The following is a 72089-nucleotide window of genomic DNA, read 5'->3' on the forward strand; positions in this document are numbered from 1 at the left end:
CTTGTTACTTTCACTCTCGATACCTCTGTTTCACCGGCACCGGGTCTAGGGTTCAGTTGAGTTTACCTCTGGACGATATAAGCACCAAACACTTGAGTAGGTTTTCCAATGCTTTAATGAACAAATAAAGGAAGTAGCAGGAAAGTGGCAGAAGGAAATCTGCAGGGAAGCTCAAATACCTTTCCTTAGTATTCTTCAGAACATTCTATGTAATTGAACACTTGTAGTTGAATGCGCTCCCCTTGTGGGATTTAATCTTTGCCCGCCTGGATAGACCTCTCTCACTTGTCTAGCAGCCAGTACGTAGCATGAACAAAAGTCTCTGCCACAGACTTGTTTGAAATAAAACCCGTACGATCCTCTGCCACAGGATGTAATGGTTTGCGATGAATGTCAGACACAGTACTTGAACCTTTAAGCCAACCCGGCAGTACTATGCAGTAAGACTACTTCAGAATACGTCCTCCAACCGAGTCACCAGGCCCCTCTCCAGACCAGCACTCTGCATGATCCTTCCATGACGGGTCCTCCCCTGGGATCTTCTTGGTTGTCCAGCTTCTTCACTCAGGATAGACAGGTCAGGACCATTCCTCTGCTGCTGTGGTAGGCCCCAGACAGGCTTCTGGGCCCACCCACACGCCGCAGCGACGTGGGCCTCCGGAACGGAGGACCACGAGGTGGTACTCTTAACACATACCTGTCGGCCAGGAGGGCCAGCAGGTGACTGAGAACGAACCCCAGAACATGGCACTCATACGCTTCAACACGTTGCTTTTCCAACACTGGCCCATGGCGACAACGACACCCACCGGCACAGTGCAGAACTACATGCAACGTCAGCCAAGCTGGAACAGAGGCAAATATAACTTCCTATAATAAGAAACCCACTAGATTTACCTATCAGCACTAGACTAAAATCTACCAGCTCTACAAGTGTATAATTAGGTTTCCTGCCATGGCCATGATAACATTATGCCCTACTATTGTAAAGCGATGCGCAATCTGTTGGCTCTATATAAATCCTTTATTATAATAATAATAACAATAATAATAATAATAATGTCTTTTTTAGAATCAAAAGATTTGTTGGATGTACTGTAAGTTATTCATATTCACCAGTCAGTTAGGATTTTCCATGATATGACTCATACATTGTAGCTTTATGTACAAATACGTTATAGCCTTTTGTATCTCGTTTGTAATTGTCGCTTAGCAACAGTGAGGATAACATGTTTCCTTTCCCTGTAATGTAAATAATTCATATTGATACCTGGTGCTCCTGTGAACCTGGGAACGCAAGGAACTGTTACTCTGATGTTCCTGTGTATGGAATCATGATTCATGAAAAACTAAAAAAAAAAAACCTAAAAACTTGCAGCAATATCTTTGCTGCATTTCTATGTTAATTTAACTAACCCAGCTGTAGAACGTTCCCATGATGATAGAATTCTATATGATACTTTTGAATAACTATAGAAAGAGTATAAGTGTAGGTGCCCTGTAGAAATGGTGGTCTGTGTATTTTGTACTTTGTTGATGGAGAATGTGGGTAGATACCATGTGTTATAAATTGTCAATGGTGAAAATGATGTCATGAACAATGACCTCACAATTACATCACTGTGCAAAACATGCATGGATGCATGGAAGGAAGAGGAAGTAACATGAAGCACTAAATAGCTGGCCCTGTATAGAATATAGTTATATTATTTTCGACCATTGACTCAGTACTTCAGTGTTCACCAGAGTGGTGTGTGCTATAATTGACATAAGCATTTTTCCACCCAATGAAGCAAATCAATTGGCAAAGCATGATGGGAAGTGGCTTGTTGGAGCACTTTGTCAAAGTGTTTCAATAGTAAGGCAAGTGCTCTCATTTTATATACTTTTGTGAGGGTTAGTTTGTAGTATAATAACTAATCCTTAGACATCAGGTCACTTACTTTATGCCCTAGCCAGGAAACACACTACTTGAATCCACATTTGCACAAACTGAGATGAGCCATGGGATAGTAGGCATCATGCAAAATTACCAAACATGCATAGCAAATAAATAAACAGACCATACACCCATTTCATTAAAATAATAATTCTTTATTCTATATTTATTGGATAAAATTGGCCACGGCCTGATTTATTGGTTTTATTCTATTTTTAATACCAAACCAAATTTATTCATAACATCAAATCCATTCTCATAAAGCATATTCTCAACCAAACTTTATTTTAACCATAAACCATACTCAACCCAGCCACTGAGACTCGAGCTGAATCAGCATTTATCATCAAATCTTCTTCTTAAATCTCCCCTTTGATTATTCACCAAAGGGAGCCACCACATAAATCTTTGGCCGCGACGGGGGGGGGGTTAGGGCGGGGAGCTCTTAGTGCTGTAATTTCTCTGGCGACTGGCACAATCCTGACTGGAAATTTCCCTTAAATAGGCTATAGGATCCCTTCTGGAATATTCTAAAGGTCATATGACCTTTACTGACCAATCCTAACTGGCCTCTTGACCTTTCCAGAACCTTCTAAACCACCTGACTAAAATTGCCCAATCATTGCTATACTATTTAACCTTCTAGATTCTTCTATGACACCTGACCTTAACTGCCCAATCCCTAATAGTCTATTAACCTTCTATAACCTCTGAATCACCTGACCCTAAACAGCCTATCAAATTTAACCTTAACTGCAATACCTATTCCTAATATTCTTTTAAATGCCGATGCCACAATCCCATGAGGAAAGGCGGCCCAATATGGCCTATCCTTTATTTCCCCATGGGATAGTAGGCATCATGCAAAATTACCAAACATGCATAGCAAATAAATAAACAGACCATACACCCATTTCATTAAAATAATAATTCTTTATTCTATATTTATTGGATAAAATTGGCCACGGCCTGATTTATTGGTTTTATTCTATTTTTAATACCAAACCAAATTTATTCATAACATCAAATCCATTCTCATAAAGCATATTCTCAACCAAACTTTATTTTAACCATAAACCATACTCAACCCAGCCACTGAGACTCGAGCTGAATCAGCATTTATCATCAAATCTTCTTCTTAAATCTCCCAAACGACAGGAGAGTTGATATTACCATCAACTCTCATGTCCACAGAACCCCAGACCGCGGCCGACTCTATGCATGTTTGCAAATCAGAATTAAAAATATCTAAGCCCACCTCAGATAAATAAATGCCGTCGAATCTATACAAACCTGGTAAGTTTCCTTCCAGTTCCATATGACGAAACGACAAACCTAAATCGGGGACTAAAAATTTCTCCATAGCCCTATTTATCCTTTTCCTAACTTTGTTTAGAGATTTAAAAACTAAAGAATTAGACCAACATAAACGTGGAATGATTTCTGAAAAGACCAAAACCGTGTTTGGTGAATTGATCCGCAAAAATCTAAATGTGTCCTGCATGGAAGAAATCAAATCTAAAGTCTTCACTTTCCCAATATCATTACCACCAAGATGAATTACGATTATATCCGGAGAAGTATATAAAGCATATAATCTACCTAACTCGAAAACCAAATCTTCCCATAACATACCCCTCCGTCCATACCAATGAATGCGAAAAGAGGAAGGATCCAGTCCTAGATTTTCAGAATATATTCTATGAGCTGCTCTCTGTTGTGCCCAAAAAACAAAAGAATGGCCCACAATCCACACTGTGCGGTGAGGACCTGAAATAAAATAACAATTTAATAAGGACGAATGTATAATTGAAAAGAATTAGAACTCCATCTTCCTATTTTTTTGATGATATTATCTTGTAAACCGATTCGAGCGGCCTCAGTAGCCGCTCCTATTCTAAATGAATGACATGTGATCCTTAAATGACTTAGATGTAAATACACCAAACACCTTTTTAAAACCGCCGAAAATTGATAAACAGTTAAAGGAGAACCATTCTCGTGAATAAATAAAAATTCGGAAATATTAGGCCGTAATGCAAAGTAAAAACGTAAAGTTTTAACTGGACAAATATTAACATCCGTGCATTCTTTTAAATTTATCCAGGCCCCTAGACCTAGAGGATCCGTTTTACTAAAACGCAGGAAAATGCGCAGACCATCCGATAGAAACTCAACGTTTGATGATAACATTCCCGATGTACTTGTCTTAGAACAAGGTAAAACTTCGGAAATCCGAAACGCAGCAAAAAACGTTAATGTAAAAACCGAAGAAAAAAGTGCAGCTTCATAATTTGACGAACATACATATCCCGTTGCCATACAAATTCTTGACAACATATCAGGTGTTATCGGAGATCTACTATCCTTCTTAAAATTTTTCCTCTTATATCCCTTTAAAACCTGTCTCACCGAGAAAAAACTATGACAAGGAGGCAGGCTGTAAAGGCGCAAAAAGAAAGAAATTCCCGATAATGTTTTGCAAATATGAGACCAGGAGTATTTCTTCTGAATTAACGATTGAAGAAATAGCAGCACAATACTTTCGGAATATTCCGAAACAGTAACGTTCAAAGCTAATAAAAAATTAGACCACAAAAGCCACGAAGAAGTATAATTCTTCCAAGTAGAAGGGGCTACAGAATTCTTAATATTCTGAGATATCAAATCAGATCCCACAGATGCGACGGGCAAAGTGACCCCACCACATCCGCCTCTGGCATTAATTCGAAAAATCGTTCCATCTGTAAGCGAGATAGAGCATCGGCAATTATATTAGTCTTACCTGGAATATACTTAGCCTTTATCCAAATGTTCCATCGGAGGCATAGAAAAACTAAATGTCGCAAATAAGCGACCACCAAAGGCGATTTGGAAGAAAGGCTGTTAACCGCAAAAGCAACACCTTTATTGTCAGTGCTAACTAACAACCTCTTATTCCTAAAGAAATAACCCCATAGTTCTAATGATACTATAATAGGAAAAAGCTCTAGCAGAACACTGTTTTTGCAAAAACCATTCGTGAGCCACCTGATTGGCCAGGTCGAGGAACACCAATGATTTCCCCAAACTGTCCCAAAACCAACCGATCCCGCAGCATCAGTTGATAGTTTAAAGTCACTATCTATAATAAAGTCCTGTTGCCATAGAGCTCTACCATTAAAATTTTCCAGAAATTGTAACCAAACCATTAAATCTTGCTTGATGTCCATAGTAATTCTAACATGGAATGACGGATTTTTTAAACCAGAAATAGCCGTGTACAATCTTCTGGAAAAAACCCTACCCATAGGTAAAATTCTGGTTGCGAATGCTAACTGACCTAACAAAGATTGCATCTCCTTTAAAGTTACTTTACTTTTTCTCAAGAATAACCTCAAAAGTTGATTAAGTCTATAAATTTTCTCATTGGGCAATCTAAATTCCATGTTTATAGTGTCTAAAGTTATCCCCAAAAACTCAATACAACAAGTTGGAAAAATGGTCTTTTCTTCCGCCAAAGGAATACCAAAATAATCGCATATTCCTTGAAACGATTGTAATAAATGCAAACAATCGTTCTCACCACCCCTTCCCATGAATAAAAAATCATCCAGATAGTGGATAAAATCGTCAGAGGCAGTTACTTTAGCTACCACCCATTCTAAAAAGGTGGAAAAAGCTTCAAAATAAAAACATGAAATAGAACAACCCATAGGCAGGGCTTTGTCGAAATAAAATTTTTCCTCGAAATTAATACCTAATGAGCTGAAGCAATCAGGATGCAAAGGAAGAAGCCGAAAAGCAGATTTTATATCCGCCTTCGCCATTAGTGCATTAACCCCTAATGAACGCAGTTTATCTACTGCTGTGTCAAAAGATGTATAAGAAACTGTCACCGAATCACTATCAATTTGATCATTTAATGAGCTGCCAAAAGGGAATGACAGGTGATGTATGAGCCGAAATTCATTCGGTTCTTTTTTAGGAATCAAACCCAATGGAGAAATCCGAAAATCATCAAAAGGGGGGCTATCAAAAGGACCCTCCATCCTGCCTGCTTCCACTTCTTTTAATAATTTTTTACGCACTAAATGAGGGTAATCGTTTACAGATTTCAAATTTTTAACTTGTGCACAGCCCTTACCTTGAAACTTTGGTAATGAAAACCCGACAGAGAAGCCTTCAATTAGCAGAGATGCCATCTGAAGGTTTGGATAAACCCGAAGCCAAGGAAGAATTCTTGGAAACTTCACTGGCGTGATTGCTTTTGGAAAAACTTTCCTTTTGGCTTGCTTGAAGCTTCCGAAAACATTTAGATATGGGGTGATTTCCGGAGCAAAAAGCACATTCATGTTTATATTTGCATGCAGATAACCATTTACAATGGCTATCATTGTATGCAAAACACAAACCTTTCTTATAATTAGTACTTGTAGTCGAATTGGAAACCGTATTAATTGCACTTTTTTGCGAAAAAGTTTGTCTCTGAGGTAAAAATAAATTCAACCAGAGACCTACGTCCTTAGACCCCCATTGTAAAGAGGGTTGAACTGCCAATTTCTGTCTGAAAGCCTCATCATAAGCCAACCATGAAAACCCACTAAAACTTTTGTAAGCCTCTAAAATAATGTCAATATGTTGAAATAATAAAGAGCTTTTGGATGGGCATTTCTCACATAAAACACTGGCATAAATGCAAAATGCTTGTAGCCAGCTGTAAAATGATTTAATTAATGGTTTACGGCGATCATCCTCCTGCTTCTCATCCCTCCTCTCATATTTCGGAAATTCTCTAGAAAGAGGAAGAACTAAATTTAGATCAATAAATTCCTCTCTCCAGATTTTCTCCCGCAAAGATGAAGAAAGATGAAAACCCAGAGGAGAGATAAAACAAGGCATGCACTCCCTGAATCCTTTCTCAGGCCCAGTGCCCACTGTGTTGACAACCTCTTGTGAAACAATAGCCTTCTGAGGCATAGTGCTGTTTTCATTTAAAACAGCCGACCAGACCTCTGCTGTATTATCATCCCTGCTACTGGGCATCCTTGTCTGTGATGTTGTGTGAGCACGCATAACTTCAATAAGCTGCTGTAAAGAAGAAGATAATTCAGAAAGCTTTGAGACATCTGACAACTCACCATCATTATTACTAACTTTGTTGACTTCTTCAGAAAACAGAGGTGAAGCACACCGCACAGTGATAGGAATGCCGGCTGCTGTACTAGTCAGAGGAACCAAACTGGTTTCCCCCATTGCCTCTCCATTGTGGCTGCTGCTCTTCTGCTGCTGTTCCGCTAGAAACCGCTGTGTAGACGACTGCGCTGTGGCCGCAGCTGGTACCTGACTCGCTCTCTCTTCATTGTGCTCAGTAGCGTAAGTCGCGCATGCGCGCCGACTACCCGATGACGACACAGGCCTCTCTCTCCTTGCTTCAGGCTGTACAGGCGGCGCCGGACTGAAACTCCTCCTCGGAAGCCGCTTCCTCTTGTTCGCTCTCCGCCCTCCTTCTCCAGCTTGCGTGACATCTTCCTGCCTTCCGACCTCCGGAACTACATGCGCCGGAATTACATCATGTACAGCAACCCGACATGGACGCTGACTCTCACCGGCTCCAGCGCTTCTACTCATTTCTTCTTCCAATCTTCCTTCAGCTTCCCCGGAGGTTTGACCCACAGGTAAGGCAAGGCAAGACCGAATCCATTCTTCTCCTCCAGCCGCCTCTGCTCTTTCTAATAATTGACGAATTAGAGTCTTCATTCCACCAGTGAAACACTGAAACCAGTATTATGGCTACTTCTGCCTGAGCTCTTAGTGCTGTAATTTCTCTGGCGACTGGCACAATCCTGACTGGAAATTTCCCTTAAATAGGCTATAGGATCCCTTCTGGAATATTCTAAAGGTCATATGACCTTTACTGACCAATCCTAACTGGCCTCTTGACCTTTCCAGAACCTTCTAAACCACCTGACTAAAATTGCCCAATCATTGCTATACTATTTAACCTTCTAGATTCTTCTATGACACCTGACCTTAACTGCCCAATCCCTAATAGTCTATTAACCTTCTATAACCTCTGAATCACCTGACCCTAAACAGCCTATCAAATTTAACCTTAACTGCAATACCTATTCCTAATATTCTTTTAAATGCCGATGCCACAATCCCATGAGGAAAGGCGGCCCAATATGGCCTATCCTTTATTTCCCCATTCAAATATAACAGCATTTTCTATTTTTTACACATGCTACAACTCTTTCTTTCCAAAATCAAAAGGTATCCTAAATGTGAACTGCACTTATAACATGACCATGTTCTACAGAAATATTATAACCTGCACACCAACACAAATAACATGTCCAACTTTAAACTTCCATCCATACACAAAGGCTTTAAAGCAGGGATGTCCAACCTTTTGACCTTCCTGAGCCACATTGGAAGAAAATAAATTGTCTTGGGCCACACATAAAATACATCAACAATAAGGATAGCTGGTGAGCAGAAAAAGTCAGGAAGATCACAAGTTAATGTGGAAGTAAAGACAAAACCTAACTAACTCTAAACCTATTCTCAGCCACATTCTATGCTTAAGCTCTGTAAAGAAAAAATCTCTATACTAATCCACTCTGAAGCAGCTCCAGTTCTGTCTCCAGCGGCGCCCTCTGTGGACAGGAGAAAGCTGACAACAGCTGGAAAATGCCTTGGAAGTGACATCACAAATAGACTTACTATGGGGCTTCCATTGTCAGCTGCTTCTCCCACACACTGAAGCCGTTGCTGACAGCTCAGTATGGGACCGGACCAGGGCAGCTGCAGAATAGGTAAGTATAGCGATTTGTTCTTTACAGGGCTAAATAGATTAGGCTTAGAATATGGCTGAGAGTAGGTTAAGAGTTAGCATGGTTTTGCCTTTATTTCCACTTTAACAATAACTGATCTAGATAATGTCTGTCTATCCTTGCAACGGGTTCTGGTTGCTATTTAAAGTGATTGTAAACCTTCGTGTTTTAAAAAAAAAAACACAAAAACAAACATATCATACTTACCTCCACTGTGCAGTTAGTTTTGCACAGTTTGGCCCCGATCACCGTCTTTTGGGGTCCCCCGGCAGAGCTTGCGGCTCCTCCTTGCCTCGGTAAACCCCCTTGGAGAAGTGCTCTCCCAGGGGGTCACCTTGCGGGCTCGCTCCCGAGTCCAGCATTTGTGTGCATAGACACACAGTGCTGGAGTCGGCCCCGCCCCCTGGCGCCCGCATCATTGGATTTAATTGACAATCAATCTATCCAATCAAGAGCGAGAACCCCAGGCAGAGAGGAATAGTGCGTCTCCGCCGAGGGAACGAAGGGCTTAGGTGAGTAAAGCAGAGGGCTGGGGGGCCGGTCAGTCTCAGAAGTTTTTTCACCTTAATGCATAGGATGCATTAAGGTGAAAAAACATGACCCCTTTAATGCACATAAGTTGGCAAGCTTGACATGAGGAGACCATATGCTCCACCTCCTTTAATTCCTATGCACTAATTGCTTGAAGCGTATTGTACCTTGATGCCACTCATAGAATTTACTTGTGCACTTTATGTACGTACAGTGCCTTGAAAAAGTATTCATACCCCTTGAAATTTTCCACATTTTGTCATGTTACAACCAAAAACGTTAATGTATTTTATTGGGATTTTATGTGATAGACCAGCACAAAGTGGCACATACTGTAATTGTGAAGTTGAAGGATAATGATAAATGGTCTTCATATTTTTTTACAAATAAATGTGAAAAATGTGGTGTGCATTTGTATTCAGCCCCCTTTACTCTGTTACCCCTAACTAAAATCTAGTGGAACCAGTTTCCTTCAGAAGTCACCTAATTAGTAAATAGAGTCCACCTGTGTATAATTTAATCTCAGTATAAATACAGCAGTTCTGTAAACCCCTCGGAGGTTTGTTAGAGAACCTTAGTGAACAAACAGCATCATGAAGGTCAAGGAACACACCAGACAGGTCAGGGATAAAGTTGTGGAGAAGTTTAAAGCAGGGTTAGGTTGTAAAAAAAATCCCAAGCTTTAAACATCTCATGGAGCACTGTTCAATCCATCATCCGAAAATGGAAAGAGTTTGGCACAACTGCAAACCTACCAAGACATGGCTGTCAACCTAAACTGACAGGCCAGGCATAGAGAGCATTAATCAGAGAAGCAGACAAGAGGCCCATGGTAACTCTGGAGGAGCTGCAGAGATCCACAGTTTAGGAAGGAGAATCTGTCCACAGGACAACTATTAGTTGTGCACTCCACAAATCTGGCCTTTATGGAAGAGTGGCAGGAAGAAAGCCACTGCTGAAAGAAAGCTATCAGAAGTCCAGTTTGCAATTTGCGAGGAGCCATGTGGGGGACACGGCAATCATGTGGAAGAAGGTACTCTGGTCAGATGAGACCAAAATTTTACTTTTTGGCCTAAATGCTATGTGTGGCGGAAAACTAACACTGCACACCACCCAAACACACATCCCTACCATGAAACATGGTGGTGGCAGCATCATAGTGTGGGGATGCTTTTCTTCAGCGGGGACAGGGAAGCTGGTCAGGGTTGATGGGAAGATGGATGGAGCCAAATACAGGGCAATCTTAGAAGAAAACCTTTTAGAGTCTGCAAAAAGACTTGAGACTGGGGCAGAGGTTCACCTTCCAGCAGGACAACAACCATAAACATACAGCCAGAGATCACTTTTATCGGAGGAGGGAGAGGGCCCCCCCCTCCCGCCGTGCTCCGGTGCCCTCCGCCGCTTACCGGAGTTGCCGGCAGCGGTGGAGACGATCGGATCCTTCTTGTGGCCTGACATGGAGATGAGTGAGGGGAAGATGGCCCCCACCCGTCTCCATATCATTGCATCCAGAGAGGCATGCATCCAGAGATTTGACACTGCACGCAGGAGGGACAGGTCTGTTTCATCTAAGGTGGAATATTGGGACATTGTTCCCTGGGCTATTTAGCCCTACTACAGTGCCTTTATGAATGGTCCGGTTTCATCTTACAGAATCCCATAACTTGAGCACTCCCCATGAGACTATGCGGGTGCCACTCACCCAGAGAACACACTAATCACTCATAATTCCCACTAATGGCAAGGTGTGCAGTGCCAATATGAACTCACTGGTTCCTCATACGTATTTCTGATATTGAATCTCTACACCAGAATGTATTTTGAGCACTAAATTTTCTGAACCCTTTACCCCTGAAGAAGGTATAGGAACACCTGATACCGGAAACGCGTCGGACATTTGGGCATTTATATTGTATGCGTTTTTTACAACACGTTGGTCTGTCTTATGTAGCACATGTCGTGCATCCTTTCATATATGTGGTCTTTTGTATTTGTATTTTAATTCATTATATTAAAGATTTATTTTTACAATTTTTGAGTTGGTGGTCCATTTAAAGTCCCAACTAGGGGGCATTCATTTCTATTTCTATTCAAAAGGATGGGACCACCATACTCTATATGAGATGATGGGAGTCTCTATCTTATCTATCTTATTTATATTTCCATATCATTGCAGGGCGGAAGCGACGTCAAAACGTCACTTCCGCCCATAGCTCCTAAAGGGCCATTTTTTCTTTTCATTTTTTTAAATGACAAATTTTTTTTTATTGCATTTTAGTGTAAATATGAGATCTGAGGTCTTTTTGACCCCAGATCTCATTTTTAAGAGGTCCTGTCATGCTATTTTTCTATTACAATGGATGTTTACATTCCTTGTAAAGGGAATAAAAGTGACATTTTTTTTTTTTTAAAGTGTAAAAATAAAAGGTAAAATAAATAAGAAAAAAAAAATTTAAACGCGCCCACATACGTGAGCAGCACCTGCATATAAAAACAGTGTTTAATCCACACATGTGAGTTATCACCGCGATCAGTAGAGCGAGAGCAATAATTCTAGCCCTAGACCTCCTCTGTAACTCAAAACCTGCAACCTGTAGAATTTTTTAAACATCACCAGCACAAAAGCGGAAAAACGGTGGCAAAAATGCTAATATTGAGCGTTTTTTATCCAGCTGTTTTCTGTCGTATAGTAGGTGAGGTTGAAAAAAGACACAAGTCCATCAAGTCCAACCTATGTCCAACCTATGTGTGTGATTATATGTCAGTATTACATTGTATATCCCTGTATGTTGCTGTCGTTCAGGTGCTTATCTAATAGTTTTTTGAAACTATCGATGCCCCCGCTGAGACCACCTCCTGTGGAAGAGAATTCCACATTCTTGCCACTCTTACAGTAAAGGACCCTCTACATAGTTTAAGGTTAAACCTCTTTTCTTCTCATTTTTATGAGTGGCCACGTGTCTTGTTAAACTCCCTTCCACAAAAAAGTTTTATTCCTATTGTCGGATCACCAGTACGGTATCTATAAACTGAAATCCTATCCCCTTTCAAGCTTCTCTTCTCCAGAGAGGCTGGACCAGAGTCTTGTAGAGTGGAAGAATTATCACTTTATCTCTTGAGTTAATCCCCTATTTAATGCATGCCAATATTATGTTTGCTTTGTTAACAGTAGCTTGGCATTGCATGCCATTGCTGAGCCTATCATCTACTAGGACCCCCCAGGTCCTTTTCCATCCTAGATTCCCCCAGAGGTTCTCCCCCCAGTGCATAGATTGCATTCATATTTTTGCCACCCAAATGCATTATTTTACATTTTTATACATTAAACTCATTTGCCATGTAGTTCCCCACCCTATTAATTTGTTCAGATCTTTTTGCAAGGTTTCCTCATCCTGCTTAGCTTAGTATCGTCCGCAAATACAGAGATTGAACTGTTTACCCCATCCTACAGCTCGTTTATGAACAAAATAAATAGGATTGGTCCCAGCACAGAACACTGGGGGACCCCACTAACCACCCCTGACCATTCAGAGTACTCCCTATTTATCACCATCCTCTGAACTCACCCTTTTATCCAGTTTTCAATCCATGTACTCACCCTATGGTCCATGCCAACGGACCTTATTTTGTACAGTAAATGTTTATGGGGAACTGTGTCAAATGCTTTTGCAAAATTCAGATACACCACGTCTATGGGCCTTCTTTTATCTAGAAGGCAACTCACCTCCTCATAGAAGGTTAATAGATTGGTTTGGCAAGAACGATTCTTCATGAATCCATGCTGATTACTGCTAACGATACTGTTCTCATAACTAAAATCTTGTATATAGTCCCTTATTATCCCCTCCAAGAGCTTGCATACTATTGATGTTAGGCTATCTGGTTTGTAATTCCCAACAATGTATTTTGGGCCCTTTTTTAAATATTGGTGCTATATTGGCTTTTCTCCAATCAGCTGGTACCATTCCAGTCAGTAGACTGTCAGTAAAAATTAGAAACAATGGTCTGGCAATTGACTTCCCTAAGCACCCTCGGATGCAAGCCATCTGGTCACAGTGATTGATTAATGTTAAGTTTCCCAAGTCTAATTTTAATTCTGTCCTCTGTTAACCATGGAGGTGCTACCAGTGATGTGTCATAAGGATAAACACGGAAGCCCTTGTGAAGACTGAGGAGAATAATAAATTCAATACCTTTGCTATATCCCTTCGCTATATCCCTAGCCTTTGTAACAAGATGTCCTTCCTCATTCTTTATGGGACTGATATAGTCTGTCCTCCCTTTTTTACATACTTAAAGAATTTCTTGGGATTTGTTTTGCTCTCCTCCGCTATGTGTCTTTCGTGTTCTATTTTAGCCGCCCTAATTGTACCCTTACATTTCTTGTTGCATTCTTTCTAAAGTCTGTCACGGAACGTCCCACACTCCGCTTGAGTGCTTCCGTCATATACCACTTCCTCCCAGTCTGTATACAGATATCCCAACCTCTCTGAGCACAAACAAGGCGACACTTGCTTGTTGCTACCAAGAACTGACTTTATTCAGAACCAGAATACAGTCTTATATACACAGGAGAAGATTACTCTAACAATACAAACGTAACCTAATTAACATGAGCTAATTATCTAATCCTTTATACAGCCTGGGTGACTGAGACATGACCTTTCGCCCAGACTTGTGGTCACCGAGCTTCACACAGTTATAGTAGTCGTCCCGTCTCCTACATTGTATAGAGGACAATGTCATTAGCTCATTCAATTAACATAAACACAGGTTGATGACACCAGCATCCCCTCACAGGATGTGTCCCAACAGAATGAATCCATTGAAAATCCAGGGCCCATAATCAAATGGCAACAGGCTTGCATACAGTCCTCTCCAACAGCCTCTGTTCTGGCTAGGTCTGTGACAAAGTCTGAATCCTGATGATAATCCCTCAACCCTGTATTTTTTGAAGGCCTTCTCCTTTGGTTTTTTATGCATTTTTACATTGGAGTTAAGCCATCCAGGACTTTTGTTCTCTCTTTTAAAGTTATTACCCAATGGCATGCATTGGCTAATGCCATTATTTAATATGCTCTTAAAGCAAACCCATCTCTTCTCCGTGTTCTTTGTTCCTAAGATTTTATCCCAATTCATGCCTTCTAACAAGGTTCGTAGTTTAGGGAAGTTGGCGCTTTTGAAATTCAGTGTCTTTGTATTCCCCTTATGTTTCCTATTTGTGTGATTTACACTGAAGCTAATTGACCTGTGATAGGTGTTTCCTAAATTGCTCCGTATTTCCACATCTGTGATCAGGTCTGTATTGTTGGTAATCAGTAGATCCAGTAACGCTTTATTTCTAGTTGGTGCATCTACCATCTGAACCATGAAATTGTCCTGCAAGACATTTAGGAACTGGCGAGCCTTAGACAAAAACGTAGTTCCCTCCGCCCAGTCTATATCTGGATAATTAAAATCCCCCATGATGAAAACACTTCCCATCCTTGCTGCTAATCTAACTTGTGATAGGATATCCATCTCCCCCTCCTCCCTCAGGTTAGGGGGCCTATAGCATACTCCCAGTATTATTTTCCCCTTAGCTTCATTCTTTTGGAGCTCTACCCATAAGGATTCCACCTCCTCCCTAGCTCCCTTAGTGATGTCATCTCTCACATTCACTTGTACATTATTCTTGATATATAGGCATACCCCTCCCCCTTTTTTACCCTTTCTATCCCTGTGATAAAGGTTATACCCTTGAATGGTTGCCAGCCAATCATGAGAGCTGTTGAACCAGGTCTCTGAAATTCCCACAAAATCCTCCTCGTACAACAGTATCTCTAGTTCACCCATCTTGTCCACCAGGCTCCTGGCATTGATGAACATGCCACATTGTTTAGACCATCGCGTACTATCCTTTTATTGGGTGTTCCGAGATTGCAACTAGGACTTGTTACTATACTTGCCTTGGGTTTATGTGTTTCAGTCAACCTACCACTAATGCCCCCAATACTACCCTCTAGAATAAGTTCCACGCTGACTATCTTTACCTCTGGGCCCTCCCCTTGTCGCCTAGTTTAAAAACCCCTCTAACTTTTTGGCCATCTTTACTCCGAGCTGATCTGCACCCTCCTTATTTAGGTGCAGTCTGTCCCTTCTCAGTGCTGACAGTTGCTTCCTCATATTCAGAACCTGGGCTTCCAGGGAAACAATGTGCTTACATTTTGCACAGCAGTATTCGCCCTCGATTGTATGATCAAGGAACGCATACATGCCGAAAGATGTACACCGAGTCGCATCTCCACACCCACCGGGCATTGTACCTACTAATTTAATAAGGATTGGGGATTATACCCAGTCCAAATTATCTAACAACTAGCTTCCTGATACTAATACTCAAGACAATACACAGGTACTCAACAAGACAATACACAGGTACTCAACAAGACAATAGGCAGGTACTCAACAAGACAATACACCGATAGTCGCAGACCAACGTGCACTCGCAGACCAACGTGCACTCACTGACCAACGTGCACTCCTTGCTGACCTACGTGCACTCGGAGACCCACGTGCATACATACACAATACACAAACACTAACGATCCACACACACTATTTAGACAACACTCAGGTACTTACAATACACAGGTACTACCTGACACTAATACTCAATACAGCCCATGTGCACTCGCAGCATTCATGTACTTACAATACACAGGTACACACTCACCCTATAGAGGTACTTGACCCCTGTTACAACTTCTTGTTTTCAACTCTGTTTTTTTTTTTTTTTTAACTCACCACGTGGTCTATGTTCCAGCAAGCTCAAAGATGAGCAGGCTCACAATGAGTTCTACAGAAGGTTATATAGGCCTCAAGCACCTGTGACCAATTAACCACTCCCCTTAATTAGTAGGCTGAAGGAAGCAAAGAAAAAAAAGCTGTTTAAAAAGTGACAGAAAAAGGTGTTAAAAAGCTACAAGGAAAAGCCCCAAAAAGAACCTAAAAATGCAACCCAGCAATCACCAGCAATCAAAAACAAAAGTTGTTCACACTCTGTGAAACGCTGCATCTGGTGGAAGGTGATGGTGGCAAGTAACATGCTGCATCTGGTGGCAGGCGATGGTGGCAAGTGACACGCTGCAACTGATGGCAGGTGACGGTGGAAAGTGACATGCTGCATCTGGTGGCAGGCGACAGTGGCAAGTGACATGCTGCATCTGGTGGAAGGTGACAGTGGCAAGTGGCATGCTGCATCTGGTGGAAGGTGACAGTGGCAAGTGACGTGCTACATCTGGGTGGCAGGTGACGGTGGCAAGTGACATGCTGCATCTAGTGGCAGTCGACGGTGGCAAGTGACATGCAGCATTTGGTGGCAAGTGATAAGCTCAGGGTTCCCGCTGATTCTGCATTATGGTGAGCTGAACTATTTCATTATATATTACAATGTAGTAATAGAAATAATGTGATTTGATCATCCTGACACGATATTAAGCATGGTGTCGGGATGATTTCAGTGCTATCACCATCCATTCACTCGATAAATCACTCCCATCGCTAAATTCCCCATGAATACATTCCCCCCCCCCCCCCCCGGTCCTTGGCAAAATTGTCCCTGAATGGCAGTTTGGAAATGTGGTCACCCTTCCGGGGGGGCAGGGTGGCAAAATTCCCCCGGCCCGCTCTGATGCCCCATACAAAGGCCACACCGCTTCCCTCAGATCCATCCAACTCAATCTGCAGTCATGTCCATATCCATATCGCGCAATTGCGTATAGTTTATATACTGTTTTTGTGCGTGTTTGCAAAATTAAAGTGGGCCAGTCTGGATGAAGTCCAGGGCCAAATTTTTGTCCCAGTCCAGCCCTGGGCGTGTTTAGCAGGAAGGATTTGCTGAAACCACTGTCTTCTTTTATACAAGCGCTTGATTTTACTGCTAAACACGTGAGTGTATTTCCTTTGCTTTTTATGTATTAAAATTTCCATACGGAGATACACTATATGCCTTCCTCATTCTTTTAATGATGGGGCTGACTGCCTAGATCTACTGAGTCCATCCATACCTTACACTTGTTAGGAGGTCCATCTGGAGGTCATATCTGGATAGAGCATCTGATTCCCTTGGTATATTATACCACAAAGCTTGATTGACTCACTAGGTGTACACCTATTTGAGTTCAATCCTTCTGGTAAGCAGCTTCTGGTGTCTTTGGTGGTGGACCTACTATTAACTGTTATTACATCATACATATTTGAAGTTAAAGACTGTCACTATATTATATCCACATGTGGTTGAGGATTATCATCACACATGACTGAAGCTTGTCACTGACTTTTTTCTTTTTTGGACATCACACGTCCAAGTTCCTCTGTTTATAGACATCACATGTCATAATAGAGGACTGCTTGGAGTATTTTTGAGCACATCATTTATTATTCACGTTTTCTGTACTCATATTATTTGTTATGGTTTATATGATCACATAAGCGCTGCACATTTCACCCAATTTGTCATTTTTGCAACTTTATCCACTGCTGTGCTGGCTGCTTTAGTTTTTTTTTTTTTTTGAGACAGCGCGGTATATATTTGTTTATAATTTACAGTACTGGATATTAAGGGGAACTGCACACCAAAATTTTTAAAAAATTGGTGTGAGGCCCCCCCAAAATCCATACCAGACCCTTATCCGAGCAAGCAGCCTGGAGAACAGGATGGGGGGGCGAGCGAGAGCCCCGCCTCCTGAACCATGCCAGGCCACATGCCCTCAACATGGGGAGGGTGCTTTGGGGTCCCCCCAAAGTACCTTGTCCCCAGATCCCGGCCCTCACATGTGAATGGGTATTGGCTACATTGTACCCCTACCCATTCACCAAAAAAAGTGTCAAAAAGTAAAAACCACAAAAGACAGTTTTTGACAATCCCTTTATTAAAAAAGAAAAAAAAAGTGTCCTGCGATGTACATCCATTGTCAATCACGCTGCCCGACGGACCCGAAAAACAGAAAAAAAACAAAAATACTCCGCCTCCATGGGAGGGCTCGCTTTTCGCTGTGACGGCTGTTATACAGACAAGGACAGGGCCACCAGCTGATGTAACCAGATGACCCCGCCCCCTCTGAAAGCACATGACACCAGAAGGGGCGGGTTACTCAGTTACATCACCGGGTGGCCCTTGCCTATATAACAGCTGTCACAGCCAAGAGAGAGCAGTCGGCGGGACGCCTCCCATCGAGGCGGGACGCCTCCCATCGAGGCGGGCCTTTTTTTTTCGAGTCCGTCGGGTGGCGTGATTGAAGATGGATAGACATCGCGGGACACTTTTTTTTTCTTTTTTAATAGGAATTGTCAAAAACTGTCTTTTGTGGTTTTAACTTTTTGACACTTTATTTGGTGAATGAGTACGGGTACAATGTACCGTACCCGATACCCATTCACATGGGGGGGGCAGGATCTGGGGACCCCCTTGTTAAAGGGGGCTTCCAAATTCTGATAAGCCCCCCACCAGCAGACCCCCACAACCACCAGGCCAGGGTTGTGGGGACAAGGCCCTTGTCCCCATTAACATGGGGACAAGGTGCTTTGGGGGGGTCCTCAAAGCACCCTCCCCATGTTGAGGGCAAATGGCCTGGTATGGTTCAGGAGGTGGGTGTTCGCTCATCCCTCCCTTTCCTGGTCTACCAGGCAGCTTGCTCGGATAAGGGTCTAGTATGGATTTTGGCAAGGACCCCACGCCAATTTTTTATTTTTTTTTAAATTGGTGTGGAGTTCCCCTTAAAATCTATGCCAGACCCTAAGGCCCTTGCATGGATTTTGGGGGGACACCGCGCTTTTTTCCTCTTAAAATCTATACCAGACCCAAAGGGCCTGGTATGAACTGAGTGGGGTAAACCATTCCGTTTTTTTTTCTTAATTCTGTCATAGGGTTCCCCTTAACCACTTCAATACACTGTATTATATACTGTACACTGACTGCAAGGACGATACCAAGGCGATGAGAGCAATCATCAGCCGGGTATTTATATGCATAGATAAACACAAGTAAAATACTGCGCTATATCGCAACAACAAACCATGTACAGCTGCTGCTATAAGTGAGATACACCCAATAGTGTAAAGAAAAAAGAAACAATAGCAGCGCTAAGATTGATACATTTGTGAATAAAAATAATAATAATGATATTAGGTGAGCGTCAATGTTAATACCTGAATCACTCAATTACTGGTTAACATTATCTATAATCGTGAAAAATCTTACCCTTGGGGGTATAAATTAATTGAAAAATCAAAAAGTTAATTGATAAATCCAAAAAATCAAGAAAATATTTAAAGAGGTGCAAAAGTATAAAGTTCAAATATGATGAAAATAATTCTGTGACAAATCCACCACCGCGTCCAAGAAGTGACCACCATGAGAAATGAAAGGCTTACCAAACAGCAAGCAAAGAAAGCTTGTGACCTTAAACCCGGTCCGGGCCTTTATCCCAAGGCAGGCAGGTACCTCTGAGTGCCAAGCAGGTCTTAGGGACAGAGCGAATGTCTCAGAGAATTCAGTGTGCATCAGATGATATGAATGATCAGCTAACTCTCTCGGGCCGGAGACCTCCAACATACCGTCACATAAAATCCAGAAAGGAAAGGCTCGCCATAGCGTTATACCATCAGGATAATTTATTAAGAGTAAAAATAAATATTGCACTTACAGAAGATTTAAAAACAATCAGCAAGGAAAGCCGGCCTGCTAAACAGAAGACACCCGCTGGTGGACACTGGTACTGCGATCCAAGAGACCGATAGCGCCACCAACGGGAGAACCCTTTCCTGACACTAGGCCTTCTTTATGTAGAGCAACAATTTTTTTTTTCAGATCCTCAGAGAGTTCTTTGCCATGAGGTGCCATGTTGAACTTCCAGTGACCATTATGAGAGAGTGAGAGTGATAACACCAATTTTAACACACCTGCTCCCCATTCACACCTGAGACATTGTAACACTAACAAGTCACATGAAACTGGGGAGGGAAAATGGTTAATTGGGCCCAATTTGGACATTTTCACTTAGGGGTGTACTCACTTTTGTTGCCACCGGTTTAGACATTAATGACTGTGTGTTGAATTATTTTGAGGGGACAGCAAATTCACACTGTTATACAAGCTGTACACTCACTACTTTACATTGTAGCAAAGTGTCATTTCTTCAGTTTTGTCACATGAAAAGATATAATAAAATATTTACAAAAATGTATTTATTATTTATTTATTTATTTATTTCAGGTACTTATATAGCGCCGTCAATTTACGCAGCGCTTTACATATACATTGTACATTCACATCAGTCCCTACCCTCAAGGAGCTTACAATCTAAGGTCCCTAACTCACATTCATACATACTAGGGACAATTTAGACAGGATCTAATTAGCCTACCAGCATGTCTTTGGATTGTGGGAGGAAACCGGAGTACCCGGAGGAAACCCACGCAGGCACAGGGAGAACATGCAAACTCCAAGCAGGTAGTGTCGTGGTTGGGATGTTGTGAGGGGTGTACTCACTTTTGTGAGATACTGTATATACTAAACTGCCTGCACGCCACTAACTAACCTACCTCTAGCTAACGTTCTCTCAATCATTACACTATATAAGGCCACGGTGTAAGCAGCCTTAAATAGTGTGGGGCATGGACTTAGCCCCCTGAGCCATGATTGCCTAAAGGCACCCTGCCTTTGGGCAATCATGGCTCTCACAGCAGAGCGCGCTGTGATTGACCAAAGCATGCCGGTCAGGAGCATGCTTTGGCCAATCATCAGAAGTCAATGCACTGCAATCTCGCAGTGCATTGTGGGGCATTCCGCGGCGCTTGAACTTGCCGCGAAAGCCCCATAATGTTCGCTATTCGGCGAACACGCGAACATCGGGCCCATCCCTAGTCCCTTTGTAAAATAGTGAACAGTCCTAGACAGAGCTCTCTTTGTGTGGACCTTAGCTGACTTAGAGCACAAGAGGAGGATTAGCTGTCTAAGACTCCTTAGGGTGTCTGTACTCACAAGGCTCCCTCTGTCAGATATGGTAGGACTAGCATCAGCCACACTGACTTTAGGCCCTCAGGTCGCCCACCTGAAGCCACATGGCAGCAAGTGCCAGGAGAGGCAGCCCCTCTTCCCCAGCCTGGTGCAATCCTCTGTCAGGAAAGACCCAGAGTCCATGTGCTCCTAGAATATAAATACAGGCACCCAGAATGCATAAGAGCACCCCCTTGTAATTGGCCAGGGCTGTATAAATATTCATGCTCCCATCTGAATGCTTTCTGCCTATTATCCAGCATTAGCATTGGGCCGAACACCCCCCAGTTCAGTTTGCACCAGAACAGGCAAAAAGTTCTAGCAAACGTGAAATCTATTAAAATTTATGGGACACAAACATGAACAAGCAAAAGTCCTCATTTTAAAGGCTTATATGCAAGTTATTGCCATAAAAAGTGTATGGGGATCCGTGTACTGCCCTAGGGGGCATGTATCAATGCAACAAAAGTTTTTTAAACAATCGTTTTTAAAGCAGCAGTGATTTTAATGATGCTTAAAGTGAAACAATAAAAATGAAATATTTATTTAAATATCGTGCCTGGGTGCCTGGGGGGGTCCCCTTAGTCTGCCTGTAAAGTGGCGCATCTGTGCGATGTATAGAACATGCCACAGAAATAATTAAATTTCTAAAGGAAAAAATGTAATTTAAACTTGCTCGAAGCTGTAATGTATTGCCAGCTCCCGGTAATTTAGATGAAAAAAATGAAAAAAAAAACGCAGAGGGCCCCCCTGTCCATACCAAACCCTTATCCGAGCATGCAGGCTGGCAGATCTGGAAAGGGGGGGACAAGCGAGCACCCCCCTCCTAAACCATACCAGGCCACATGCCCTTAACGTGGAAGAGTGGGTGCTTCGAGACAGGGGAGCTCTGCGCCCCCCACCCCAAAGCACCTGGTCCCCATGTTGATGGGGACAAGGGCCTCTACCTGACAACCCTGGGCTGTGATTGTACAAGGGGGCCCCCAGATCCCACCCCCCCATGTAAATGGGTACATCGTACCTCAACCCATTTACCAAAAAAGTAAAAACCACAAGAGACAGTTTTTGACAAATCCTTTATCAAAAAAGAAAAAAAAAGTGTCCCGCGATGTAAATCTGCCGTCAATCAAGCCACCGGAACCGAAATATAGCAAAAAATGAAAACACTCTGCCTCCATGGGAGGCCACCCACCAACTGCTCTCCCTTCGCTTTGACAGCTCTTATATAGGCAGGGGAGGGGCCACCCAGTGATGTAAACAGGTAACCCCGCCCCCTACTGACGTCATGTCACCACGCCATTTTTTTTTTACCTTTTGACGTGGAGTTCCCCTTTAAAACCTATACCAGACCCACGGGGCCTGGTATGGACTTTGGGGGGGACCCTATGCCATTTTTTTCTTAATTCTGTCATAGGGTTCCCCTTAACCACTTCAATACACTGTATTATATACTCTGCACTGCACTGTATTATATACTCTATACTGCACTATATACGCTTCACTGCGTTATATACACTACACTGACTGCACTATATACTCTGCACTGTATTATATACACTACACTGGCTGCACTGTATTATATATTCTACACTGACTGAACTGTATTATATACACTACACTGACTGCCCTGTATTATATATTCTACACTGTACTATTTATTCTACACTGACTGCACTGTATTATATATTCTACGCTGAAGGTACTGTATTATATACACTACACTGACTGCACTGTATTATATACACTACACTGAGTGCACTGTATTATATATTCTACACTGACTGCACTGTATTATATATGTAGCACCCTCTACCTTAGGTAGGTGCTAAGTGTAAGGTTTTTTGTGAGCTGTGAGCTAGGCCTGCTTGTTTTGATCTGGGGGCAGGGGGTGGTTTAGTTTAGCAGTAGGTGACTGACGTGTACTTAAAGTGACACTAAAGGTTCGAATATTAAATAACAAACATGTCATACTTACCTCCACTGTGCAGCTCGTTTTGCACACAGTGGCCCTGATCCTCATCTTCTGGGATCCCTTGGCGGCTGTCTCGGCTCCTCCCCGCTTCTGATAACCCCCTCTGGGAAGCGCTACAGGACTCGGCCCCGTCCCCTGGCCTTTGCGTCATTGGAGTTACATGTGAAGGGGTTCTGACCAATCCCCAACTAGGATTGGCAGGGGGCAGGTCTCCTACATATACTCATGGTCAGCCTGCTGAGGGAGGAGTTGTCGGCTGGGTGAACTGGATGATGGAGTGTTAGACTGTCGTGTCTAAGGGAACCCTCTTCCTGGGGGGGGTGTACCTCAGACGTGGAGCTCAGGAGCTGGGAGGGAGCCTCTCCCTGAACGGTCATGGAGATGTGTCCTGGAACAGGAGCTGGAAGGACAGTTGGTCCGCACGTCCGGAGTAAAGTCATTCAGGAAGGATCCAGGGCACGTGTCGGTAAGTGGAAAGCACAGTGAATAACTCTGGAAGAGACATGCCAGGGGAGCTGGATGTAGAGCCAGAGGGAGAGACTGTGGGAGTTTGTGTCAAGTCGATGCAGCCAAGAGGGCAGGCAGGATTTGCAAGTCGGACTTGCTGGGATCAGTAGTCCATCAAGTACATTTATTCTTCTCAAGTGAATCTGTTGCTACCACAAAGGGGTATTGCAGGCCCTGGCCTACAAAGGGCCATCAAGAAAAGACACTGGGACTTATTCAGAGTGAAGCCTAGTCATGTTTTGATGCTGTGACAGGATTACTAAAATTGGACAGTGAAGTAGTGTGCTGGAGGAAGTAAGCTGGAAGAAGTGTTCTGAGGTAAAAGTCTGTCAAGTTTAGGGTCAGCCATCTTGTTCTTCTGAGTGGTGTGACGCAGTTACTTTTATTCTACAAAGTACAATTTATCCTAAGGGCATCCCATGTCCCTTTTCCCCAACCAAGTTCAATCCCCTAACAAAAACAACAAAAACAAGCAAAAGACTGTTCATTGGCTAAGAAGTGTGTCTAACGGAGATCTGGGAGCAGGGTGAAATGTGCGCATGCTGTAACACGTAGCAACCCCGCAGTGCCATCGCTACATTTGGAGGTGCCACCGAGATCCACCTTTACGGTTAACCTGCTGGCCATCGCCCCTAGCAAAGCAGAAAAAAATAGGGACACTTTGCTTGTTTTGTCACCTAGAGGATTCAACTATGGGAAAAGACTGTGTGTTTGCCTGCAGCCAATAGCAACCGTCCGGGATTGTCAATATTGCCCAGTTACTCCAATCAGTTCTGGGGTGGACACTTGTAATCAACCTGCAAACTCAGTGACTGTAAAACATGGGCCGTTACCCGTGGCAACCACGGCGGGTGATCGTGTAAACTCCTACTTAACAACAGTAAAGGGAGAGTGAGAATGTTGACTGTTACTCCTGGTGACGGAACGCAACCTGGGGGTGCCTGCGGGCGGGACTTTTCTATGCTGGTCCTATACAGAGCGACAATAGAGATTGACTTTATTGTTGCCAAAGGCAACCACCGTTCAGTTTGCCTGCTATCAGCGTTCAGATACTGTGGCGCAGTTTGTGTGGAGACACATGTCTGGACAGAACCAGCTAGCACCAGCGCGCCTGTTAATCCCAACTTCTACCACAAGTTGTCAGCGCAGCGCATGCAGCATGGAGCCTGCTTATCAGTTCCTCAGGCGCCAAGCAAACGGAGAGCTGGAGGGTGGAGTCACGCCCTGGAGGAAGCTGACAAGTTCCAGCCAACAGGAAACACCACGAGGCAACTGAAGATGGCGGAGGATGGTCGAATGATACCCACTTTATGGTGGATGCCTGACATGCAGGAGTGAGCACTGGTGGATACTGGCGTTCAGCTGGAGATTTGTGGAGGACTCGTCTTGGGGGTGATTCATGAAGTGGGGCGGCTGTGTCTACTCTGTCCCAAGCGCCACATCCCGACGTCGGGAGTAACAGCTTGGGCTCGGTGCGGCCATTGTGGGGAGCCACTAACCCGGCTGGGACCTGTTCAACAGGAGTCAAAGTACTATGCTGTCAATCTGCTTTCAAGACTTTGTATGCCGCAGCTGCAAGAGACTCGGAGCGCCGGAGAGGGTCAGGGATCACCAGCCAGAGGCGGAGAGGTGTTGCAGCCTGGCGACTCTTTTCGCGAAGATCCTGGACATACCGGAGGAAGAGAATGCTGCCACGACCCGTGGCCTGGCCAGGGGCCCGGTGACTGCAGGTGCCAGTGTGCAGAAACCAGATGACATCCCTGAAGAGCTAGACTGCTCTATGTCCCTTGCTATACCCGTCTGGAAGGAGCCCATGCTAGAGGGAGGAGTGCCTCCAGGAGAGCTGGATGAGGTAAGCAAGGGCTGGGTCATTGATTGGGGTTCCTCCAGAATACTGGAAAGATATGGGTCCTTGGAAAACTTGTTTGGCTGGTCATCCCCCAAAGGGGAGTTCCAGTGAGGAGGAGTGGGAGATAGGAGACTCCCATTCTACAGAGACCCATTCAGAGACAAGAGAAGAACCTCAGCCCACAGTATGGACCCCAGTTCTATGCAGTAGACTTTTCTTAAGCAGACCTTTCACTACCCAGACCAGAGCACCCACCTACAGGCAGTGGGTGGTAAAGGCCCAGGATGCTTATGTCTTGCCCGGGAAAGGGAAGCCCAAGGAATTGCCAAGGTTCTCTCAGTTCCAGACGGAAATACAGAGAAGGGTTGCTCTGGAGTGGGGTCTAGACTTTCCATATGTCCCCTCTCAGATTATGGACATTGTGGGGAACTCCTGGGGAGGGTGGGAGGATGACCTAATCTGGTAGTTCAGGCACGTCCCAAAGCCTTTAAGGGTGCCAGAGTGATGCTTTGGCCTGGTTGTAAAGGCGGGTCAGCCTACCAGGAGTCATTTGGTCTCAGTTAGAGGAGAAGGGGATAGCAGAAGGAGGTTGCCGGATCCCCACTTCTATGTGTGAGGAGGACTGCTGGGCTGTGCAGCCACCATAGGAGCAGCCACAAGGACTGCAAGAACAGGGCAGAGTCTGTGTGGTTTTCTTCACCGACATTTTCTTTTACAGGGACAGTCTTTGCCTGCCACCCAGGGTGCCTGATGGAAGGACTGTTGATCATGGACACTAGGGTGTACTGTCCCTGCTTACCTCTTTGCTGCCTGCTATCCGAGAAAGGGCCCCTTCATTCAGGAGCAAAAGAAGGACTGTTACAGGTTTCACATATATGTTTGGTTATTGTTCTGTTTGGGGTTAAATCGTTCCCTTCTGACACAATAATGACAAACGGGTAAATATATGTGGTAATGTGGATATGATTTTTCTCTGCTGGGAGGATCATAACCCCCTTCCAATAGTGATTTAAAGTGTACAGTTAGTATGTAAAGATAGGCTGTTGTGCATTTTGTCTTCTCTTAAGAACTCCAGAGATGGGACAGCTGTCCATCTCCACCGCTCCGGAGGACAAAAAATGTGCTGAGTCAGAGTATTCCTCCTGCGGGAGCAATGCTCAGGCTCCAAAGTGTATGTGTCTAGCTGCAGGAACCTGTAGTTAGGGTTGTATGTTGAAGTGTACAGTATATATGCGTGACAAAAATGTAAATATCTATTTTTTATTTTTGTACGTAATTTTTTGTACTATAGCCCTGTCCAAGTTATTTCCTTTCCCCATCCAACTTGGAACATGGGATGCCCTTGCTTCTGGGCCCAGGAACCATTTTTCAATTTATTTTTCACAGCTGGGGACCAGCTGTATTCTGGTGGGGGGTGATGTAGGTGCTAAGTGTAAGGTTTTTGTGTAAGCTGCCAGCGCAGGTAAATGTAAGCAGGCCTATGCTGTGAGCTAGGCCTGATTGTTTTGATCTGGGGGCAGAGGAGTGGTTTAGTGTAGCAGTAGGTGACTGACCTGTACTTCAGCTCTTGGGCGCCTCCTCTGGATCCAGGGAGAATGTTCTGGAAAAGAGGCAGGGTAGAGAGCTGGAGTGACATGGGGTACATGTGAGGAGCTCTGACCAATCCCCAACTAGGTTGGCAGGTGGCAGGCCTCCTACATATACCCATGGTCAGCCTGCTGGGGGAGGAGTTGTCGGCTGGGTGAACTGGATGATGGAGTGGAAAGCTCTGGAAGAGGCATACCAGGGGAGCTGGATGTAGAGCCAGAGGGAGAGACTGTGGGAATTTGTGTTAAGTCGATGCAGCCAGGAGGGCAGGCAGGATTTGCAAGACAGACTTGCTGGGACCAGTAGTCCATCAAGTACATTTTATTCTTCTCAAGTGAATCTGTTGCTACCACAAAGGGGTACTGCAGGCCCCGGCCTACAAAGGGCCATCAAGTAAAGACACTGGGACTTATTCAGAGTGAGACCTAGTCATGTTCTGATGGTGTGACAGGATTACTAAAATTGGACAGTGAAGTAGTGTGCTGGAGGAAGTGAGCTGGAAGAAGTGTTCTGAGGTAAAAGTCTGTCAAGTTTAGGGTCAGCCATCTTGTTCTTCTGAGAAGTGTGACGCAGTTACTTTTATTCTACAAAGTACAATTTATCCTATGGGCATCCCATGTCCCTTTTCCCCAACCGAGTTCAATCCCCTAATAAAAACAACAAAAACAAGCAAAAGACTGTTCATTGACTGAGAAGTATGTCTAATGGAGGTCTGGGAGCAGGGTGAAATGTGTGCATGCTGTAACACATAGCAACCCTGCGGGGCCATCGCTACATATACACTAGACTGACTACATTCTATTATATACACTACACTGAGTGCAGTGTATTATACTGTATATTCTACGCTGACTGTACTGTATTATATACACTAAATCGCCTGCAATGTATTATATATTCTACACAGACTGCGCGCTCAATCCACTAACTACCCTGCCTAATCTATGTCCACTAATACACACTACATAGGGCCGCCGTGTAAGCAGCCTTATATAGTGTGGGGTGTGGACTTAGCCCCTGAGCAGGGTGCCTTTGGCCAATCATGACTCTCACTGTATATTGCGCTGTGATTGGCCAAAGCATACGGGTCAGGTGCATGCTTTGACCAATCAGCAGCCATCAATGCACTGCGATCTTGCAGTGCATTATGGGGTGCTTCACCGCGGGCAAACTTCCTGCGAGCGCCCCATATGTTCATTTGTTCTACAAACAAACGAACACCCAATGTTCGAGTCGACTTACATTTGACTCGAACATCGGGCCTATCCCTAGTAGACAGCCCAAGATATTTAGTAAGATACATGGCGAGTCTTTTGAAGTTGTAAGTTTTTTTTGCCATAATTGTCTGGAAAATTAAGAAATAAAGAAAAAGTTCACATTTTTTTTTTTTTTACACCAGTGCAGTACAGCATCATCATATAACTGGTGTGGCGGTGATCAAGGACAATTACTTTTTTCAATCTTTAAAAAAAAAATGTTTTACATATTTTTTTTCTTATTTTTACGATTTTTTTTAATACACTTTGGCCAGAGCAATATAAGGTTAATAAAGAAAAAAGAAAAAAGGAGTGACCCCATTAAACCAAACCATATTGTAACATAGATATGCCTCCATCCCCATATGTATATGTATAAAGAAGAAAGAGAGAAATTGGGACTTTGAATGAGGCATGTAAAAAACATAATGAAATAAATAATACCTGATTATAAATGGGCTACCTGTCCTAGTCCCCAAAGGGAACAACCTGTAACCATTAATTAATCAAAAAGTCCAATCAATTGAATACAACTAAAGGATAATATACAGTATGATATATGTTGTATCATATAATTGATATATAACACATAGTTTCCACAAAAAGAAACATAATAAATATAATCATAATCATATTGACATATTTAATATTAGTAGTTGATAAACATGCTTGATACAGACAAATGCAAATGATGAATTGATTACATACAAAACTGGTAATTGTAATTATCATAATGAATGTACAATAAAATTGACAGAATTCATAACTTTAAAAACAAGCTTGGCCTGGCATCCTTGGGTCAAAACTCGACGCGTTTCATGGCATTAACAGCCAATCATCAGGAGTAGGATGCATAGAACTTGGCTAAAATGTAAGATGGAAAAATGAATAAATAAATCAAATCTAAAAGGGTGTACCACATACTCTACAAGAGGGAACTAAGACTTAATACGTCACGCATGGTGAAACCCATATCAGTACAAATGGCTCAGCAATTGCCCAGGATGGATGGGGACAGTGGCTCTGAGAAAGCCGTCTCACCCGGGGTTGAGGCAGGGGCATGCCCCCCCTCCCCCCAGAGGCCCAAAGGGAACCCCAGAAGGAGCTATGGACAAGAGCAGCCAGGAGGAGGGTCAGACAGCCACGACACACCACCAGAGGAGAGGCAGACCCATGGGACTCGTCAGGTTCTAGGAGAGAAGGTAGAAAAAGAAAGAGGGGAAAGGGTAAGAAAAAAGTGTAAAAAAGGGAAGAATGTGAAAGGGAATATTTGAAAATGCAGAAGGAAAAAGTGTATGAAGTGTATAATATCTGAAAACAAAAAATGAATGTGTAAATGGAAATGTAAATGAATGAAAATTAAAATTAAAATTAAAAATGGGAAGAGGTATGAGTGCATGTACATAGAATAGATAATGGATGTTTGACAAGGAAGGCTGAATAAAAAAGGAACATGTTTGTCAAAGGTGAAAACCAAGGTATTACAATGATAGAGGTAGGAATAGAGATAATTGTGTGTGTGGATGTGAGTGAAAAGGGATGGAGGGGTGTTAGTGAGTATGAGTGAGTGAAAATCCCTAGGTTACCTGAGAAGTGGATGAACCGTACATGGAACCTCTCCCTGGAAGAAATGGTGGGAAGTGAGCCATCGGCCCGCTCCGGCCACAAATACCCACAGTTGGGGGCGGGTCCCCACCAACGTCATGCGTTGACGCAATGACAGTAGGGAGACAGGACGAGTCCCGGCCCACGGTAAGTACACCTTAGCGGGAGCCCGTTCAACCCCCCATAATGCGTCAGATGGAAAAAAACATCAGGCACGCAACCCGGTGTATAAGGCCGCCGCACGTGCAATGTGCTAAGCATGGCGCCGGTGCGCCAAGGTCGGGCCGGTGGCTCACTCCACACCATTTCTTCCAAGGAGAGGTTCCATGTATGGTTCATCCACATCTCAGGTAACCTAGGGATTTTCACTCACTCATACTCACTAACACCCCTCCATCCCTTTTCACTCACATCCACAGACACAATTATCTCTATTCCTACCTCTATCATTGTAATACCTTGGTTTTCACCTTTGACAAACATGTTCCTTTTTCATTCAGCCTTCCTTGTCAAACATCCATTATCTATTCTATGTACATGCACTCATACCTCTTCCCATTTTTAATTTTAATTTTAATCTTCATTCATTCACATTTCCATTTACACATTCATTTTTTGTTTTCAGATATTATACACTTCATACACTTTTTCCTTCTGCATTTTCACATATTCCCTTTCACATTCTTCCCTTTTTTACACTTTTTTCTTACCCTTTCGCCTCTTTCTTTTCTACCTTCTCTCCTAGAACCTGACATGTCCCATGGGTCTGCCTCTCCTCTGGTGGTGTGTCCTGGCTGTCTGACCCTCCTCCTGGCTGCTCTTGTCCAAAGCTCCTTCTGGGGTTCCCTTTGGGCCTCTGGGGGGAGGGGGGGCATGCCCCCGCCTCAACCCCGGGTGAGACGGCTTTCTCAGAGCCACTGTCCCCATCCATCCTGGGCAATTGCTGAGCCATTTGTACTTATATGGGTTTCACCATAGGTACGTATTAAGTCTTAGTTCCCTCTTGTAGAGTATGTGGTACACCCTTTTTAGATTTGATTTATTTATTCATTTTTCCATCTTACCTTTTAGCCAAGTTCTATGCATCCTACTCCTGATGATTGGCTGTTAATGCCATGAAACGCGTCGAGTTTTGACCCAAGGATGCCAGGCCAAGCTTGTTTTTAAAGTTATGAATTATGTCAATTTTATTGTACATTCATTATGATAATTACAATTACCAGATTTGTATGTAATCAATTCATCATTTGCATTTGTCTGTATCAATCATGTTTATCAACTACTAATATTAAATATGTCAATATGATTATGATTATATTTATTATGTTTCTTTTTGTGGAAACTAAGTGTTATATATCAATTATATGATACAACATATATCATACTGTATATTATCTTTTAGTTGTATTCAATTGATTGGACTTTTTGATTAATTAATGGTTACAGGGTGTTCCCTTTGGGGACTAGGACAGGTAGCCCATTTATAATCAGGTATTATTTATTTCATTATGTTTTTTACATGCCTCATTCAAAGTCCCAATTTCTCTCTTTCTTCTTTATAGCAATATAAGGTTACCATAGTAATATTGTACTACTCTGGGGAAGTGATCAGTATTCTTTTTCTTTTTACACATTATGATTGCTTATAGCAATGAATTTCATTGCTATAAGCAAGCCTTTTACTGAACAAAATTTATTCAGTTTGTTTTTTGTTGTGATTTGCTGTGATTGGCCAAAGCTAACTGTACCATGTGATCGCTGTGACCAATCACAGCTAACAACAAAATTGTAATAATGAATGGCATGACTCAAAGACCATCAATTGTCATGTGATCTGCTGTGACTGGTCACTGATCAGTCATCGGCTGTGGACACAGCTGGTGACAGATCGTGCCCCCAGCGAAGCTGTGTGGCTGCACACGAGGCTTGTTCCGGGAGGACATCATATGTCGTCCACCTGGAATGATGAAAGTTCCACTCTGCCTTTAAATTGTTATAGGCCGGGCGGACACTGGTTAAATACTTTGTATGGACCAAACTTTTTACTTCACTGACAGTTGCAGTGACTGTGTACACTGTATAAACTGTATGTAGCCTCAGCTATACAGGCCGTCCCCTACTTACAAACATCCAACTTACAAACGACTCCTACTTACAAACGGAGGGAGACAACAGGAAGTGAGAGGAAATCTACCCCTAGGAAGGGAAATTCTCTCCTGTAAGAGTTAATATGGGAAAAAGGTGTCTCCATTGATGCTTTATCACCAATCCTTGTTTCCCTAATAACCCAAAATTTTCAAAATCCAATTGTCATTGGAACAGAAAGTGAGGTGAAATCTTCTGAACAGGGGCACAGACAGCAAAACAAATGTTACAGGGGTGATAACCCTTCTCTATGCTATCCAAAAAGCTTAAAAATAGATTTTTATGGCTGGAGCTACACTTAAAAAATGTACCTGTTCCAAATTACAAACAGATTCAACTTAAGAACAAGCCTACAGTCCCTATCTTGTTTGTAACCCGGGGACCACCTGTATATGGTATACAGCACTGTGTTCTGGCAGCAGGATGAGAATTTTCCTTTATGAGCTATTGATGATAGTGAAAATCTATTTTATTTGTACACTGAGACCAACTTGGAGAAAGAATCATCAAGTGCAAGTCTTATAGTTGTATAGCAGAAATGCTAACCCCTAGGCTACTTTGCTGCCCCCTTTTTTTGTATACACGTACATCATAGATATGATGGAATGAAAAAAGTAAGCAATTTAGTTATTTTCCTTTTACTAAATCTACACAGCCTATGAGTGTGTTCTTAGGGAGTGAAGAGAAATTACGCTCACCTCCTTCTTTATATACTACGTCTAATTTTAGAAAGATTGGATCACACCCTAATGAAGTATAGCAATAGGGCTAGAAAGTAAACACGCTGCTATGATTACACAACATCTTACCTCAGTCTGTTGTAACATTCTTGAAAAGCCGCATTCCTGACATAGACAAAGTGATAAGCTGCTATGTCCCCTCCTTGATGTTGGTAAATTTTAAGTTAAAAGATTCAGAGGGGAAAAACAGAAAATAAACAGGTAATTCATGTCTTAAGAAATGTCTGGTAAACATTATCACAAATAAACATCTGACAGCACATTCCTGGCTTCTCCTGGGGATTTATACTATTTAGTGCCAAGTACGTTTTGGCCTTGCAAAAAATATATTGGGCTGGGGACAAGCATGTTGTGGGGTGTCATAGGATAAAGACTACAGGAGCTAACAGCCACCCTGAGGCAGTCAGCATATGACAAGCTTCTTTAAATAGACAGGTTTTTTGAGCCTGAGGATTTGAAGAAGTTATTCAGACCAAAGTTTGCATACAGATGAGTCAAATCATCTATTATAAGGTGGATCTAACCCTAAATATGAGTGAACTTGATTTTTAAGCTCTCCCCCTCATTCTATAATTCATAGCATATGTAACTCTAATGCCCCGTACACACGATCGGATTTTCCGGCAACAAATGTTGGATGTGAGCTTGTTGGCGGAAAGTCCGACCGTGTATATGCTCCATCAAACATTTGTTGTCGGACTTTCGGCCAACAAATGTTGGCTAGCAGGTTCTCAAATTTTCCGCCAACAAATGTTTGTTGCCGGGCTTTCCTTTCGTGTGTACACAGGTCCGTCGGACAAAAGTCCACGCATGCTCGGAATCAAGTACGAGCCGGAGATTTAACTAGCATTCGTAATGGAGATATCACATACATCTTGTACGTCACTACGTTCATAATTGTTCGCCAACATTTGTGTGACCGTGTTTATGCAAGACAAGTGGGAGCCAACATCCTTTGAAAAAAATCCACGGTTTTGTTATCGGAAAGTCCGATCGTGTGTATAGGGCATAATGGGATTGTTGTTGGAAAGTCAGACCGTGTGTATGTTCCATCAAACATTTGCTGTCGGAATTTCCACCCACAAATGTTTGAGAGCAAATTCTCAAATTTTCCGCCAACAAAACTTGTTGTCAGAATTTCCGATCTTGTGTACACAAGTCCGTCGCACAAAAGTTCACGCATGCTCGGAATCAAGCAGAAGGACCTGCACTGGCTATTGAACTTCCTTTTTCTCGGCTCGTCGTACGTCTTGTACATCACCGCGTTCTCACGTTTGGAAATTTTGGGCCAACGTTTATGTGACCGTGTGTATGCAAGACAAGTTTGAGCCAACATCTTTTGGAAAAAAATCCACGGTTTTGTTGTCGGAAAATCTGATCGTGTGTACGGGGCTTTACAGCCAGCTTCTCCTATTTGCTCTCTTTTGGTCAGTTACTTATACCATTGAAAGCTTCTTGTTATATATGTTTGATAAGTGGAAACAAAAAAATAACATAACTGATTTTTAATTTATCAGTACATCTATAAAAAGAACCTTGACACAAGCTGAAAAAAATGCAGGCAGCACGCCAGACTTCATCTCCACTATAAAACATTTTGAAATATGTTGAGTCATTCTGTGCCATAGTACTATGTCGATAAACGTACAAAGACTCTTTACAAGAGAGAATAAGGTGGAACTTGAAAGCTACCACTGTACTGATAATTATATAAAAACATAATTTTTTTTTAATCAAGTTAAAAAATGCGTGTAGCACCCTCTTAGGTAGGTACTAGAGAGAGAGCATAGTTTTGGGTCTCTCTGCATATCAGGGAGGCTATTAGGTAAATGTAGGTGTTCTCTGCCTATCAGGGAACAGTGATCCATTAATAGGGTCTGTTCATTGTACCCAGGTGCTGCACATGTTGTCTGCCTGTTTTGCACCGGTCCAGTAGGACGAGGAACATTGGACAGTGGGAGGAAACCTGACAAATGGGAGCATAGGCATAGTTACAGCCCTGGCCATTGGCAGAAGCAGCTGCCTTGGGGCATGCTGGGTGACTGTATATATGCCTGGGGCACATGTGCTTAGGGTCTTCGGCTGGAGAGCAGGGTCCTGGAGGGAGGGGGCTGCTGGCCCTCCTCTGTACAGGCTGCCATGCAGTCTCAGGTGGTTGACCTGAGGGCCAGAATTGAGGAAGCTGCAACCCAGATGTCCTGTGGAGCTGACTAGGAGGGATACACATCTAGTAAGATCTGTTCCTGGCTACTGTGAGTACAGATCTGAGTTTAGGGGCCTATTCTGTGAGGGCCATCCCTTCAGGCTAGAGAAGTCAGTGGACGGGTGTCAGCTAAAGGGGATACTAGTGAGTGTCCTGAAGAAAAGTGGTACATTGAGTCTGCTGTCAGAGCAAGCAAAGGACTTATCTTCCCAAACGGCCATAATGTGGTCTAGCAGCAAACTTGCTATCCGAATCAATTTATTGGGGTCAAGTGAGAGTTGTCCTCATCTGTTTATAGTTCAAGTTGGAGTATCCCACTAATCCCTTCTCCTATCCAAGTTCTACCAATAAATAAAGAAAAAAAAACAACTACCTGTAGCACTAACTCACGGTGGAGCTGCTGGTTTAAGCGGGTCTGTTACCTTCACTCTGCTTCCCTCTGTTTCACCGGCAGCTGGTCTAGGGTTCCGTTGAGTTTACTTCTGGACGACACACGCACCAACACTGGAGTACGTTTTCAATGCTTTATTAAACAAATGACTTAGGAAGTAGCAGGAAAGAAGTAGAAAGGAAACTCGCAGAAGAAACTCAAATATTCTCTGAAAGGGTTCTCTTGGCAAAAGATCTTGGTATAATTCAAATACTATTTGAAATGTGCTCCCCTCGTGGGACACACTCCTTGCTTGTCTGGATAGGCCTCTCTCACCGGTCTAGCAGCCAGTACACAGCATGAATCAAAGTCTCTGCCACAGACTTGTTTGGGGATAAAATTCATACGATCCTCTGCCACAGGATGTATAGATTTGCTGTAGTGAAAGTCAGTCACAGTGCTTGAACCTTTAAGCCGAGCCGGCAACACTATGCTGTATAGTTACTTTTGGATACGTCCTCCAACCGAGTCACCAGGCCCCTCTATAGACCAGCACTCTGCGTGATCTCTCCAAGACGGGTCCTCCCCTGGGATCTCCTCGGTTGTCCAGCTTCGTCACACAGGACCGACAGCTCAGGACCATTCCTCGGCCGCGGTGGTAGGCTCCAGACAAGCCTCTGGACCCACCCCTGCGCCTTTTTATCGTGGGCCTCCCGATCGGAGGACCACGAGGTAGCTCTTTAACGCATACCTGTCGGCCAGGAGGGCCAGCAGGTGGCTGTAAAACGAACCCCAAAATATGGCGTCTGTCCCATAAATACCCTCGCCCAGAATGCAACTCGGAGGACCACCTCCACCGAGCGTGCCTCCGGGACAGAGGAGCATCCATACGCTTCAACACGTTGCCTTTCCAACCCTGACCAGTGGTAACAGCGACACCCACCGGTCAGCACGGAAACACCCACAACGTCAACCAAGCTGGAACAGAGGCAAACTTTTAGCCTTCCTAACACACAATTTACTAAATTTACCTAACATGCGGTAGATTGCAAATCTACCAGCGCTACATACCCTAAACTGATTATTGGATCAAAAGAGTGTGTGGGTGTAATGTGAAAATTCCCAAGTGTCTGGCTGCAGGAAAATCAGAGGGAGGCCCAGGGAAAACTATCCTCAGGGGTAGTGCTACACACGTGAGAATCTAAACAATTTAAAAATTGACAAATGTCATTATATAATGCATTTAATGTTCCAAATGCTTTTACGTCCAACTACCAATAAACAGCTACTTCATTATACTCGTATATATTCCAATTTTAACCGCACAAAGTGTTACAAGAGAAAGGAAAAAAACATATTTTCATGACAGGTGCTGATAACTCAGTGGAGCGAGGATGTCTAACAGGGGTTGATTTACTAAGGGCAAATAGACTGTGCAATTTGCAGTTGCCTCAGAGCTTAGTAAGTGAGTAGAAGCTCCGCTGACTTCCATCATTCAATCATGTACAAGCAAAAATGCTGTTTTTTTTATATCCCTTGTATGTGATCGGGTATTCTTTGCAAAGTGAAGCTTTACCTCATTTACTAAACTCTGGAGCAATTGCACTTGCAGAGTGCAACTGCACTTTGCAAAGTGCACAGTCTATTTGCCAAGCAGAGGTACAGTATCTATAACCAATTAGTTTTGAATTTGTGGGTATACAATTTACATCTTCATATATTTCATGCCATTCAGAGAATATGCATACAGTATACAATTGGAATGATACATACATTCAATAATCATTTACCATCCAGTTGCACCACAAATGGAACCATGAGGACCTCAAGGGGGCAAGTGCACCAGTATGTAGGCACGTACAGTTAGCCTACCCACCTGTGGATGGCTTCACACCATTCTTGCTTAAGAAAGGGAGGCATTTAAGGGAATTGATCCTTTAGTGATTTCATACAGTGCCTTGAGCAAGGAAAGTAGCATGATTCCCTCATCATCTTAAGTGAGGGAACTTTTTAAAATAAGGGATGCCACATCATTCTGCAGCATTCCTGGGAAATGTGGGGTAAGGAGAGGAACGCGATTGTGAGGCACAGTGCTTAGCACAGGGTCAGGTCCCAGACAAAGAAGGATAGCTCAGTGAAGGGTCCTTCTTCATTTTATACACTTCAGTAAGTAGTGTATAGCCTGTACAAACTGCAGAAACAACCTCTGCCTATGCCAGGAAGAGACACTGCCAATTTTCTGAGTTGCTTATATCAGTGCTGAAGATCAGTTTATCTGTTAATGCCAACACGCTGTGTTGGCAGTTTATATAAAATAAATCAGTACCCTACATACGGTGTGCAATTATTTGTTAGCAGGATATGGAAAGTACATGCTCACCACAGGACACAGCGCAGGTTGCAACAAGGGTACCTTCAAGAGTGGCTTTAGCACTGATACACAAATACAACAGTATGAACCTCCTGCTAGCTGACTGGGTGGGGCAATAGTAGAGTGTAGCCTGTTCTGTTTCAAGTGCCAGAGGACCTCCTTCCTGAACTTGCCATCAATGCATTAGAGGATGATGCCAGGAAAGCCATCCTGGTGCTGCCAGACACAGAATGTACCACCTTAGCACAAGTTACAGCCCAGCAAGAAAGCCTGTATAGGGCTGTGACCCTTGTGGTGGAATTGAACTAACAATTCTTTGTGTGGAAGCAGCAGGAGGGCAAGACTATTTGCTGTTGCTATTCAGGAGCTGTGTAAATGGCTGAAAAACAAAGGCCAGCAGGGCTGTGCCTCCAGGGGGAACCCCTGACCAGGTTATAAGGGATCAATTTATCTCAGGGATTTAAAGTAACCCCCTTTTGATGGTCACTGTAAAACAAGGTGAAAACCATCAAAGACTTGAGTTATAAGAGTTATATTACCCAATGCAGTGGAAAGGGAGCAGGAAGATGCGAAAGCCTCAGGTGGCAGTTATCCAAGGAAATGGACGAATTCTATTGAGGGAGGAAGCCCTTGCCCCTTCCCCTCTGTCCGTATTGGAGACTGCTAACTGAGTCCCTCACTTCCATCCGTCAAGAAGTTTCAGCTGTAAAACGGGAACTGGGGAAGGTTCCAATGGGCACCAACCCCCTTCAGAGGGATTCCAATATGGACAGAAGGTGTTGTTGGCCAGGGCAGAGGGACGAACTGTGGAAACTACTTCAACACATCCCAGGTGTGACTGCAAAATGATATCTTCATCCCGTATGGTTACCGCAGAGATGAATGGACGACAAGCTCAGTACTTGGTGAATACAGGGTCCAATGTGATCTCTGTGGACTATGCTTCCTACCAATGGCAGTTCGGGCAGGTCTCCTGGACCCATCCTGTGTTATTTATACTACACTGTCTGCTCTTAGAAGGCACCTCTTTCTCTGCTTTTTTCCTACATGTTTGGAGTGTGCTTCTGCTTTTCCCAAGAGGCGTGCCCTGAGCTGTGCACTGTCTGCCATTCCTGCTGAATATCACCATCCACCCTACATAGTGTATGACTTTACCCCTCCCTTGTCCTTTGCCATACCATCCTATCCAAGACTTATTTTTTCAGGCATTTTTGATCACAGTTTGCCCCATAATTATCCCCTTTGCTTTAGCTCACTACCCTGTGGAGCAGCCACAAGAAGACATAGGCCAGTAGAGACATGACCAAAAAACACTACAGCCCTGACACTGTGCTCATCCTATAGTGATAAAATGTCATATACCAGGTTAAAAAAGAAGTATTGAAAGATACTTATTCCTGGAGGTATAGGAATAAAAATGTCAATTGATAGAAAATGGCTGACACTGTGGTGCTGGCAAGGCTGTTTCATATGTGGACTGGAAATCCATAATCTGTAAAATAGGAAGGGTAGGAAAGATAAGGTCAAAAACGGCATAGTGTAGCACAATTTATTAAGTAAAATACCATATAAAACAAATGGAACTCACAAGCGGGTGAGGGGGAGAGAGAAGATGACAGTCCGCAGTGGATTGTAATGAACTGGGAGCTGTGTGGTAGTCCTTGGTGGAGAAGAAAACCGGCTGTGGTGAAGAGCAAGATGAGCCTGGAGGCCCTGCAGGGAGACTGGCATCAGGCTGCCCTGTGTGGCTGTGATGGCATATCCAGAAATCGGATGTCTGCCCAAAGACGATGTGTTCAGTTGGAGTAGAGAGGAGCTGCCTCCTTCATCAGCCATGGCTGATCTCCCTACACAAACTCCAGGCTCATCTTGCTCCCCATCAAAGCCTGCTTTCTTCTCCACTAGGGATGAGCCAAACACCCCCTGGTTCGGCTCGCACCAGAACATCCGGACATGCAAAAAAGTTTGTTCGAACACGCGAACGCCGTTAAAGTCTATGGGACACGAATGTGAAAAATCAAAAGTGCTAATTTTAAAGGCTTATATGCAAGTTTTTTCCCTAAAAAGTGTTTGGGGACCCGGGTCCTGCCCCAGGGGACATGTGTCAATGCAAAAAAAAGTTTTAAAAACGGACGTTTTTTCGGGATCAGTGATTTTAAGAATGCTTAAAGTGAAACAATAAAAATGAAATATTCCTTTCAATATCGTGCCTGGGGGGTGTATATAGTATGTTTGTAAAGTGGCACAGTTTTCCTGTGTTTAGAAAAGTACCACAGCAAAATTACATTTCTAAAGGAAAAAAAGTTTGTTTTTTTTAAAACTGTTTGCGGCTGTAATGTATTGTCGGGTCCCGGCAATATAGATGAAAATCATTGAGAAAAACGGCATGGGTCCCCCCCAGCCCATTACCAGGCTCTTTGGGTCTGGTATGGATATTAAGGGGAACCCCGCACCCAAATTTAAAAAAAAATGGCGTTGGGGGGGCCCCCAGGCACTATATACTCTGAACAGAAGTATATATGCTATACATCCTGCCCTATATACTCTGCAGAAAATTGGGCCTTAGGCAGTGCTGGTGCCACAACACTGTAACCCCTCACAGATACTCTTGTTGGGTGCAGGAACAGGCCCTGCTGTTAAATATTATGTCAAAAATTGTAATTACATGCCCCTGTTAAACAGGGGCAGAAAAATTGGGCCTTTGTTGGTGGTGGTGGTGCTTCAACACTGTAAGCCCTCACAGTTACTCTTGGTGGGCGCAGGAACGGTCCCTGCTGTGAAAAATTAGATCAAGAATTGTAATTACATGCCCCTGTCAAACAGAGGCAGAAAAATTGGGCCTTTGGTGGTGGTGGTGGTAGTGCCACAACACTGTAACCCCTCACAGATACTCTTGTTGGGTGCAGGAACAGGCCCTGCTGTGAAATATTTGATCAAAAATTGTAATTACATGCTCCTGTTAAACAGGGGCAGAAAAAATGGGCCTTAGGCAGTGGTGGTGGTGGTGCCACAACACTGTAACTCCTCACAGATACTCTTGTTGGGCACAAGAACGGGCCCTGCTGTGAAATATTTGATCAAAAATTGTAATTACATGCCCCTGTTAAACAGGGGCAGAAAAATTGGGCCTTAGGCAGTGGTGTTGGTGCCCTAAACCAAAAATATTGTTGGAAGCTAGCATCATCAAGATTGAGGAGGAATATGATAGTCACTCAGCATAGGCAGTCTTCAAGGGATCCCACATCCATAAAAAAATCAATCAGTTACATCAGCATCAGGTGCTTGATAGCTGCTGCTGATCCAAGACTGATGCATTTTTATGAATGTGAGCCTATCAATGGAGTCCGTGGACAAGCGCACTCTATGATCCATTACAAACCCTCCAGCAGCACTGAATGTGCGTTCAGAAATAACGCTGGATGCAGGACAGGCCAGTAGCTCAATTGCATATTGAGCAAGTTCTGGCCAGTGGTTCATCCTCAAGACTCAGTAACCCAGTGGACGGTCTGTTGGAAAGGTCTCCAAGTCTGCTCTTGCCCCAAGATATTCATGCACCATGTAATGCAGACGCTGGTGATGGTTGCTTGATGTGATCAGACCTTGGCGCTGAGGACTGAGAAATTGTCTAAAGGCATTGGTCAGCCGGCCACCTTCTCCAGCGCTCTTTCTCTGACTGAACAAAGCCTCAGCAACACGTTGTCCAGCACCAGGAAATTGTAACCTCCCAGGGTCTGGAAACGCATTGCACAAACCTTTCTTCATGGCCTCCTGAAGATGTTTCAGCCTCTGCTCCATCTGCGAAGGCAGGATGAGTTCTGCAACCTTACCCTTGTAACATGGATAAAGAAGGGTTGCCAGCCAGTAATGATCCCTCTCCTTGATACTACGAATCATAGGGTCCTTTTGCAGGCTTTGCAGAATCAGGGAGGCCATGCAGCGTAAGTTTGCAGACGCATTCAATTGTGAGTCCTCTGAGTCACTGAGGATGACGTTGTCAGGAACTACCTCCTCCCAACCACGTACAACTCCTTGGGTTTCTGGGGACTGAAAACCATCCCTTGAAGACTGCTGCTGAGTGTTATCCTCTACATCCATGCTGATATAATCCTCCTCCTCCTCTTCTTCCTGTGTGTTTGGCGGGTCCACATGTCCTGGTGTCAAACTCACACAGGTACTCATTGATGGCTCTCTGCTGCGAGTGCAGCCGCTGCAGCATTGCCAACATTGAGTTCCACCTGGTGGGCATGTCACAAATGAGGCGGTTGGTGGGCAGGTTGCATTCCCTTTGAATGTCAGCCAGCCAAGCACTGGCATTGTATGACCACGGACTTTTCTGGCCTGCCTCAGGAGACCCTGTAAGCCTGGGTACCTGCTCAAGAACCGCTGCACCACCAAATTCAGGACGTGTGCCAAACATGGGACATGGGTCAAGTGTCCCTGTTGGAGGGCGGAGAGAAGATTGGTGCCATTGTCGCATACAACCATTCCTGTCTGAAGCTAGTGTGGCGTCAACCACCTCTGAGCCTTCCCCTGCAGAGCTGACAGAATCTCTGCCCCAGTGTGGCTCCTGTCCCCTAAGCAGACCAACTCAAGCACCGCATGGCATCTTTTTGCCTGAGTGCTCACGTAGGCCCTTGAACTCTTAAGGAGCACCGCTGGCCCAAAGGAGGAATCAGCAGAAGAAGCCATAGAGGATGAAGAAGAGGAGGGGGTGGAGGAGAGAGCTGTGGCAGAATCACCACTAGCATTTTGGAGGTGTGGTGGTGGAACAAGCTCCAACAATACTGAACCCTGTCCTGCCTCTTTCCCAGCTGCTAGCGGTTACCCAGTGCACACTGAAGGAAAGGTAACGTCCCTGCCCATGCCTGCTAGACCATGAGTCAGCAGTAATATGCACCTTACTGCTGACCGCCCTGTCCAACAAGGTCAAAACATTCCCTTCCACATGCCGGTAGAGAGCCAGAATAGCCTTCCCAGAAAAGAAATGGCGTTTTGGAACCTGCCACTGAGGTACAGCACATTCCACAAATTCAGGAAAGGGGGCTACCAGCTTTTTCAGTCTACCAGCTGAAAAGGCAGCAGTTGTAGTGCTAGCAATTTGGCCAAGCTAGCATTCAGTTGCTGAGCATGTGGATGGCTGGGACCGAATTTATTTTTACGGTTTAGCAACTGGGGTAGGGAAATTTGCCTGCTAAAATCAGATGGAGGTGTACTGATAGCAGATTGGCTGCAAGTACTTGGGACACCTATTGATATACCTTCATTTCTCTCAATGCAGGTTTTTGAGAGGACTGGAGGTATAGTGGGGTTGGAGATCCCAGATGAGGAGCAAGGAGAAGTCCACCTTTTTCTTTGATGTGGGTCTTTCAAGTGCTGTTGCCAACGGACTGCATTGGAGGTTGTCATATGTCTGGTCAAGCATGTGGTGCCCAAGCGGCTGCTGTTCTGGCCATGCTTGATCCACTTCAGACATAGGTTGCAAACGGTGTGATCTGCTGCACACGTGTCAAAAAAGGCCCACACCAAGGAACTTTTCAAAATCGGGGGGGGGGTCAGCAGCACCCTGTACCTGCGGAGTTCTGCGGTGTGATGCAGTAGGGTGGCTGCCCTTAAGCTGCCCCCTAGAGGACATCCTTGTTGGAGTTGTGCCTCCTCCTCCTCTCTTTTATCAGGCACCCAAGTAGAGTCAGTGACCTCATCATCCCCTCCCTCCTCGTCACTGGAGCAAACTTGGCAGTATGCTGCGGCTGGGGGAACATGACTGCCAGTTTCTTGTCCTTCTTGGGCACCCCCTCTCTCTAGGCTCATGTTACTCCCTTTCTCAACCTGGGAATCAACATCGGAGCCTTCTAATCACTGCGCATCCTCCATCAGCATGTACCCGACACTGTGGTCGAATAGTTTGGGGGACTCCTCTGTGCATGATGGTGGGGCTATGGAAGCAATGACTGTGGACAAGGAGCCGCATTGGAAGGCAAACTACTCTGAGCCTAGGTGACAGAGGATTAGCAGGATGAGGACGGCTTTGTTATCCACTCCACCAACTCTTCTGCATGTTCTGGCTCAGTAACACAGCCAGCAGCAGAAAAAAAAAGGACAAGCGTGCCCCACAGCCACCGGCAGAGGATGCACCATGTCCACGACCAGCACTGTTGACTGTAGACACAGAGCCTGCTTGCCCTCTTTTAGTGGCCTGTGAGCGCCTGTGAGGCTTGGTGGCCTTCCGGACATGTATATTTTGTTTTGCAACACCACACTGCACTGTATTGTGTAATGTGTACACCACCAGAAAAGTAGTAGCAACTGCAGTACGGTTGCACTGTATTGTGTACTGTGTACACCACCAGAAAAGTAGTAGCAACTGTACTACGGTTGCACTGTATTGTGTACTGTGTACAACAGTGGAAAAGTAGTAGCAACTGTACTACGGTTGCACTGTATTGTGTACTGTGTACACCACCGGAAAAGTAGTAGAAACAGTACACCACTAAATGCACTGTAGATATAGGCTACACTGGAAGCTGCAGAGTATATATATATATATATATATATATATACAGTGGGGATGGAAAGTATTCAGGCCCCCTTAAATTTTTCACTCTTTGTTATATTGTAGCCATTTGCTAAAATCATTTAATTTCATTTTTTTTTTCCCTCATTAATGTACACACAGCACCCCATATTGACAGAAAAACACAGAATTGTTGACATTTTTGCAGATTTATTAAAAAAGAAAAACTGAAATATCACATGGTCCTAAGTATTCAGACCCTTTGCTCAGTATTTAGTAGAAGCACCCTTTTGATCAAATACAGCCATGAGTCTTTTCGGGAAAGATGCAACAAGTTTTTCACACCTGGATTTGGGGATCCTCTGCCATTCCTCCTTGCAGATCCTCTCCAGTTCTGTCAGGTTGGATGGTAAATGTTGGTGGACAGCCATTTTTAGGTCTCTCCAGAGATGCTCAATTGGGTTTAAGTCAGGGCTCTGGCTGGGCCATTCAAGAACAGTCACGGAGTTGTTGTGAAGCCACTCCTTCATTATTTTAGTTGTGTGCTTAGGGTCATTGTCTTGTTGGAAGGTAAACCTTCAGCCCAGTCTGAGGTCCTGAGCACTCTGGAGAAGGCTTTTGTCCAGGATATCCCTGTACTTGGCCGCATTCATCTTTCCCTCGATTCAAATCAGTTGTCCTGTCCCTGCAGCTGAAAAACACCCCCACAGCATGATGCTGCCACCACCATGCTTCACTGTTGGGACTGTATTGGACAGGTGATGAGCAGTGCCTGGTTTTCTCCACACATACCTCTTAGAATTAAGGCCAAAAAGTTCTAACTTGGTCTCATCAGACCAGAGAATCTTATTTCTCACCATCTTGGAGTCCTTCAGGTGTTTTTTAGCAAACTCCATGCGGGCTTTCATGTGTCTTCCACTGAGAATAGGCTTCCGTCGGGCCACTCTGCCATAAAGCCCCGACTGGTGGAGGGCTGCAATGATGGTTGACTTTCTACAACTTTCTCCCATCTCCTGACTACATCTCTGGAGCTCTTCTCCCCCCGATAGCTCAGTTTGGCCGGACGGCCAGCTCTAGGAAGGGTTCTGGTCGTCCCAAACGTCTTCCATTTAAGGATTATGGACGCCACTGTGTTCTTAGGAACCTTAAGTGCAGCAGAAATTTTTTTGCAACCTTGGCCAGATCTGTGCCTTGCCACAAATCTGGCTCTGAGCTCTTCAGGCAGTTCCTTTGACCTCATGATTCTCATTTGCTCTGACATGCACTGTGAGCTGTAAAATCTTATATAGACAGGTGTGTGGCTTTCCTAATCAAGTCCAATCAGTATAATCAAACACAGCTGGATTCAAATGAAGGTGTAGAACCATCTCAAGGATGATCAGAAGAAATGGACAGCACCTGAGTTAAATATATGAGTGTCACAGCAAAGGGTCTGAATACTTAGGACTATGTGATATTTCAGTTTTTCTTTTTTAATAAATCTGCGAAAATGTCAACGATTCTGTGTTTTTCTGTCAATATAGGGTGCTGTGTGTACATTAATGAGGAAAAAAATGAACTTAAATGATTTTAGCAAATGGCTGCAATTTAAGGGGGTCTGAATACTTTCCGTCCCCCCTGTATATATATATATATATATATATATATATATATATATATTAGACTGATTGTGTGTATATATATATATATATATATATATATATATATATATATATATATATATATATATATATATATATATATATATATATATATAATATATATCTCAAATGCACTGCCTGAAGTAGATTAGAAATGGTACACCACAGAATGCACTGTAGACTGTAGATCTAGGCTATACTGACTGGATGCAGAGTGTGTGTGTATATATATATATATATATATATATATATATATATATATACAGTATCTCACAAAAGTGAGTACACCCCTCCCATTTTTGTAAATATTTTATTGTATCTTTTCATGTGACAACACTGAAGAAATGGCACTTTGCTACAATGTAAAGTAGTGAGTGTACAGCTTGTATAACAGTGTAAATTTACTGTCCCCTCAAAATAACTCAACACACAACCATTAATGTCTAAACCGCTGGCAACAAAAGTGAGTACACTCCTAAGTGTAAATGTTCAAATTGGGCCCAAAGTGTCAATATTTTGTGTGGCTACCATTGTATTCCAACACTGCCTTAACCCTCTTGGGCATGGAGTTCACCAGAGCTTCACAGGTTGCCACTGGAGTCCTCTTCCACTCCTCCGTGATGACATCATGGAGCTGGTGGGTGTTAGAGACCTTGCGCTCCTCCACCTTGCATTTGAGGATGCCCCACAGATATTTAATAGGGTTTAGGTCTGTAGACATGCTTGGCCAGTCCATCACAGTTACCCTCAGCTTCTTTAGCAAGGCAGTGGTCATCTTGGAGGTGTGTTGGAATACTGCCCTGTGGCCCAGTCTCCAAAGAGACGAGATCATGCTCTGCCTCAGTATGTCACAGTACATGTTGGCATTCATTGTTCCCTCAATGAATTGTAGCACCCCAGTGTCGGCAGCACTCCTGCTGCCCCAGACCATGATACTCCCACCACCATGCTTGACTGTAGGCAAGACACACTTGTCTTTGTATTCCTCACCTGGTTGCCACCACACACGCTTGACACCATCTGAACCAAATAAGTTGGTCTTGGTCTCATCAGACCACAGGACATGGTTCCAGTAATCAAGGTCCTTAGTCTGCTTGTCTTTAGCAAACTGTTTGCAAGCTTTCTTGTGCATCATCTTTAGAAGAGGCTTCCTTCTGGGATGACAGTCATGCAGATTAATTTGATGTAGTGTGCGGCGTATGGTCTGAGCACTGACAGGCTGACCTCCACCCCTTCAACTTCTGCAGCAATGCTGCCAGAAATCATACATCTGTTTCCCAAAGACAACCTCTGGATATGACGCTGAGCACGTGCACTCAACTTCTTTGGTCTGTTCTGAGTGGAACCTGTCCTGTTAAACCACTGTATGGTCTTGGCCACCATGCTGCAGCTCAGTTTCAGGGTCTTGGCAATCTTCTTATAGCCTAGGCCATCTTTATGTAGAGCAACAATGCTTTTTTTTCAGATTCTCAGAGAGTTCTTTGCCATGAGGTGCCATGTTGAACTTCCAATGATCAGTATGAGAGAGTGAGAGCGATAACACCAAATTTAACACACCTGCTCCCCATTCACACCTGAGACCTTGTAACACTAACGAGTCACATAACACCGGGGAGGTAAAATGGCTAATTGGGCCCAATTTGGACATTGTCACTTAGGGGTGTACTCACTTTTGTTGCCAGCAGTTTAGACATTAATGGCTGTGTGTTGAGTTATTTTGAGGGGACGGAAAATTTACACTGTTATACAAGCTGTATGCTCACTACTTTACATTATAGCAAAGTGTCATTTCCTCAGTGTTGTCACATGAAAAGATATAATAAAATATTTACAAAAATGTGAGGGGTGTACTCATTTTTGTGAGCTACTGTGTATATATATATATATATATATACTAGACTGACTGTATACATATATCAAATACACTGCCTGAAGTAGATTAGAAATAGTACACCACGGAATGCACTGTAGAATGTAGATCTAGGCTACAATGACTGGATTCAGAGTATATATATATATATATATATATATATATATATATATATATATATACACATATATATATATATATATATATATACTAGACTGACTGTATGTATATATATATATATATATATATATATATATATATATATATATATCAAATACACTGCCACTAACTGAATAACCTGCCTGCTTAATCTAAATCAAGCTACAGTATGTCTCCGTCCATGCCAACTACACTACACAGGGCCGCCGTGCAGGCAGCCTTATATAGTGTGGGGTCTGTTCTTAATCCCCCTGAGCCATGATTGGCCAAATGCATCCTGCCTTTGGCCAATTATGGCTCTCTTAGCAGAGGGCGCTGGGATTGGCCAAAGCATGGAGGTCAGGTGCATGCTTTGGCCAATCATCATACAGCAATGCATGGCGATCTCGCAGTGCGTTATGGGGCGTTCCTCGGGCGCTCGAATTTCCCGTGAACGCCCCATAATGTTCGTTCTTCAGTGAACGGGCAAACACCCGATGTTCGAGTCAAACTCATGTTCGACCCAAACATTAAGCTCATCCCTATTCTCCACCTATCACTAGGGTTGCCACCTTTTCTTCAAATCAAACCCGATCACTTTAGCGGCGCACAGCAATTTTTTTTTAATAGTATAAACTATACATATATTTTGTTATTAAATAAAATTTCTAATCATTTGATGTTAATAACAAGAGTTCCCCTTTACATCAGAGTCCACAGAGTTCCCCTTTTCCATCTGAACTCGCAGAGTTCCCTTTCACTGTAAGGGGGGACTCTGCAGATTCTGACGTAAGGGAGAACTCTGGGGACTCTAAGGAATGCTCTGAAAACCCTGATTTAAGGAGGAACACTGAGTACTCTGATGTATGGAGAGGACTCTGCTCTACGCCGGAACACTGTGGCCTCTGGTGTAAAGGGGAACACTGAGGTAAGGGTTGCGCTGAGAACCCTGATTTACCTTAGTGTACTCACTCAGAGGCAGGAGAGAGAAGGGGGTTACTTCAGTCACAGACAGGGATGGATGGTGAGCTCACTCACCCCTTGGCAGTCAGCACCTCTCATTCAGATGCATCTGAGGCTGCTAGACTTCAAATTTCTGGCTCCCACTATCCTTTTCGGAGGCACAGTGCCAGGGATTGGAGTGTGAGCTGACACAGAGGGGTAGGGGTGGGAGAAAGAGGTGCAGATCAAGCCCAAGGGGATGGGGGGTGGGGGAATTTTTAGTTTTGTTAGTTCTGGCTTTGGGCAATGTAAAAAAGAGTGTAACAGACACTCTCAGCTTAGCCAACTGCAGCCAGCAAACCTGCTGGGAAGCCATAGTCCAGTCTGAATAATGTGTCCGAGTTTCAGGCAGTCTGCAACCCGGACGCATGATTCCATACCCGAACTGTTCAGGTGAATCCCGGACAGGTGGCAACCCTACCTACCACACAGCTCCCAGTTCGTTACAATCCACTGGGGACTGTCACTCTCTCTCTCCCCCTCACCCACTTGTAAGTTCCTTTTGTTTTATATGGTATTTTACTTAATAAATTGTGCTACATTATGCAGGTTTGGTGCTTTCTTCCCTTCCTATTAGACATAGGCCAGTGCCTAGAGGAATCTGAAGTTGCTCCTGTAGAAGTTAAAGGGGTTGTAAAGATGTTTTTTTTTTTTTTTTAAAATAACAAACATGTCATACTTACCTTCACTGTGCAGCTCGTTCTGCACAGAGTGGCCCGGAACCTGGTCTTCTGGGGTCCCCCGGCGGCTGTTTCAGCTCCTCCCCGCAAGCATTTACCACCTTCATGCGAGCTCCCTCGCACGGTGGTGAGTGCTTGCGGGCGCGCTCCCGTGATACAGCCGGCGGCTATAGCCGCTCGCTGTATCACTCGGCCCCGCCCCCCGGCGCGCCGCGTCATCGGATGTGATTGACAGCAGCGCGAGCCAATGGCTGCGCTGCTTTCAATCCATCCACTGCAGCCAATCAGCGATCAGGCTGAGCTGCAATGAAGCTGACGAGGACGAGGAGCGAAGATTCGAGGCGTCAGGTAAGTAAAACGGGGGGGCTGGGGGCGGCGGTACTGTCAAAAGTTTTTTCACCTTAATGCATAGAATGCATTAAGGTGAAAAAATTTTTACCTTTACAACCCCTTTAAATCAGTTAAGAGAGAAAAACAGCAAACACAGAAGTTCTAACCAGTGGGCGAAATACATTCCCTAAATTAGTAGGCCACACTGCAGCAACAGGATCCCGACATCGCACAAACATGGAGGTTCCTCTCCAGGGACCAGTCACCCACATATCAAGAGCGAGGAAAGCTTCAGCCACAGTCAGATAATTGCTTTAGCAGTAGATCACCTAAAGATTCAGAGTAGATTGTTGTAATGGAGGGCTTGTATTTTCGAAAGAGCAACAAGACATATTTCAACTTAATGATTCCATAGTTCACTGCCTTTTAATGTCATACAGTCAAGTCCATAAATATTGGGACATCGACACAGTTCTAATCTTTTTGGCTCTTTACACCACCACAATGGATTTGAATTGAAACGAACAAGATGTGCCTTAACTGCAGACTTTCAGCTTTAATTTGAGGGTATTTACATCCAAATCAGGTGAACGATGTAGGAATTACAACAGTTTGTATATGTGCCTCCCACTTTTTAAGGGACCAAAAGTAATGGGACAATTGGCTGCTCAGCTGTTCAATGGCCAGGTGTGTGTTATTCCCTCATTATCCCATTTACAAGGAGAAGATTAAAGGTCCAGAGTTCATTTATAATGTGCTATTTGCATTTGGAATCTGTTGCTGTCAACTCTCAATATGAGATCCAAAGAGCTGTCACTATCAGTGAAGCAAGCCATCATTAGGCTGAAAAAACAAAACAAAACAAAAAGAGATAGCAAAAACATTAGGTGTGGCCAAATCAACTGTTTGGAACATCCTTAAAAAGAAAGAATGCACCGGTAAGCTCAGCAACACCAAAAGACCTGGAAGACCACGGAAAACAACTGTGGTGGATGACCGAAGAATTCTTTCCCTGGTGAAGAAAACACCCTTCACAACAGTTGGCCAGATCAAGAACACTCTCCAGGAGGTAGGTGTATGTGTGTCAAAGTCAAAAATCAAGAGAAGACTTTACCAGAGTGAATACAGAGGGTTCACCACAAGATGTAAACCATTGGTGAGCCTCAGAAACAGGAAGGCCAGATTAGAGTTTGCCAAACAACATCTAAAAAAGCCTCCACAGTTCTGGAAAAACATCCTATGGACAGATGAGACCAAGATCAACTTGTACCAGAGTGATGGGAAGAGAAGACTATGGAGAAGGAAAGGAACTGCTCATGATCCAAAGCATACCACCTCATCAGTGAAGCATGGTGGTGGTAGTGTCATGGCGTGGGCATGTATGGCTGCCAATGGAACTGGTTCTCTTGTATTTATTGATGATGTGACTGCTGACAAAAGCAGCAGGATGAATTCTGAAGTGTTTCAAGCAATATTATCTGCTCATATTCAGCAAAAGTCTTCAGAACTCATTGGACGGCGCTTCACAGTGCAGATGGACAATGACCCGAAGCATACTGCGAAAGCAACCAAAGAGTTTTTTAAGGGAAAGAAGTGGAATGTTATGCAATGGCCAAGTCAATCACCTGACCTGAATCCGAATGAGCATGCATTTCACCTGCTGAAGACAAAACTGAAGGGAAAATGCCCCAAGAACAAGCAGGAACTGAAGACAGATGCAGTAGAGGCCTCGCAGAGCATCACCAGGGATGAAACCCAACGTCTGGTGATGACTATGCATTCCAGACTTCAGGCTGTAATTGACTGCAAAGGATTTGCAACCAAGTATTAAAAAGTGAAAGTTTGATGGATGATTGTTAATCCGTCCCATTACTTTTGGTCCCTTACAAAGTGGGAGCCACATATACAAACTGTTGTAATTCCTACATCGTTCACCTGATTTAGATGTAAATACCCTCAAATTAAAGCTGAAAGTCTGCAGTTATAGCACATCTTGTTCATTTCATTTTAAATCCATTGTGGTGGTGTATAGAGCCAAAAAGATTAGAATTGTGTCAATATCCCAATATTTATGGACCTGACTGTACATGGTACAAGTGAGCAATTTGGAACAGATTGGACTAAAGATTATATTTCTACTGTACAGGATTGTCTGATTGGGTACAGCGGGTTTACAAGGAATTACACGCTTCACAGGAGGGTCGCCAAACATACTACTCTTCATGAGATCTCCTCGTCAGAGCCATTTGAACTGGTAACTATGGACTTTGCAACAGTGGCTGAAACTTCCTCAAGATATTTGTATGCTCTGGTGTTCAAAGACCATTTCTCCAAATTATCTATTGTTGTCCCTACTCGAGATTAAACAGCAATTATCATGACCAAGCTTTTCTGGACTCATATGGTCCAACCCTAAGGTTGCCCAAAGAGGATTCTTTCTGACCAGTGCCCCAACTTTGAGCCTTAGGTCTTTTGTGACGTACGTTGGCTAAGCAAAGTCACACACCACCCTTCCCCACGGGGAAATGGGACCTGTAAGTGTTTTAATCAGACATTCTTGAGCCTGATCCAGATCCTGGAACAAGGGTACTGGAATCGCCTCAACATGGAGATGTCGTGTGGACCTATAGCAGCACAGAGCTACTGAATACAATCCCTCTTTTGTGATGTTTGATTAATGTAGTCATGTGCTCTTGGACTTAATGTTGCAGATGCCTGAGCCAGTACACCAGTGCACACCAAATGAATAGGTGAGTGAATATCAAATTAGCTTGATGGTCCAAATCAGTGAAGCATGGAAAAACATCCTATGGACAGATGAGACCAAGATCAACTTGTACCAGAGTGATGTTTTGGACCATCAGCAGCATCTGGCCGATGAGACTACAATTGACTACTGCGTTTAAAGGTAACGGACCGGGTGTATGATTTAGGAGCTAAAGTTCAAGGGTGCAGGGAAAAAACACCTGCATTGAAACATAGTACAACCATGTGTTTTTGGTCCAGATTCCCAGTGGGCAGCCTACCCCCCATTTAACAGGTGCCTATAGAGTGGTACCTGCCCCCTATAGAATTTCAACATGTCAATCTAGGAGTTCAGCTTGAACCATGATAGTATCGGAGCTGTGGATGAACTGCCATTGGAGGAAGGTAGTGATCAAGTTGACATGTTGCCTCCTGTGCACACAAAACTAATTGTTTTGGACAGTCCACATGTTAATGCAGGGAGTGATCTTAAGGGGCCTTCAGCCTAAGAGGTCTACCAGAGGACTGATGTCTGTTAAATTATCTGATTCTGTGCTATAACTTTTGATGTGCTTTAATACTTCCCAATATGTTTTGTTTCTGTTGTCTTCAGCCGGAACAAGGTCTTCCAGTGAAGACAGCAAACTGTCCCTCCTCCCCCCCTCAGCTCAGTTTTGGGACTGCCAGGAATGAAGGCAGCTTCTACTTCTATTCATTTAGGGTCATGTGATAAGTCATGTGATAACTCCCCAGTGGCCTGTTCTCAGCGCCCACTTTTCTCCACCCACAGTAAGCTGCTATTGGAGAGAGCAGAGAGCAGAAGGCCTCTGCTTCTTCTATTTTAATATACAAATACCACACTGGTGACACCACAATAGGGATAAAACTTTTTCGCAGAAGGGAGTTTAACAAGATACGTGGCCACTCATTAAAATGAGAAGAAAAGAGGTTTAACCTTAAACTACGTAGAGGGTTCTTTACTGTAATGCCCCGTACACACGGTCGGATTTTCCGATGGAAAATGTCCGATCGGAGCGTGTTGTCAGAAATTCCGACCGTGTGTGGGCTCCATCAGACATTTTCCATCGGATTTTCCGACACACAAAGTTGGAGAGCAGGAGATAAAATTTTCCGACAACAAAATCCGATCGCGTCAATTCCGACCGTGTGTGGCCTGTTCCGACGCACAAAGTGCCACGCATGCTCAGAAGAAATTCCAAGACGGAACAGCTCGGTCTGGTAAACTTAGCGTTCGCAATGGATACAGCACTTTCGTCACGCTGCAATGTTAAAAATGGTTTAATACAGCGCACTCTCTTCTTCTTTATAATGTGACAAGAATTAAGTAGTTTTGCTGCTCATATTCACACACACTTCTCACAAAGTTTTATTTTTGTTTTTTTATTGGGATTCCCTGAATATATTGTTATTAGTTGTCACATCTGACAGTATTTTTTTTTTTTTATTTAATTTTTTTGGGGATTTTAAGCCTTTTTTTTGGATTTAATGTTTGTATTTTTTCAAAGGCTGATCTTTGTTCAATGTTATTTTTATTTTTCCTCCAGAATATTTTTGTGTGTGTTTTGTGTGTCAAGTTACCCCAACACCATTGATATCTTTTATTATTTAATCTCAAGGAGATTGTTTGTTGTTGGTGTCCCTTGTTTATTTCACATTGTATATTTGAAATGTACCTGAATCCTCACAAAAAAACTGTCCTTTTTGAAGTAAAACACACATAGGCAAGTATAATTCAAAACAAAAATCCTTTATTAAGGGATCAGAACCAAACAAAGAGGAAGGCAACACTGGCTCAACATGAGAAATTAGCGAAGCCTGGGACCCCCACGGCAGACATCAATTCTTGAACATCAAAATTGGTGGCCTGAGGAGTCCATATGTAAGGGAGGGCAGTCTGGTCCAGAATTCGCAGAGATCCGGATAGCAGCAGATGACAGTGCCCCTGGAAGACGTGATGATGTCACGAAACGCGTAGGGCGGAGCCAGACGACGCGCTGACGTCACCCCCAAGCGAGCTGCTTTTCAGTAGGACGGGTTTGTCCGTGCTCCGGTGGCCACGGAGCCGGACTTAAGGCTGTTTTCCATTTGACACTTTGTAAGTGTATATCTGTTTTTATCTATTTTAATAAAATGTTAAAGTGGTTTTACACTATGTGAGCCCCTTCTATTTTTTGGTACCCATGCCCTGGGCTATTGGAGAGGCTGCTGACGAGATGACCCCTAGTGGACACCGCTGGTAATCCCCATTTTGGCTTTAAAGATCTCTGCTTGCTGTGATCCTCTGTAGTGGGGGGTCATGGCCTTCTGGTAAGGAGTAACCCCTTCAACATCTGGTGGTGGACCCCTCCTAGTTAACACAGATCTTGAGTATTTATCACTTGGATTTTTTTCAATCTTTATTACATCACAATATTTTTTTGGTGATTTGGACGTTTTATAACACTTCATTGATACTTTATTCTCATGGACTTTTTCACAACACTTGAGTGATGTTTTAATCTATGGACTTTTATATATAATTTTTTTCTACTGAGTTTTGCACATTGATTTATTTATAATCCTCATATGAATTCTTTCTTCACTGTAAAGTATTTATTGTGTTCTATTAGTACTAGCGCAACCTCTTATTTTCTAGATGACATCTGTGTCCCCAGGCTGTGGTACCACAAGAGGCTGCATCTTTTGGCTGACCAGACTGGATCCAGGGTCCTCACTTTCTGGTCTTCCTTTCACGCTTCATTCCCGGCTGTGGCTGTGCAATTGGAGATGTGGCAGGAGGAGGAGTAGGACCTGGAGGAGGACTGGGAGGACCTTGAGGAGAGGGAGGACGAGGAGGAGGACCTGTAGGAGGAGGAGACCATCGCAAAGGTGTGTCTGAGCTGTCATTTGGCCCCTCATACCTTTGTTAAGAGCCTCCAATATGAGCGCCTCACACATGACTTGTTGGCCCTCCTCCATCCTCTGCATTTTATAGGCAATGACGGCAGCAATGTCCTCCTCCACGGTCTGTCGTGCTCCCAGGACCTCTGTAGCCCTCCAAAAGAGTCCTCCGGTAGCCTCCTCTAGGGCACTCCTCCTACTGCCACTTTCTCTTTTCAGGGGGGGGTGGAGGGACCTGCAGATTAGCCAGCCGGCTCGGCCCGGCCACCTCCTGGCTGAGACTTCCCTGTGTATGAAAAAGGGACATGATTGTAATGTTTTGCTTCATCAATCACAATCCTAAATTAGTACTCCAAACTAACATCTAGTTAACATCATTGATTGGACAAGCAGAAATATTTAGAGAAATGCTATACCTGGCTCAATCTGGGCTCCTCCACATGTTGCCTGGAAGGCCCAGGTTGGGCGTCAGAAGCCTCAGCCGGGGGGGAAGGAAGTGTGGAAGTAAGACTGGAGAGGGATGGCCTGGGTTCAGTCTGGCCTGCCAGAAAATGCAGCCTGTCGTAGTACAACATCCTGGGGACATAGATGTCATCTGCTGCTCCGGATCTCTGTGAATCCAGGACTTTCTTGCGCTCCCTTAGATATGTGCTCCTCAGGCCACCAATTAATATCTTTAAATAGGTGATGTCTGCCGTGGGGATCACCTGCTTCACAATTTCACACAATTGCACCAGTGCTGCCTTCCTCTTTGTTTGGTTCTTGAAATGGGGGTGGTTAATCTCCCACAGACAGGGCAGCTCCCTTAAGATATCTATGAATACTGACATGAAGTCATTGTCTTTCACTAAGATATCCATGTTCACTGCAAGACACAACACAAGACAAAGCCTAATGTCAGACAAAACTCTCCTAATCTTGTTACAATATAGGCTTCAATGTAGAAGCAGTATAGGCACAAGTTTGTCTCTTACCTTCGTTCTTACGATCGGCGCGTCCAATGCTCCTTCCTCCGCTCACAGATCGTACGTAATACGCACGCGTGTTACGCTTTATACACACTGCGCATGCGTGTAACTCCGCCCGCCCCTGACGTTCTTTCTAGTCTATTCCCCGCCCCTTTTCGTTCGGCGCAGTGGGGGAAGAGCACATGACGGAGTTAGAGCAGGTGTGTGCTAATTATAGCAACGAGGAGGAGGAGGAGGAAAGCCCGGATCCGGACACGTCCCGATCCAGAAGGAGACGTTTTAAGGCCACAAATATGTCCTTTGGGGAGATGTTGGAGATGGTCGACATCATGAAGAAGTCCGACTATGATGGAAAGTATGGGCCTTACCCCAACCCCAACATCAGAAAGGCAAAGATCATGGCGAAAGTGGTCAAAAGCCTTCACAAGAATTTCGGGGTACGAAGATCGAAAGATCAGCTCAGGAAGCGGTGGTCGGACCTGAAGTTAAGAGAGCCAGAGCAGTACCGAAAGATCCGGAGAGTGCTGCAAAAAAAGTAAGTAGTTGTGCTGTGTTCCTATTCTTTCTGTCTTTATTGCGTTCGTGCTGCTCCATATGCTTTTCTTAATTGTACAGTTTAAAAGGGCAACTTTAATGTTCATGGGCCCATTATTCGTTCGTATCAAACATTTTTCTTTCGGCCTCTAAAACACCATGGTTTAGGCCATATGCATTTTCCCACATTTTTTTGGGCCTACTTGGATGCCAAATATTTGTTTGTGTAGATGGGTTTGTTACTAGAATGAAATGCCAACTAGATTCTGTGTAAGGAGAGGACACTGAGCAGCTGTTTTCACATCTGGACACTGGAGCACTAGTGTGGGACACCAGAACACCATTTTTATTAGGGGGCCACACAGGTGCTCCAGTTTATACTATAGGGGGGTCTCCATCTGTGAAGCTTGTACTAAACAGGTAAAGTATTGCAGCTTGACAAAGGCCAATAAAAAAAATACATCTTGGAACTCGGCTAAAATAGACACTTCCAAGCAATGTTTCCTATTTCTAGTTCTGCCATCAAATATCTGTGTGCTAATTATACCATTTTTGTTTTACATAGGGGAGAAAAGACTCGGAGGACACCCCTCATCCGAGGAGACCAGAGACCCCCCACCTCTGGAAGAAGGTGAAATACCACCAACCCAAGCTGAGCAGGAGGAAGAAGAAGATGTGGTGGAGATTGGCACCACAACAGGTGAGTGTCTGTGACCACAGGCTCAGGTAAACGAGATGGATGGTGGCAGATTTTTGAGACCTGTTTTTGTTTTGTTTCTCTCTTTTTAGGTGATCGTGATGTTGTGGATCCAGAACGTTTCACATCAGAAAGTGCCCAGATCCTGATCGGGGAGATCATGGGGTGTAATGTCGAACTGCAAAACATACAGCAAAAAATCAATGATGTTATTTAAAAAAAAACATCATTGATGTTTTGGGGCGAATTTAAAACCCCACAAAATCACTTTTTGGATTGTGGTCCAATCTTTTAAATTTTTTTGCAATGTTTTGAAAAGCCAAATTTGGAGGATGCACACAGTATGCCAACATGTGCTATCTGCCATCACGGGAGATCAATGGACGCGTTTTGGGGGTGCAACCCCTTCCTCAATTATAAAGTAGCGTTGAGGAAGGGCTTGCTCCCCCAAAACACATCCCTTGATCCCCCCTGATGGCAGCTAGCACATGTTGACATTCGTAAATTGGTGTGCATCTTCCAAATTTGGCTTTTCCAGGGGTGATTTCCCCCCATCTGAACGCTATATCAAACACAGTTCCTAAATACTGATGTCTGATATAGCCTTCAGGTTTTACCTAATGTGAACTTTGTAAGTTCAAGTTTTTTGGCTTTCTTGTTGGTTTTACACAGGCCTGTTTTATCTGAAATGGACATTTCGATTTTTGATAATGCTACTGCAAAAATTGTTATACAACAAACATGTTGGTTTGTTTTAAAAACCTTTGGTAAATGCACATGTGATTGTGCAAGTATAAAAAAGTTGCTTACTCAAGAATGTGTGGATTATTGTCTCAACACTACAATACAACACTTTTGGGGTGATGTAATTGCTGTTTTCTGCAAAAATGGGTGTTATTTCCTAAGGGCAAATCCTCTTGGCACTACAAGTGCAGTTTCAGTGCAGTTGCAAGTGCACTTGTAGTGAAATGTGTTTTTGCATTTAGGAAATAACAGCCAACAGTGCTTTGTATAAGGTTACACAATCACGACATTTTCTGGACTCAACACATTTCTGTCAGGGTCAGCTAAAACAAACACAAGCAGTAAATGTCCACCAAGAATTTCTTTTTTTTTTATTATAAAAAAAAAGGCTTCACAGATTTGCTGGCATATTGATAGCCCTCCTACCCGCAAAGAACTCCAGGTAGCGTAACCGGACATCACGGGCTCTCAGGGAGGGCAAGCCAGGACGGCCACTTTCAAGCGCCGTCAGTGTGGTTTGATGTAGGATTCCGGCCTCAGGCCCAACTGAGCCAGCATAGTTGGCCGAATGTTTCCTTAAAAAGTTATGGAGAACACAGCACGCCAGTATAATATGGTTCAGTTTATACTCCGCCATATGGATGGGTGTCAGAAATAGTCAGAACCGGCTGGCCAGGATTCCAAATGTGTTCACCACTCTTCGGGCTCTGGCCAGCCGGTAATTAAAAACCCTCTGTTCCGGGGTGAGGGTCCTCATTGGGAATGGCCGCATCAGGTGGTCCCCCAGTGCAAACGCTTCATCAGCAACGAACACAAATGGGAGTCCTTCCACATTGTCCTCTAGAGCTGGCAAGTCCAAGCTGCCATTCTGGAGAAGCCTGTAGAACTCCGTCTGGGCGATGACTCCACCATCGGACATCCGGCCATTCTTCCCCACGTCCACATACAAGAAGTCGTAATTAGCCGACACCACCGCCAACATCACTATACTATTAAACCCCTTGTAATTATAATAGTACGACCCCGAGTTGGGTGGTGGGATGATGTGGACGTGTTTCCCATCAATTGCCCCTCCGCAGTTAGGAAAGTCCCACCGCTCGGCAAAGTGGGAGGCCACAGTCTGCCATTCCTGTGGCGTGGAAGGAAACTGTTGATGAAAAAACAATAAACATTACTATTTTTACTCTGAAACATGGCAAGCAGATTATACACATACATTATGGGGCAACCTCCAGATAGCATTTACTAAGGGGAATTTAACAACGCCAAAGTATAAGGTACACCTATCATACCCCCCCCCCCTCTCATGGGCCATTTCTAACATTATAGGGGGTGTGTGTAAATCTTGGACAGGTAACCCTCTTCACTTCATTGAGAGCTGAATGCCTAAATAATGGATATTACTTTGAACAGCCCCTCCTTAGTTACACTATTGGCAGACCACTGGACAGGTAAGAAGTGTCTGAATACAAAGATATAAATACACACTGTACACATTTGAGGACATTTGGACATTCTGCTATTACCTATCAAGATAATAATAGGATACAAAAACTTTAAACAGTACCATTGGAAAGTATACAGGCAGGCCCTTGCACTACATGCTTTGGGGAATTCATCCATAAATCTGACCACAAAAGAGATGGGTATAGTGTGTATGGGTTTGGCAAAGTCAGCAGATAGATGATTGAGGATACATAGAGAATTGGGATCAGCTGACTTAGCAGTTGGGGGAGGGAGGGTTACTAAAAATTATTTGGGGACACCACAAAAAAAAGCCTCTGGCACTCTGCCTGAATTTAAATCAAAAATAACATTTCCAAACATTTTAGGGGGTGTTTGGGGTAAAGCACTACTATGGAGCAGATAAAATACATTGTTAAGTGAGTACATGAGGTGAATATAGGCCAGGAGACACCATGCTGGGGAGGTTAGTGAAGGGCAAATATGTATGAAGGATCTAAAATAATAATTACATAAAAATCCAGCATGCATGAGGACAAAGGGGACATTCACAGCATATTACAATCATGGTAATTAGGGAATGAGGAAAGAAATACAATATATTAGCAAACATTCAATACAATAAAATGTGATATAAAAGGATAAAAATCTTACCTTCATATACTCCTTCTGCAGGACCTGGATGATGGCAGAACAGGTCTCTGGGATGATGATACCCAGAGCCTGGGGGGAGATGCCTGTCGAGAACTTCAAGTCCTGCAGGCTTCTCCCTGTCGCCAAATACCGCAGGGTAGCGACCAACCTTTGCTCCGGAGTGATGGCTTGCCTCATGCAGGTATCCTGCCTGCTAATATAGGGGGTCAGCGAAGCCAACAAACGGTGAAACACGGGGTCCGTCATCCTGAGAAAGTTCCTGAAATCATCAGGATTATTCTCACGGATCTCACGGAGCAAAGGCATATGAGAGAACTGGTCACGCTGAAGCAACCAATTCTTGGTCCATGAACTCCTCCCCACCCTGTTCATGGACTGGACTTGTGTCAAGGGCAGGACTCCAACACCAAGCCCCCTCACCGCACGAACTCTACGAGGAGTACGCATACGAAACATGGCTAGAAAACGGTCGGCTGCTCAGAACGAAGTAACAGAACGCACTGAAGAACAGCAAGGCCTGTGAAGAGTGACCTGAAAAACAGCAACGAGCGGGCAAGATCGCACAGAAAACTCCGATACGAACTGACTGCACGCACTGAAGAGCAGATACAAACCCACAAGCACAAACTGAACGGCAGAAAACGATCTGAAAGCCACGAGTCTGAAAAAGCGCGAATCGTCTCTCACCAAACTTTTACTAACACGAGATTAGCAAAAGGAGCCCAAAGGGTGCCGCGCTTGGTTCTGAACCGGCCTTTTCTAGTCTCGTCGTACGTGGTGTACGTGACCGCGTGGTTGGCGATCGGAAATTCCGACAACTTTGTGCGACCGTGTGTAGACAAAAAAAGTTTGAGCCAACATCCGTCGGAAAAAATCCTAGGATTTTGTTGTCGGAATGTCCGAACAAAGTCCGACCGTGTGTACGCCCTATTAGAGCGGCAAGGATTTGGAATTCCCTTCCACAGGGGGTGGTCTCAGGCATTGATAGTTTCAAGAAACCATTAGATAAGCACCTGAACGACCGCAACATACAGGGATATATAATGTAATACTGACATATCATCACACACATAGGTTGGACTTGATGGACTTGTGTCTTTTTTCAACCTCACCTACTATGTTACTATGTACTATGTTAAGAGTTATGCTGCAATCACTCCTCTCAACGGGGCGCAGGAAAAGCTTGTTGGACTTGATGGACTTGTGTCTTTTTTCAACCTCACCTACTATGTAACTATGTACTATGTTAAGAGTCATGCTGCAATCACTCCTCTCAATGGGGCGCAGGAAAAGCTCCCTTTGCACCCCCCAGGGAATTTGCTCGGATTGTAAAGGACCTAAGGCACCCAAGGAGAGTGCCACAGCAAACAGTGGATGTGCTCAAACTGAAAACAGTGGGAGAGGCTTAAGGTGCATGTTTAAACAAAACCCAAGCTTCCTTGTACCCATAAAATATGCTTTGAAGCTTCAATGATCAAGGTAACACACAGAGTGCTGCAGTAAGCCCTGAGATTAGAAGTATATAACACACAGAAGGTCAGGAGCAGTTAATGCACCGAATGTGGGGGTCAGGAGTATGTAAAGCAAAAATGCGGGGGACAGGAGTGTGTAATGCACAGTAGAGATCAGGAGTAAAAAACAAAAACAGTGCAAGAGTCAGGGGTGTGTCATGCACAGTGCAGGGATCAGGAGAGTGCAAAATTCCACCTGCAAGCAATAGTCTTCCCCACTTTACCGTTTTAGCAAAAAACCCCAATTCCCCCACAAAAAAAATCCAGTGCCAATCTGCACACTCACCCCCTCCCTATCTGCCCCCCCCCCCCCCCCCATACTCCAACTTTTCCCAACACACATCCTAATCCACCCCCCTCCCAGTATAAATCTTCTTCCACTCACCAAACCCACCCCTCACCCCACGGCCACCTCTCCCAGTTTAAATTCCTTCTCCCCTTTTAGCACAAATCTTCTTCATCCCAATCTTCCCTCCCAGAAAAAAAAATCCTCTTTCCCTCCCAGGATAAATTCCACCCCTCCCAAATTCCACTTTTAGTACAAATTTCCCTCCAAATACCCCAGCACAAATCATTCTCTACAATCTACTCTCCCACCACAAATCTCCTTGAACCCCCAAATCCCCCTCATGACACAAATCCCTCCCCCCATGCACAGTTTCTGCTCCACTTTCTAGCACAAATCCCCATCCCTCCTCTCAGCATAAATCATCTTCCCCTCCATGCACAAAAACCCCAACCCCCACAAAAAAATCCTCATTCTAGTAAAAATCCTCTTCCCCACCAGATCACCCCAGCACAAACCCTCTTCTACCACCTCCCAATCCTCTCCCCCTTCCTCCCAACACATATCCTCTCCTTCAAACCCTTCTTCTAGCACAAATGCTTTTATCCCCCATCCCCCTCAAACCCCCCTTCCAAACACAAATCATCCCTTCAAATTCCTCCTCTCAACCCACCAAAGACCAATCCGTGATCCGTGGCAGGGTTGACAGAGATTGTATCAATGCTACAGCACAGAACAGTGGAGGGATGGTCCTGCAACAAATGACCAATCCATGTTTTCCCGGCAGGGTGGGTGGTGATTGCTTTGATTCTACAGGACAGGGAGACAGGGGCGGTCCAGACAGCCAGGGGAGGAGAACTGAATTAATAACAAAATTGAGGAGAGTGAAAGGCAGAGGTTCCTGCTGAGAGTAATCAGAAGAATCATGGGAGGAGAGAGTGTTCACAGTATGTTTCTGGGCATCCTCTTCATATAGAACTGCATGTCTGCTTGCACACAAAGCTCATAGGTGCCTGGCACTAGTGACACTGCTGATCACCCTCTGTTTCACATTGTAACAGTGCACTGGGGGGGGCTGTAGGCAGGTACACTTAGCCTTCCTTGCTATAGGTGGCTTCACACCATTATTGCAAAGGAAGGGAAGGCTCGTAACGGATTTGGTCCCTTAGTGATTCCATACAGTGCCTTGAGAGCCGAAAGCAGCCTGATTGGACACTGAACTCTCCAGACGGTGAGGGTGAAGGAACACTTTAAAATAAGGGAGCTCATTTTGGCATGCTTCTGGTGAGTATGTGGTAGGGAGGGAAACCTAATGTGAGGGACAGAGCTTAGCACAGGGCCAGGTTCCAGACATAGAGGGATATTTCAGGGAAGACTCACTTTATAGACTCCGGTAAGTGATACAGAGGCATGAAGCTAGTACAGACTGCAGAAACAACCTCTGCTTATGCCAAGAAAGGGCACTGTCCTCCGGTAACTTATTCTGTAAATAGTGAGACTGTATATTCTCTGGCTTGCTTATATCAGTGCTGAAGATTACTTTATCTGTTGCTGCCAACAAACTGAATACGGTTTACATAAAAGACATCAGTGCCCTACATACTGTGCGACAGTATTTCCTCCCAATACAAGGTACCTAATCGCCCTACCTACAGGTACTACAGGTACCTACAGGTACTAGATGAAAAGGTGGCCACACCAATATCATAGTGCCACTTGTGAATGCTGTAAGTGCTCCTTCATGTGGTGTGATGTAGGCAGGAGTTCCCCCTCCCTCCACTTACATCCACTTACATCCTGGCTGGCTCTGTACCTCTCCACCTTTATCACCTACACCTCTCGTGTAAGTTTTCCTGTGCAGTGCCACTGGCAATAATCACATGAAGTAGCAGACAGGCTGGTTGTACCCAAGTTGATTGATCGACCAACTTGGGTACAATCAGCCTGCCCATGCATGGTTTGAATCGCGGATGGTCCCTACTAAACCAGCTGAGATTCAAACCGTCTATGACCGGCTTTATAAAGTCAACATCTATTATGGTCTTTCTAATGCCCCGTACACACGGTCGGACTTTGTTCGGACATTCCGACAACAAAATCCTAGGATTTTTTCCGACTGATGTTGGCTCAAACTTGTCTTGCATACACACGGTCACATAAAGTTGTTGGAAAATCCGATCGTTCTGCACGCGGTGACGTAAAACACATACGTCGGGACTATAAACGGGGCAGTGGCCAATAGCTTTCATCTCTTTATTTATTCTGAGCATGCGTGGCACTTTGTCCGTCGGATTTGTGTACACACGATCGGAATTTCCGACAACGGATTTTGTTGTCGGAAAATTTTATATCCTGCTCTCAAACTTTGTGTGTCTGAAAATCCGATGGAAAATGTCCGATGGAGCCCACACACGGTCGGAATTTCCGACAACATGCTCCGATTGGACATTTTCCATCGGAAAATCTGACCGCGTGTACGGGGCATTAGAGTGAAACACATGAGTAGAATGAGGTTATGCAAACAGATTCTCTATCCAACTTGTGGCCTCCATTTTTCAGTGTATATGAAGAGGAGAGACAGGTGTGGACAAGTGGAGAGCGACCTGTACCTGGAAGCAGGGTGACTAATGTACAAGAGAAGCCATCCGTGGAGATACATTGTGATACCCTTAAAAAGTAAACCGTCATGAGAAAATACCTATGCACGGGCAAACAAAGGTTCAGTTTAAAAATGAAGCTGCTAGTTCACAGCAAATCTGTCTAAAAGATTAGTAAACAATTGCACATCTATGATTCATGACCTTGCTATCTAGATTTTCATAATTTTCCCTGGTCTCCCATAGATACAGCAGCACAGTGCATTGAGACATTTAAGATTTCATGTACCGTTGACTTGACATTTAATATGTAGTGGTGCAATTGATTATTTGTTTTACTTGTACATTCCTGAACACACGCCTTAGTATAATCACAGAGATGTAGAAAAAACACTGATTATATACACAGTGACCAAAGGTGAGATAAGGATAAGACTAAGAAGGTAGTCCTCTATTTTGACAATAAAGTTTTTATGTATATTTGTAAAACAATATTTAAGCCTCATTTTACAATATACAGAATTAAGAAGACAGTTTTATAAGAACAGTTGCACATAACACAGAAGAGGGATAAAAAGCGTTAAATTATGAATTACGGCTGATTTTCCTTCCTTAGGATGCAGTCTTTGGACAATTTCACTCCACAAACTATAGATGTGTTGTGTAGTCTTATCCTTCAAATAACGTAGCTGCTTTAAAGCCGCATTAAGCAGTGGTGCACAAACAAGGTCCATAAAGACATGGATGAGCGAGTTTGGGGTGGAGGAACTTGACTGGCCTGCACAGAGTTCTGACCTCAACCTGATAGAACACCTTTGGGATGAATTAGAGAAGAGACTGTGAGCCAGGCCTTCTTGTTCACATCAGTGCCTGACCTCACAAATGCACTTCTGGAAGAATGGTCAAACATTCCCATAGACACACTCTTAAACCTTATAGCTGCAAAAGGTGGGCCAGCTCAATATTGAACCCTACAGACTAAGACTGGGATGCCATTAAAGTTCATGTGTGTAATAGCAGGTGTCCCAATACTTTTGTTAATATAGTCTAGATGCACACCAGTATAGAAATAATACAAGCTTCATATAAGAAGAGATTAATAATAGTACATACATCAAATCTACAAACAGGTATTGTCAGCAAGGTCCGATAGGAGTACTGGTGAAATTGTGCACATATACCCAGATATATATAGTTAATGATAGTGATATCTCCAGATGAATGTTACAGCAAAGTCCCGTTGTAGGAGCCCCTGAGGATGATGTATCATCTGTCTTTGAGTCGGAGACCTGAAGACAGAATGAGGTCACGGGGGGGTATTCTCTAACTGTTGATTGCACAGCCTGGAACTGAACTTCTCACCAGCAAGTACTGTGGAGTGACAATGGAACTCAGAGTCAGCTTATCTACTCTGCACTTTAGTCTCTCCCTAGTAGTGTATAATAGCCTGCTCTGGTCCAGGATTTAGCAGCACGGACAGGACATGTGGCTGTGACTTTCTCTCTCTATACACTTGCTCCTTCTGGGGTTTCAAATTCAACATCCAGGGTCAGGTAATGCATGCATAATACATTTACAGACATTTAAAAATACAGACAGTAGAGGGCAGCAGATCCCTACACTCTCATACTCAGTAATTCCACCAGTCTACTGGGAATGGGTGTTTGCACTATTTCTCTTTTATATACAGTATGGAATGAGAATGTGCAATAAACATTGACTTTAACCACTTGAGCCCCGGACCATTATGCTGCCTAAGGACCAGAGGTCTTTTTCCAATTTGGCACTGCGTCGCTTTAACTGCTAATTGCGCGGTCATGCAATGCTGTACCCAAACGAAATTTGTGTCCTTTTCTTCCCACAAATAGAGCTTTCTTTTGATGGTATTTGATCACCTCTGCGGTTTTTATTTTTTGCGCTATAAACGGAAAAAGACCGAAAAATGATATTTTCTACTTTTTGTTATAAAAAAAATCAAATAAACTAAATTTTAGTCATACATTTAGGCCAAAATGTATTCGGCCACATGTCTTTGGTAAAAAAAATGTCAATAAGCGTATATTTATTGGTTTGCGCAAAAGTTATAGCGTCTACAAACTAGGGTACATTTTCTGTAATTTACACAGCTTTTAGTTTATGACTGCCTATGTCATTTCTTGAGGTGCTAAAATGGCAGGGCAGTACAAAACCCCCCCAAATGACCCCATTTTGGAAAGTAGACACCCCAAGGAAATTGCTGAGAGGCATGTTGAACCCATTGAATATTTTTTTTTTTTTGTCCCAAGTGATTGAATAATGACAAAAAAAAAAAAAAAAAAAAAATATTTACAAAAAGTTGTCACTAAATGATATATTGCTCACACAGGCCATGGGCCTATGTGGAATTGCACCCCAAAATACATTCAGCTGCTTCTCCTGAGTATGGGGATACCACATGTGTGGGACTTTTTGGGAGCCTAGCCGCGTACGGGGCCCCGAAAACCAAGCACCGCCTTCAGAATTTCTAAGGGTGTAAATTTTTGATGTCACTCTTCACTGCCTATCACAGTTTCGGAGGCCATGGAATGCCCAGGTGGCACAAAACCCCCCCAAATGACCCCATTTTGGAAAGTAGACACCCCAAGCTATTTGCTGAGAGGCATATTGAGTCCATGGAATATTTTAGATTTTGACACAAGTTGCGGGAAAGTGACACTTTTTTTTTTTTTTTTTTTTTTGCACAAAGTTGTCACTAAATGATATATTGCTCACACAGGCCATGGGCATATGTGGAATTGCACCCCAAAATACATTTAGCTGCTTCTCCTGAGTATGGGGATACCACATGTGTGGGACTTTTTGGGAGCCTAGCCGCGTACGGGGCCCCGAAAACCAAGCACCGCCTTCAGGATTTCTAAGGGTGAAAATTTTTGATTTCACTCTTCACTGCCTATCACAGTTTCGGAGGCCATGGAATGCCCAGGTGGCACAAACCCCCCCCAAATGACCCCATTTTGGAAAGTAGACACCCCAAGCTATTTGCTGCGAGGCATGGTGAGTATTTTGCAGCTCTCATTTGTTTTTGAAAATGAAGAAAGACAAGAAAAAACTTTTTTTTTTTTCTTTTTTCAATTTTCAAAACTTTGTGACAAAAAGTGAGGTCTGCAAAATACTCACTATACCTCTCAGCAAATAGCTTGGGGTGTCTACTTTCCAAAATGGGGTCATTTGGGGGGGTTTTGTGCCACCTGGGCTTTCCATGGCCTCCGAAACTGTGATAGGCAGTGAAGAGTGAAATCAAAAATTCACGCCCTTAGAAAGCCTGAAGGCGGTGCTTGGTTTTCGGGGTCCCGTACGCGGCTAGGCTCCCAAAAAGTCTCACACATGTGGTATCCCCGTACTCAGGAGAAGCAGCAGAATGTATTTTGGGGTGTAATTTCACATATTCCCATGGCATGTTTGAGCAATATATCATTTAGTGACAACTTTGTGCAAAAAAAAAAAAAAAAATTTGTCTCTTTCCCGCAACTTGTGTCGCAAGATAAAATATTCCATGGACTCAACATGCCTCTCAGCAAATAGCTTGGGGTGTCTACTTTCCAAAATGGGGTCATTTGGGGGGGTTTTGAACTGTCCTGGCATTTTATGCACAACATTTAGAAGCGTATGTCACACATCACTCACTCTTCTAACCACTTGAAGACAAAGCCCTTTCTGACACTTATTGTTTACATGAAAAAGTTTTTTTTTTTTGCAAAAAAATTACTTTGAACCCCCAAACATTATATATTTTTTTAAAGCAAATGCCCTACAGATTAAAATGGTGGGTGTTTCATTTTTTTTTTTCACACAGTATTTGCGCAGCGATTTTTCAAACGCATTTTTTGGGGGAAAAAACACACTTTTTTAAATTTTAATGCACTAAAACACACTATATTGCCCAAATGTTTGATGAAATAAAAAAGATGATCTTAGGCCGAGTACATGGATACCAAACATGACAGGCTTTAAAATTGCGCACAAACGTGCAGTGGCAACAAAATAAATACATTTTTAAAAGCCTTTAAAAGCCTTTACAGGTTACCACTTTAGATTTACAGAGGAGGTCTACTGCAAAAATTACTGCTCTCGATCTGACCTTCGCGGTGATACCTCACATGCATGGTGCAATTGCTGTTTACGTTTGACGACAGACCGCCGCTTGCGTTCGCCTTAGCGCGAGAGCAGGGGGCGACAGGGGTGCTTTTTTTTTTTTTTTTTTTTCTTAATTATTTTTTTTCTTTTTTATCTTATTTTTAAACTGTTCCTTTCATTTTTTTTTTTTTTAATCATTTTTATTGTTATCTCGGGGAATGTAAATATCCCCTATGATATCAATAGGTAGTGACAGGTACTCTTTTTTGAAAAAATTGGGGTCTATTAGACCCTAGATCTCTCCTCTGCCCTCAAAGCATCTGACGACACCAAGATCGGTGTGATAAAATGCTTCCCCAATTTCCCAATGGCGCTATTTACATCCGGCGAAATCTAAGTCATAAAATGCTCGTAGCTTCCGGTTTCTTAGGCCATAGAGATGTTTGGAGCCACTCTGGTCTCTGATCAGCTCTATAGTCAGCTGGCTGAATCACCGGCTGCATTCTCAGGTTCCCTGTTGAGACAGGAGAGCCAGAGAAAAACACGGAAGACGGTGGGGGGGGGGCATTCCCTGCCACGGCTTGTAAAAGCAGTCTAGAGGCTAATTAGCCGCTAGGATTGCTTTTACATGAAAGCCGACCGCTGGCTGAAAAGAATGATACCAAGATGATACCTAAACCTGCAGGCATCATTCTGGTATAACCATTCAAAGTCGTGAATGGCGTACCTGAAGACAAAAAAATGGTTAACAATAAAGCACAGTAAACGGTAAAGTATAAAAAATTCCTTACCTGAAAAGCAAACATGATAAAACATAATAACAATAAAACATTGCAGAATAGAATACAGTAAAAAAGAGCAGAACAATAGAGAGAATAGAGAGAGAGAGAGAACAATGAAACGACAACTATTTTTTTTTATTTTATATATTTTTTTTTTTTTTTACACTTTTTTTGTAACTAACTTTTATAACGGTAACCGGTTCCAGGTTCGGGTCTCTCAAAATGCGATGGTATCTTGGGAGACCCTGTGAAAGTGTGCCTAGTCTGTGCAATGCTGTACCCTACGCTAATACTCAACTAGTGAATGGTAGCGTTCAAAACATTCACCAATGCAAAGACCAGGATTGTCAGGAAAGGAGGGACAATAATAGCGGGTGTCACGCCTATATCCGCGCTTCCTGCAGACACGACATCTTTTTTGGGGGGGTTCGTTGGGTAGGGGTACTCAGTAGGACATAAAGAAAATGCCTCTCATGCAGCTGACTGCATTTGGTTGGGGATGTGAATGGGGGAAGTACGGGTGCTGCAGAAGTGGTGGGTTCCCAATTAGGATTGGCGAATGCAGCAGGAAGGGCACTATGGGCACGACGGGCCTGTGTTTGTCTTCTTGGTGGCAGCGGGACACTACTTGTGCTTGCCACCTCACCAGCTTGAACTGCACTTATGGGACTCGCCACGTCACCAAGTGTTACTGCAGTGCTGGTTTGACTACGACCGGGGTGTACTAGGCCACTGGCGCTTGCCAGTTCAATAAAAAGCTACCAAAATAACTATTAGCGATCGCAGGGATCAGGCCTGACTCTGCGAACGCTGCAGTTATGTGTTAGTGTTTTGTAAGTGACAGTGATCGCTGTCAGCTGGGGACGCCAGTATAGATCTGAACGGATCAGATATTGATCCGATCAGATACTATACCACTAAGGGAGGTGTATGGTGCGTGCGTGGGTGTTAGCGCTACTGGCAATAACCTGACGCTGCTTGGGGCTGGTGCTTGCCAGTTCACCAAAATACTACCAAAAAAACTGTTAGCGATCGCAGGGATCAGGCCTGACTCTGCGAACGCTGCAGTTATGCGTTTAGTGTTTTGTAAGTGACAGTGATCGATCGATACTGCACTTGGGTGGGCTGGGCGGAGGGGCAAAACGCAGATGCTAGCAGGTATCTGGGCTGATCCCGCTAACACTGCGTTTTTGGGAACCCTAAACTGCTGGGGACGCTAGTATAGATCTGATCGGATCAGATATTGATCCGATCAGATACTATACCACTAAGGGAGGCGTATGCTGCGTGCGTGGGTGTTAGCGGTACTGGCGCTAATCTGATGCTGCCTGGGGCGACGCATATCACCGCCGGGCGATCAGGGGGCTAAACCTTTATTTGGTAATAAACGGCGGGTGCCCTGACACTATAAAAAATAAACGAACTAACCAGCGTCAACCGTAACACTTATACGGTGATCAGTGGTGAAAGGGTTAACTAGGGGGCAATCAAGGGGTTAAAACATTTATTTGGTAGTATATGGGGGTCCCTGTCACTATAAAACGCTGACGGCGAACCTAAATATTTACCTCCCTAACTAGCGTCACCAGCGACACTAATACAGCGATCAGAAAAATGATCGCTTAGCGACACTGGTGACAGGGGGTGATCAAGGGGTTAAAACTTTATTAGGGGGTGTTAGGGGGGTACCCTAGACCTAAAGGGGGGTAACAGTAACTGACCTAACACTGTAACTGTCACAAACTGACACCAATACAGTAATCAGAAAAAAAAAAAAAAACCTGCTTGGTGTCAGTTTGTGACGGGGGGGGGGGGTGATTGGGGGGTGATCGGGGGGGCGATCAGGGGGGTGATCGAGGTGTTTTGTGTGCCTGGCATGTTCTACTGTGTTGTGTAGTGTGTTTTCACTCACAGTGATGTCTTCTCTCCTCGGCGCCGGAACGGAAACTACCGAGCCGAGGAGAGATAACATAATTTCCTTTGCTGCTGTTT

Source organism: Aquarana catesbeiana, linkage group LG04 (genome assembly GCF_042186555.1).
Source record: "Aquarana catesbeiana isolate 2022-GZ linkage group LG04, ASM4218655v1, whole genome shotgun sequence".
NCBI classification, from domain to species: domain Eukaryota; kingdom Metazoa; phylum Chordata; class Amphibia; order Anura; family Ranidae; genus Aquarana; species Aquarana catesbeiana.